Raw genomic sequence first — 72,089 nt, 5'->3', positions numbered from 1 at the left:
TTGCCAATTGTCCGGTTCTATCACGAGATGGAAGGGGAAGCCAGCAACCGACGATGACCAATTCCGAACCAGCTAAGGTGGAAGGGACTAAACCCAAGGTATCGGCTCGAGTATATTCACTGGGGCCACAACAGGTCCCCGATTCTTCTGAAGTTGTAGAAGATACGATTCCTGTATTCCACCGATTTGTGAAAGTTTTAGTAGATCCTGGTACTACTCACTCATTTGTCAACCCCAATTTCATGCGCGGAATTGATATAAAGCCTGCTAGTTTACCTTATAACCTGGAAGTTAGCACTTCTACGGGGAATCACCGTTTGATCACTAGTATGATTTATAAGGATTGTGAAATTTGGGTAGGAGAGAGAAAATTGTTAGGGGATTTGATAAGCCTGTTCATTAAGGGGTATGACGTAATTCTAGACATGGGCTGGTTAGCCCGGTATAATGCCCAACTTGATTGTAAGCGGAAAATAGTGGAGTTTCGTATTCCTGGGGAGGCGACCTTGAGGTTAGATATAAGGGGTAGGTTGGCCTCATCTGCATTGATTTCGGGTATTCGGGTTAGGAAACTACTAAGTAGAGGGGCGCAAGGATTCTTAGCTTTTCTTATCAACACCCCTTCTGACAAACTAAAGGTAGAAGATATACCAATAGTAAGTGAATATCTGAAACGTATTTCCTAATGAGTTAGTAACTCTACCCCTGGAGAGAGAGATAGAATTCAAAATTGATCTGTTACCAGGGACGTCACCTATCTCTAAAATCCCATATCGGATGGCACCTGCTGAGTTTAAGGAGTTAAAGTTGCAGTTACAAGATCTTTTGGAGCCAGGGTTTATTCGAGAGAGTGGATCTCCTTGGGGAGCCCCTGTGTTATTTGTGAAGAAAAAAAATGGGAGTTTACGAATGTGCATAGACTACCGGGGGCTGAATAATGTGACGGTTAAGAATAAGTACCCGTTGCCTCATATAGATGAGTTGTTCGACCAGTTGCAAGGAGCGGTAGTCTTTTTGAAATTAGATCTTCGACAGGAATACTATCAATTGTTGATTAGGAATGAGAACATACCAAAAACTGCTTTCAATTCTAGATACGGGCATTTTGAGTTTGCAGTCATGCCCTTTGGACTGACCGATGCCCCTGCTGCCTTCATGGATTTGATGCATAGGATTTTTAAACCCTATTTGGATCGATTTGTAGTTGTATTTATTGATAACATCCTGGTTTACTCAAAGACTCGTGAGGAACATGAACAACACCTGAAAATCGTCTTGTAAATCCTAAGAGAACATCAGTTGTACGCCAAGTTTAGTAAGTGTGAGTTTTGACTCGAGAAAATTTCTTTCTTAGGGCATGTAATTTCCCAAGAGAGCATCTCTGTTGACCCGGTGAAAGTAGAGGCCGTGACTGATTGGAAGAGGCCAAAAAATCCTACGGAGATTCGTAGTTTTCTAGAGTTGGCTGGGTACTATAGGCGTTTTATTAAGAACTTTTTCAAACTTGCCGGTCCTTTAACCGACCTGACGAAGAAAAATGGTCGTTTTATGTAAGATGCCAGGTGTGAAGCTAGTTTTCGAGAGCTGGAGAAAAGATTAACCATGGCGCCGATTCTAGCTTTGCCTAACAGAATAGATAGTTTTACTGTTTATACCGATGTCTCGCGGGAAGGTCTGGGGTGTGTGTTGATGCAAAATAAGAATGTGATATCTTTTGCCTCTAAAAAATTGAAACCTCACGAGCAGAATTACCCAACCCACGACCTGGAGTTAGCTGTAGTTGTTTTCGCTCTGAAAAAGTGGAGACACTATCTATACGGGGTAACTTTCGAGGTTTGCTCTGACCATAAGAGTCTTAGATACCTCTTCTCACAAAAGGAATTGAATATGAGACAGCGGCGATGGATGGAATTCTGGAGGACTATGACTGTACCATTAATTACCATCCGGAAAAAGCTAACATGGTGGCCGATGCCTTAAGTCGAAAGGCTCAAGTAGTGAGATTAATGATTAAGGAATGGGATCTGTTGGAATCGATTTGTGAGTGAAAACCCTGTCTTGGAAGTCATAAGGTGATTTTTGGTAATGTTAAAGTAACATCCACTCTACCGGAACGGATTAAAGAGGCCCAGAAGGAAGATTCTATGGTACGGAAGTGGGGTGAGAAAGCGAAAAAAGGAGAATTGTCAGATTTCAATCTAAGTCCCGAGAGAATTTTGAAATACCGAAACCGAGTGGTGGTGCCCAAAGATAAAATGTTAAAGAAGGAGATCTTAGGGGAAGCTCATTGGTCCAAATACACGATCCATCCGGGTAGTAGCAAGATGTATCAGGACCTAAAAGGAGCCTATTGGTGGACAACATGAAGAAGGAAATTGCTCAATACGTGCAAACGTGTCTCATCTGTCAACAAGTTAAGGCGGAACATCAAAAATCATCTGGATTGTTACAACCTCTTGAGATACCCGAATGGAAGTGGGAAAACATTACAATAGACTTCGTTTCAGGTGTGCCGCGAACACAACGAGAACATGACGCCGTTTGGGTGATCGTCGATCGGTTAACCAAATCGGCTCATTTCTTGCCGATAAACATGAAGTATTTCATGGATAAATTAACCCAAGTGTATGTGGATGAGATAGTAAGACTACACGGAGTTTCAGTGAGCATAGTCTCCGACTGAGATCCTCGTTTTGTATCTAGGTTTTTGCAGAAATTTCAAGAGACCTTGGAGACTAAACTCAACCTTAGTACCACTTATCATCCCCAAACGGATGGACAGTCGTAGCGAACAATTCAAACTCTCGAGAATATGTTAAGGACTTGTATTCTGGATTTTGAGGGTCACTGGGGTCAACACATGATCTTAGTAGAGTTTGCTTACAATAACAGTTACCATTCGTCAATTCAAATGGCACCGTACGAAGCTCTATATGGGACGAAGTGTCGATCGCCGATCTATTGGGATGAAGTCGGCGAAAGAAAGGTTCTAGATCCAACAACTATTCCATGGATGGAGGATGCATGAGAAAAAGTCAAGTTGATACGACAAAGATTCCAAACAACCCAAAGCCGACAAAAGAGCTACACGGACAATCGAAAAAAAGATTTGGAGTTCGAAGTTGGGGACCGCGTCTTTCTTAAGGTCACACCGTTACGTAGCGTTACAGCGGGTAAAGGAAGAAAACTTCAACCGAGATTCATTGGACCTTTCAAAATTCTCCAAAGAATTGGAAAAGTAGCGTATCGACTTGAACTACCCTCAAGTTTGTCCAGGATTCACTACGTCTTTCATGTCTCGATGCTTAAAAAGTATTACCGTGACCCGACCCACATTTTGCAACCAGAGGAGATTGAGATAGATGAGTCACTCACCTATGAAGAGAAACCTGTACAGTTGCTTGACCGAAAAGTTAAGGAGCTGAGAAACAAGCAAATTCCTTTGGTGAAGATTTTGTGGAAAAATCATGGGATAGAAGAGGCTACCTGGGAGGTGGAAGAAAAAATGCAAAAAAAATACCCTGAACTGTTTGTGAATTAAGGTGAGAAATTTCGAGAACGAAATTCTTCTAAGGGGGAGAGAGTGTGAGAACCCGAAATTTTCTTATTTTCTTGGCTTTGTTTTATTTATTTGCACGCCTATTCTCTATTTTCTTTATTAGGAAAATTTTCTAAATAATTTTTATGAGTAAATATAGTTTTAAAATTATTTTCTACTATAAGTTAGTTCATGAGAAATTAGGAGTGTATACGGAACGTGGGACCCGCTAGTGCATTAAGTGTGAATTATTCGGCCACTTAGGTTAAATTTTGCATAAATAGGTTAAATTACTAGGTGTTAGGAGATCATTAGAGGTTTCCTAGATGGATTAACATTGAAGAGACAAAAGGATAACTTTAAACCTAAAAGGTGACAAGTGTCACTTTCTTATTCAAGTTGGACTTTGACCATCTTACACCAACTTTACTAAATAACCAAAAATTGACCAAAAATCATCATCATGTTCATCCTCTTGGCCGAGCTTCACAAGAAGAAAAGAAAGGAAAGCCTTCAACTTGTTTCTTCATTTCTTACTTCAATCTTGTGATCTAACCGTTAAAACTTCAAATTACTCCATAAAAACCCTTGGCTAGGTAGGATTGAGGAAGGTGGTGGAGTGGTTTGGAAAGAGGGGGTGCTAAGTTGCTTCTTTTCTTGAGTTTACAAGGTGAGTTGCTAAGAAATTCTCCCTTTGTTCTTGATAATGTTAGATTAGTGGCTTTAGTGGCTAAATATGTTGATTTGTGGTAGGTTTATGGTTGAAAGTGGAGTTTTGATGAAATTTTGATTTATTAGTGATTTTTTCTATTTTTATATGATAATCATTGTTTACTTATGGATTGATGACTTGTTATAGTGTAAAATGGAGCTTGTATATGTTGGATATGATTGTTTGCAGAAAATTTCTGGTTTGTGCGGAAATTTTGGTTTAAGGTTTCATAATTGGGGCTTTTCTAAGGTTTGTTGTGGAACTTTTGATTTGCTATGATTAAAGGGTATTGTAACCCTAATAAGGTGTGTTGGATAGTGTGTGAATTGTTGTTGTACTTGTGATTGTGTTGGATGAAATAGATGGTTGTTTGTAGGGTGGAAATCCGAAATTTTAAGAGGAAATGCTGCCCAAATTTTAAGTCCATATGATTTCTTGGAATTGGGTTACTTAGAGTGCTAATGAGTGACTTTGGGGTTGTCTAAACCTTTAGCACCAAGTGTTCCTTATTTCACTTTCAAGTTCTTTTGGCTTTGCATTAGTAGTATGTGGATTAGGTTTATGACTCGTGTTCGAGTCTAATTGTGCTTTCTTGAATGTTTTAGGGCGTGCTGGTGACCCAAGGCGCTCATTGGGCAGAAATTTGTGAAATCACTTTGTTTAAATTGGTGAGTGTACTACTCACATGATTGTTACTTCATGACTTTGTTAAATTTGAAATCTATTATTGGAATGCTTGTGATTACTGAGGATATTGTTGGAAACGAGGGTGTACTTTATCACTCTCGTACTCTATGGCTTATTTGACTGTTTACTGTATCACTGGAAACTCTCTTGATTATACTTGAACTGATGTCGTTTGGACGTGCATCCAACGACTTTTACTGTTGACTCTGAGCTCAACTCCATTGGTGGTCAATTGAATCGAGCCAGCAAAGGCATGGTTGAAGAAATTGACAAGCCATGGGGACTATTTTGTGGAATCATTGGGTATGAGACTCTTGATTCCGGTATACTCGAGTATTATCATTTCTAAACTGGTTGGAGTTCGGGCCCGGTAAGGGGTATGTGAGGTGGACGGAAATTGAAGGAAAGTGGAGTCTACGGTATTGGTTACTTTTCAAGGATTGATGGAGAGTCAACGAGGTGAGATCAAGTATGGCAAGTGAGGAAAATGGCTCTTGAGAGCCGTCCGTATCCTTTTAATCTTTATTGAAATGTGGTGTTAGTTCGGCTCATTTGTTGAACGTATTTGGATTGAGTAACTTTATGCTTATGTGAACCTTGTTTACTTGCGTGATGGTACCTCATTAGGCAAAAACTCACTCCGTTGCCTTTGTTTTCCTTACAGGGAATCACTTTTTAGAACTGTGATTTTGAAGCACGAGTTGAGTTAGTTTTAATATATTCTTTTGTAAAGCTCCTCGATGGTTGGAAAAATCTTAAATGTACCTTGATCCAACATTTCCCTTTTGAGGTGTAAAGTTGCAACCATATGTATATAATGGTGTTTAAAATGTTCCTGTGTTATTTTGGTTTGGAAATGTTCTTTTATAGGGTTATATAAAGTTTATTGTACTTGTATGGGTTTCGGACAGGTTCGGATTTTGAACGACAAAAGAAAAAAAAATTGGCAGAAAATTTCTGCAGGAGAATTCGGCCGCAAATCCGGCCAGTTCTTGGCCGGATTGACAGGGGAAGTTTTGAATCCGTGAGGTTGGCCACTGCCTCCAATCCGGCCAAGAATCCAGCCAGATTCCGGCCGGATTGTGACGTGGCCGGCACTATTCATGTGCGGTTCCAATTTTTTCGTTTTCGTTTCGCGATTTTTAAATCAATTAAGCGCGCTAATATCTTTCGGAACGTTTTAGATTGTAAATAATTGTCTTAGTAGTCCTGACGAGAGATGGGCAGGCAGTCCGCTAACCCCTTTGGTACGCCTTAGGGAAAGGTGGGGCTGTCACACCCTATCTCTAAGACACCTTACAGGATGGCTCCACCTGAATTAAAGGAATTGAAGTTGCAGTTACAAGATTTATTAGAAAGAGCCTTTATTAGAGAAAGTGACTCACCATGGGGAGCTCCATTGCTCTTCGTTAAGAAGAAAGGTAGGAGTTTGAGGCTATGCATAGACTATCGAGGCTTGGATGATGCGACTATTAAGAACAAATACCCTCTGCCTCACATAGATGAACTATTTGACCAATTTCAAGGGGCAGTAGTATTTTTCAAATTAGATTTGAGGTAAGGATATTACCAATTGAGGATCCTAGAAGCTGATGTGTCTAAGACCACTTTCAATTCAAGATATGGGCACTTTGAATTTGTAGTTATGCCATTTGGGTTAACTAATGCGCCCGCAGCATTCATGGATTTGATGCATCGGATTTTTAAGTTGTATTTGGATCAATTTGTGGTGGTATTCATTGATGACATATTGGTGTACTCTAAGTCTCGAGAAAATCATGAACGGCACTTGAGAATAGTTTTGCAAACCCTGAGAGAGCACAAACTTTTTACTAGGTTCAATAAATGTGAGTTTTGGTTGGAAGAAGTGGCCTTTTTAGGTCACATAATTTCTAAGGAATGAATTACTATGGATCCAACTAAGGTAGAAGCTATTCTAAATGGAAGCGACCAGAGAACCCTACCGAAATTCGAAGTATCTTAGGGTTAGCCAGATATTACCGTCGATTTATCAAGAACTTTTCTAAGATTGCAACATCCTTAACTGAGTTGACTAAGAAGTATGGTAAATTCATTTGGAATTCTAAATGTGAGGAAGGGTTTCAAGAGTTGAAAAAGTGTTTGACTGAGACACCTGTGTTAGCATTGTCGAGCGGAGGAGATGGTTTTGTGGTTTATACAGATGTTTCAAAGGATGGTTTAGGATATGCATTGATGCAAAATGAAAAAGTGATTGCATATGCCTCTCGTAAGTTGAAATCTCATGAACAGAATTATCCGACCCATGACTTGGAATTAGCGGTAGTAGTGTTTGCCTTGAAAAAGTGGAGACATTATTTATATGGAATGACTTTCGAAGTTTTCACGGATCATAAGAGTTTTAAGTATTTGTTCTTCCAGAAAAAGTTGAATTTCAGGCAACGTAGACGGGTGAAACTTTTGCAGGATTGTTCCCTTAACTACCACCTTGAAAAAGCTAACGTAGTGGCAGATGCCCTAAGTCATAAAGTGCAAGTGGCCAGTTTAATGGTAAAAGAATGGCACATGCTAGAAGAAATTAGTGTTTGGAATCCGCGTTTTGAGCCACAGAGGGTAATCTTTGAGAATATTACTGTGAGGTCTACTTTGTTAGATCGAATAAAAAAAGTTCAAAAAGGAGACCCTGAAGTGCAAAAATAGGTTGAAAAAATTCAAAAAAGAGAAAAAGTCTGATTTCAATTTGGGAACCAATGGAGTGTTAAAATTTAGAAATCGCCTAGTGGTACCAAAAGATGCAGGTCTAAAGAAGGACATTTTGGACGAAACTCACCGTTCTAAGTATACGTGCACCCTGGAGATAATAAGATGTATCAATACTTGAAAAACCTTTATTGATGGGAGAATATGAAGAGAGAGATTGCTCAATTTGTTTGAGCTTGTCTCACTTGCCAGCAAGTTAAGACCGAGCATCAAAAACAATCTAAATTATTACAGCCGTTAGAGATACCTGAGTGGAAATGGAAAAATATCACAATGGACTTCGTATCAGGGATACCAAGGATTCAGAGAGGGCACGATGCTATTTGGGTAATAGCTGATCGATTGACCAAATCTGTTCACTTTTTGTCGATTAATATGAAGTACTTCTTGAAAAAGTTAGTTAAGTTGTACTTGGACGAGATTATAAGATTGTATAGGATACCAGTAAGTATAGTGTCAGACCGGAACCTTAGGTTTGTGTCTCGATTTTGGCAAAAGATGCAAGAGAGTTTAGGGACTAAACTGAATTTTAGTACCACTTACCACCCGCAAACCGATGGACAATCGAAAAGGATAATCCAAACCCTAAAGGAAATGTTGAGGTCGTGTATTGTGGATTTTGGAGAAAATTGGAGTCAGTACCTTACATTGGTGGAATTTGCTTATAACAATAGTATTCATTCCTTAATACAAATGGCTCCTTACGAAAATCTTTATAGTCGGAAGTGTCGATCTCCGATTCATTGGGACGAAATTGGAGAAAAGAAGATTTTGGACCCAACTACTGTACCTTAGGTTGAGGAATCTTTTGAGAAGGTGAAATTGGTACGTCAGAAGATCCGAATGCTTCAAAATCGCCAAAAGAACTATGTGGATAATCGAAAAAAGGATTTAGAGATTGAGGTTGGAGATAAAGTATTTCTTAAAATTACTCCCTTGAAAGCGAGTCTAATGACAGGAAAAGGGAAGAAGTTGCAACCGAAATTTGTGGGATCCTATAAGGTTATTCAACGCGTAGGAGGTGTAGTTTACAAGTTGGAATTGTCTTTGAGTTTGTCCAGAATTCATGTTGCCTTCCATGTCTCCATGCTTAAGAAATATCATCCCGACCCGTCCCATATGTTACGACCAGAAGAAGTAGAGATTGATGAGAATTTATCCTATGAAGAAAGGCCGATAAAGATTTTAGATCGAAAAGTGAAGGAATTAAGACGCAAGCAAATCCCTTTAGTGAAGATTTTACGGTGAAATCATGGAATGGAGGAAGCGACTTGGGAAGTAGAAGAGAAGATCCAAAAGAAATATCCAGAGTTGTTTCGAAATCAAGGTATGAATTTCGAGAACGAAATTCTTTTAAGGGAGGAAGGATTGAGGACCCGAATTTTAATTTTTCTTAATCTTAATTCATTTTACTAGCTTATTTAATTATTTATTTACCCGTTTATTTCGAATAATTTATTTCATCAATTTTAAATCCATTTACATAAAACAATGTCTCATTTATATTTTAAAACATTTCGTTAACGAATTTAATTTTTCTGCTGCTCATTTAGCGAGAAATAATGAATGCACATTTTTCGAGGCAAATTCGATCCGAGAGCACACTAATCTTGGAGAACTAAGGACGATTATTAGTAGACTAAGAAAAGTTATTTGAGAGATTAGATGTGAGTGAGTTATGTTAAACTCAATTAGGAGCACTAATTGCTCACTAATCGGTTGTTGACTTTTAGGCACTAAGAACACCTTTATGTCAATCCTTCTTGTCATTCCATCAACTCACCACCTACCACCCAAAACCCTTTCTTCTTTCTCTTGCTTTGGCAGACTCCCCTTCCCCCATTTCCCTTCAAAAATTTCAGCTCCTTGTCTTTCATTCTTGCTCCACAAAGACACTCTAAATTTGCTTCTTGTTTTGGTTCTTCATACAAGCTTGAAAGGTGACTTGAACAAGAAAGAAACTTTGGTGATTTAAGAGTTCAAACCCTAGTGTTTAGTCTTCATTTTGGCAGCAAGGTAATCATCCAAGAAACCCTCAACTTTTTCTCTCAAATCTTAGTAGTAAGTTAGTTTAGTTGTTGGGTTGTTGATGGGTTCACAAGAACCTTGACATTAGATAGTAGACTTAAGGTGATTTTGTAAGTAGAGGCCTGGAGGATTTTGTATGTTTAATTGCTTGTTTGATGCTTATTTTGAGAAGATATAGTTTAGTTCTAATTGGAAAGTTGAAAAAGAAAGCTAGAGGAGTGAGAGATGCTTGCTGGCCGAAATTTGCTGGTTGTTCCTTTCTAGTTAATTTCGAATTTTTGATGTTATTTTGGTGCAATAATGCTTGATATATGATGGTGGTTTTGTGTGTTAAATATCTTCCAAAAAATTTTCCAATTGGTTGTATTAAAGTAGGGTTAAAGTGAGGATGAATTCTGGAAATTTTCTGATCAGGAGACCCCAACCAGTGTTCACGTTTTGGGTCATAACTTTTTGTCTGGGAATTGAAATCGAGTACCGTTAGTGGCATCCGAAACTAGACTCTGAGATATTTCCGTCGGTATAAAATACACCTCCTAATTCGTTTCCTATGAGCCGTAGTGATCCGGCAAAAATGACTGAATTTCCTCACTGTTCTCATCCGTGAAACAGTCATAGCTGCAGTTTGTAACTCAATTTTACCTATCTTCCAAAATGAATTTTATGATAGTTCCTTCTAGTGAATTGTAGAATTTTGAATCTAATTTTCAATGCCACAAACCACACTAAATTTCCAGTTGTGTAGCTCTAGATATGATCAGATTTTGAAACTCTGTCAAGTATGTCAGAACTGGAAATTTCGTAAAATAGGTCCTAAAAATCAGTTTTCTTAGAACTGTTGTATCTTGGTGTAGAAAGGTCTGAATTAAATTCTATTAGTTGCATTTAAAACTAGGTTTGGAGTTTTAATTGTGGTATAAATTTCAAAGGCTGGTTCGACTTCTACGAATTTTTCTGAATTTCCAAACTTTACTGAAATTGTAAGCCTGTTTTGCTCTGTCCTGTCTAGAACAGTGACTTTGAACTAAAATTTGAATAATTTCGGATTGGATTCTGAGAAAAGTATCTTCTAGAAAGTTTTAATGCATTGAGTCTAGTTTCCAACGGTAAAAAGTTTTCAATTTTTAGACTTATAGAACTCGAGATACGATTTTTCCAAGTAGTGTCACGCTAAACTGGAAATTTTCTGATTTCAAACAAATACTCTTTTAAAGAACTTTCCACCTTCCTTTACGATTGTTGGACTGTTTTAAGTTTAATTTCAGGGTTGGATACAAGATCTCTTTGTACTTTAAACCTTCATCTCGAATCTTAGTTTCCAAGGGATTAATCCCTTTTTTTTTTATTCCTCTTGATTGCATAACTCCCTTGGTTATGACACCTTTCTTCATACTTGAATTATGGACTTCAACCTCTATTCGTATGGCCGTGATTTTCATGAGTTTGAACTCTAAAAAGGGAGCATTTTGACTAGAGTAAATCTTGGAGAAATTTCACTAGTTTTCTACTCAAAACTTGGAGCCTTTAGCTTTAACATTTGCTATGAAAATGAGCGGAGTTTTGGATGGATTTTGACTCCATTAGTTTGAAAACGTGAACGCTCTTTATATTTTAAAGTTCGGAGATGAGATTAGAAGTTTCGAGAGATGGAAACCATTTACCATTTTTCTCGATTTTCGTGCCGAAAGTGAAAGCGGTACTTTCTTTTGGAATTGAGATTTCTTTCCACAACTTGAATAAAAACGACTTTCGAGCTCTCGTTGAGCATTATTTCAACGATTTAGCGAGAAAAGTTACTTTAACTTGATTCGAACTTGTGACCATGAGAGTGGGTAGCGAGAAAATGTCTTTCTTATTAACTTTGGTCGAGCACCTAGGTAATTGTGATTGTACATGTCTCAGGTGGTCACGAAAACGCTGAAGAGCTCGTCTGACTTATCGCTTCACTCTTATTTTTCCCTTGACTTGTGGTGAGTGTCAAGTGCATGTTAAATGCTAATGTGTTTGAAATGATATGTGTACAAGTGCTATATATGATACATGAATTTGCCGAGACGAGAGTGTACTTTATCACCCTCGTCCTCTCTCTCTCCTGATTACATGATACTTGTTATATGAATATACATAACTTACACTTGTACATGAACATATTTTAAGTCGTGAGCACTGAGCGGTTAGAAGTATCATGCCCTATTTGGGTGGGAGGTACCGCTCATCCCGACTCAGTGCTATGACCGATTCAAAGTCGATTGGAGTGTTATCTCGTCGACCAAATATACTTGTGGGAACGCCCCAACCCATTGGCTAGCCTTGTAACTCGACCCGGCAAGGGCTTGGTCGAGAAGCTTGGTGAACCTTGGAAAATATTATAGTTTGATCTTTTGAAATCTCGCTTGGCATACTCGAATAGTATCGCCACTTCATACATGTTTGGTTCCAAATCCGAGTGGGTGATATGTTGGTTGGAGGTAGTAAGTGGAGTGCTACGGTCCCATTACTACATGAGTTGACGGAGAGTCAACTCCAAATGACTTGAATGGGTCGAGAAGTGGAAATAGTTCCTGAGACCTCCCGTATCCTTCCATGTGTGTTATTTCTAATTTGTGCACTTAAATGAAATGTTATGTTTTAAAGTTGTTTAAAGCATGTTATTTGATTGAATGGTGTTACTTGCTTGCTTGTCTGTTTTCTTGGCCTCACTGAGCGTTCGCTCATCCCTTTAAGTTTGTTTTCCTTAACAGGCATTGGAGGTGGATTGAAGGATCTAGACTAGCGTTTTGTTGAAAAGTAGTATATTTTGTATGAATTTAGTGACTCTTAAAGTGTAACTTTTGTTACTCTTCATTAGTGGTTTGTAATTATAATGGTTAACCTTAGAAGTTGTGACTTGTATATTCGAAGTACTTTTATTTAAGTCGTTGGATGTTTTGTGGCTCTATATTAAACTTGAATGAGTGTCTGAATCCTGACGAGAATTGGGCAGGCGTTCCGCTGATACCCTAGGGTTCGCCTTAGGGAGAGGTGGGGGCATCACATCTAATACATGGATAGAGAAAGTTGTAAAGAAGGAGCATTACTCCCGTGTGTTGTATGATCTTTAAATAAGACAATAAAGAAAGAGTACGACTTCCTTATTTTATATGATCTGTAAGTAACACAGATATATTTACACTATCTAAATGAACTATGGCACGAAGCGTACAAGAAAGTTGATTATCATTTTCAAAAATACATTCCCTAGATAAAAGATAAAAAAGGTAAATTATATATTTTAGCATTGGCCATGAGATAGATGTGAAATAAAAAGCCCTGAACGTTTCGAAAAGTTCCACGAATTTTGATTACGAGATTGCACAACGCTATTTTGATACTTTCTTGACTCAAAATAAGATTCATTGAAGCTGAATAATCAACTTCGATGCAAATGTCCTGGTAAACCTTTCATTGACAGAGTTGCAACTTAATTACCCAAATAGTAAAGCTCTAGCTTCAGCTTCCACTACTTCTAGTTTCCCTAATTCCTTATAAAACACAAAGATTACCTCTCCAAAGTAATCTCAGAGAAGGCCGCCACCTGATGAAGAATTCTTATGCACACTTGCATCAATATTTACCTTAAAATGGCCAGGAGATGGCTTATTCCAGCAAACAACATGAACACTCCTAATCGGATCAGTTTTGAACTTGAAAAAGTGAGACACATAAACCTCTATGTCGCCTTGCAATTACTTCTTGTGAAGTGGAGTGCAGCTCCCAATCTAGCTAGATGTTGATCCACAGCAAAAATCACGTTCCGAGCTTGAAAGAACCTCGAAAGCGTGCTTCGTTCTGTTCACACCAAAGAAACCTGTAGACACCAAAAATTTCATCGATTCAGTTTTACCTTTATTCATTCAATTTTGACTTCCTTTGATTCAATTTTTAGTTTTATTATTATTATTTATTCTTGTCTCATATTTATTATTTTTAATTGATTGGAGGTTGCAAATGGTAATTGATGTTCATTCTTATTTTAAATGCATTAAAATTCATCATTTTCTTTTTAAAGCAATTTTACACTAAATTTTAGGAAAATCCCGAATAAAGATCCATTTTATCTTTTTAAAATTTGATTTTTTCTTGCTAAGGCATTTTGCAAGGTAATTTTTAAAAATTAAGCATGTTAAACAAGTGTGTCAATTGCATGTTGAACAAGTGTGCAAATAAGCATTAGACAAGTGGTTGAGGAATGGTAGGACAAGTGTATAGGGGGTAGCTGTCAAGGACACTTGGGGGGTTTTTTTGGGGGGCATCGGAAAAAAAGGAAGAAAAAACCCTCGAAGAGGCTTGAAAACAGGGGGAAGAGAAAAGAGCTAAAAACAGAGGGGCCAAGCAGCGGGCAAGGGAAAAAACAGAGGCTAGACAAAACAAGGGGAAGCTGGGGGCTAAGAATCTGAGGAAAAAAGGGAAAAAAACACGGAGAAAAGGCCGAGGAGGGTGGCGGCTAAAAGGGAGAGCAAAAAGCAAAAAGGCTTGAGAGCTGAGAGGGCAGGGGCGGCGGAATTGCCGAGCAGGAGCAAAAGAACAAAAACAGAAAATTTTCGTCTGAGAGCAAAAGAAAGGAAAAGCAGAAAAAAGAGGAACCGGGCGGCGGGCTGAGCATAAATGGAAGAAACAATCAACGAAAAACAGCAAAAGGGAAAATAGGGGAGGTTTTGGCCAAAAAGAACAGAGCGACATGAAGAATAGAGGAAAAGTCCCCGGCCGCGAACGGAAGCAGAGGAAGAAAGCTTCAGCAAAAATAAAGGGCAAATTCGAAAAGCTTGTAGCTGCTGCCGTTCACTGGAATCACCATTGCTCGCCACCGCATCATCGGAATTCACCGCTGCCGCTCGTGAATCTTCACCGTGAGAAACGATGTAAGCTATTCTTTTCCTTTTACATTTCAGTTTTTTTTTTTCTTCAAGAATGGATTTCAGAAGCATGGCTGCCGTGAGTCTGTCATCATGATTTTTTCTGTTGAGGGTCAGTAATTTTTGTTCGCATATGTTTTCTGTGTGTGTTGGACTGAATTCCTTGCTTTTCTGATAATTTTGGGGCCGGTTGTAATGTAATTTAAGCAGAAATCTGTTGAGTTTTTTCATGCCCATTTGCTGTTTGCTAAAATGCCCGAATGAACCTTCTACTTGAAGATGATTTCGCTTGCTTTACGTATGAAGAAAATGGAACATTCGGATGTTGTTTTTTGCTTGTCCGAACATACTAAACAATTTTTTTTCATGAAAGAAAGCTGTGTTGATTCGTTGCAATTTTCCTGTTTTAGTCTCATATCTCTATGCTTGAATTCAAATTGATGTTATGAGAGGGAGTATTGAGAGTCTCATTGTTCGTTGAAATGGTTAGAAATTGAAACCAGATTTCTGGTTGCTGAAATGCTAATTGATATCAAGCTCGTTGGAGAAGACAATCAATTGTCTAAAATTGCATTCTCAGCCCTTCCATTTCTGCTTCCGCTGTGATATAACCCCAAAGTTGTTAGAACTTCATAATTTGCCCCCCGAAACTGTTGTAACTTCTTCAATTAGATCCCTGTTTCGTTGCATATGAACCCCTCAAGTTCTCCCCTCATTCTGATATGACCCAAAGATTAGAAAAGTTGAACTTACTTCATCCTTTTGAATTTTAATCATCATCTCATTTTTTTAATAGCCTTTTGGGCTTGATTAGTTCTTGTTTATGGGTCATAATTGTGGCTTAATAACTTTAAGTGATTTGTTCATCCTGTTGGGTTTAGTGAAATAAGTGTTGTGGATTAAGAGGTTATTTTGTTTGGGTTTTAAAAAATGGGTTGTTGACTTGTTTCCTGGGTTTTGATTTGGGCTTAGAAGATTGACATCTAACACTTTTTGATTGGGTTTTGATGGTGAGTTTATCTGTTTTAATTTGGATTTAGTTTATTATTTTTTTGGGCTTTGGTTTGGGCCAGAGGATCATGACCCATCTGTTTGGTTGGCTAATTTTGGGCCAAAATAGTTAAGCTAGCCCATCTGTTCTTGCTTGGGTTTCCGATTGGGTTTGGAAGGTCTTGGCCCACGAAATAAATACAAATGGCCCAATGGCCTGTTTTGCCAAGAAGCCTGATAACGAAATTTCATTCCAGTCCCCTGACTTTCGAGTGTTTTCACTATGGCCCCAACAACTTTCAGTTTCATTCAATTGGGTCCTTACTTTATTTGCAAATGAGTCCTTGAACTTTATTTTTCTTTAATTTTGGCCCCAAACTTTTGTCAATCTTTGCAATCAGGTCCTTTCTTCTCTTGACTTCTTAAATGTGAATTGTCGACATGATTTAATTGATTCAAATTCATGCTTATTTTTTATCCTTTGTGATTATTTGCCAAATAAATTGGTACCTTGACCTTTTTATGGTTTTGAAGCTAATATCTCATTTACTCGATTTCCATTGCAAGGGAGGTAACTTCTATATTCTTGAGTTTATTTTTCCTACGTGCTCCTACGTGTTATGTGAATATGCATGCCTATTTCGCTTTCCTTGCCTTTACTTAATTCCTTGCATTTGTTTCATTTACTTTTAGTTTTATTTAAGCATTTCATTATGGGGTATGTGTACACCTCTTGGCTTGTAATAGATAGGGCTTGGAGGAGCATTCGATGAAGACCTGTTGAAGACATGTGCCTAGCTAGCAAATGTAATAGTTAGGGCTTCAATTGCTTTATGTGTCTTGCATGCTTAGTTGCTATGTGTTAATTTGCTTTATTAGGTTCTTGCATCTAGTCGAGCATGCTAATTGTTATGTGCTATGTGTTTATGGGTGTTTGGCATGTCTAATCGCTTTCCATAGCCATGAATGAATGTGATGGATGAATGTACGTCACCACACTAGTCCAATGCTAGTTGTGGCTCATTATTTCATTAGGAATTCATAGAAAGGGCTAGTCCAACGCTAGACCCAATAGGCCATCCCCTTTTGTTAGTGCATATTTGCATGTTCACTACATGTCATGCATTTTTCTTAGTTTTATCATTGGCATGCTCCTCGAACCCCTTTTTCCCCTCATTTTTAGGTTTTGCATCTCATACTAGTTATAGGGCTCATTTGCTTGAGAGTCCCCTTTCGATAAGGGAAACGAGCGAGTGTGGCTACTCGATAGCCTTAGCACGCTAGTTTTGCCTTCTAATCAAAGGGAAGATTAAGTCACAAAGTTAGGACTCCCCGTTCCCGTCTTGATGCATTCCTATAGGATTCATGCATTCTATTCATTCACTATCACATACACTTACTTTATATTCTAACCCTTTTTCCACATTCTCACTTCACACTACTTTCACACTACTTTCTACATTCTCTCTTCACACATACACCTTATGGCATTTTTCACCTTATTATTCTTTACTTACTTTACCTTGCAAAGACATTTGCACACCTCCACTTATATCTTATTACTTTTATCATTTTTCTCACTTCACACAAACTCACACTTTCACATGGCATGCATTCCACTCATTTTACGTCATTTAGGATTACGTGTGACCTCTCCAAAGGATCATTATTGGGCTTCACAATTAATGTGATTGGCACCGCTCAACCTTTGAAGAGAAATTTCCCCCATGTCCCCCTAGGTCTAGGTTTTTGCATTCATATAGACATATCCAACACGCGATACATACCTTGGGTAGAAAAATTAGGAAAAATTGGTTTAAGTCACGCAACTAGCCTTGGCTAGGTCGAAGGGGTGCCTTGGATTTTTATCCTTGCCTTCCCCTTCGTCAAATGTGACCCCCGATCCCTCTTTTTGGTTACGTAGACCCAAAAGTTCTTTAAAAGGGTTTATTTACTTTTTTTATTCAAAAACAAAAAACCATTTTTTGGGTGACTTGGTACACCCTAACCCTATACCAAGTGGCGACTCCATTTTTGATACAAAAAACCCTTTTTGAACTTTATATGGCCAAACCGTCGCATTATCAAGTCCCATGGCCTTTTACTTTTCATTTACACACGTTCACATTCCATTACACCACTCACATCTCACACACACCACATTCATCATATCAAAAAGTGGGGCGCGACAGTTGGCGACTCCACTGGGGACTTCCTAAGTGGGTCCAAGCATTTTGACTTAACCATTTGTTTCCTTTTTCTACCCTTTCTATGCATGGCATGTGGATATTAGGATTGCATTTTTTCATTTTTAGGACCTTTTGTCTTATGTACGTAATCAAACCAATCCCTCGACTCACGAATGTATGTTTGAATGAATGTTTACTTGTTTTCTCGCGCTTGCATTGCATTTTGGGAGGTATGGGTCACCCTAGAGCCTCGCGTTGGTTCTTGACCCTTCCCCTCCAAACGAGCACTAGCATACGAGCATACGCTTTACTTCTTTTATCCCTTTTATTTTTCTTTAGTGGCTTGTCACGCCACTCCACCCTATTAGGATTAGGTGACTCACTTGGACATGTGATCACGACACGATGTGTGTGTAGCATGTTCCAATGGGTCACTCAATCTTCCGCTTAAAGCTATTGGTTGATAGCCTTTAGCTTTTGGTCGAAGATTGAGGTTTTGATAGATTCACTCAAACACGTAGCCGTGACACGATGTGTGCGTAGCGGTGTTTGGGGAATCGCTCGAGCCACCGACCAAGAATCTTGGGATTGATGACCCTTGATTTCTAAGTCTGAAGGCTCGGGGACCTGAGCTTATCGAGTCTAGATGCATTAGCAAATCCCAACCTCATGCATCCATATTAGATTTGCCTAGGGTAGAGTCGACCTTATCCTGAGCTAGGGACACTATTCACGTGGGGAGGGGTCCAACCCCTTTTTCCTTTTTATTGCTTTGTTTCTTTGATTGCTTTATCTTGTTGTTACAATGTGTTATGTGTACTATCAATTGCACTAACCATTTTTTTGTTTTCTTGGCCTGCATTCATGTGCCTTAGCAATAAGAGGCCTCTTTGGCACTCTTTTAGTGACTCACCCACTAGATAGCTCACATGTTTAAATTTCAGTCTTTGCACTTACTTTTCAGCAAATACATTTCATTTTTAGACTTTTTCCCCCCGATGCATTATTTATGTCCTTTAGGCCATATTTGTCACATATTTACATCGCTTTAATAACTGGCATCATGCATAAACCCTAGAAGGGAATGCCATTTAGGGGATCCCGTGTTAGGAATAAGCCACCTTGTGTCTCGGATACTTAATCCAAAGAGACTTGCACGTTTACATTTTGTACCATCCAAAGGGGTAGTGCACAAGGTAAGGTAGGATCCGATCATTTTCATAGAGTGATCTTTGGAATATGAGCATCTAATAATCACTTTTTGGCCATTTTATCAAAAATTGGTAAAAATCCCTTGCGCGAAGGACATTAATTTGAAGAAATTCACAAATGATTCCTCCTATTGAGACGATAAACAAATTGAGGCCAAAATTTGATTTTTAGAAGGTCATAGACTAATGCACCTTAATAATTCTGAAATAACCAATGGCCGGACATTTCAACCAATCCATTTTGCCAATTAATTCAATTTCAATTCATTTGACCAATTTACCCTTTTTAGGGTCATCTGGTCGATTTTGAATAAATCATCAATTCGTTTGACCAGTTTACCCTTTTTAGGGTTACCTGGTCGATTTTCAATAAATCGTCAATTCATTTGACCAATTTACCCTTTTTTAAGGGTCATTCGGCCGATTTTTGAATAAATCACTAATTCAATTTCATTCATTTGGCCAATTTACCCATTTTTAGGGCAACCGAGCCGATTTTGAATAAATCAAGTTTCGTTCAATCTATTTGATCAATTTACCCTTTTTAGGGTGATCTGATTAATTTGGATAAATTAAATTTCATTCAATTCATTTGACCTGTTTCCCTTTTTAGGGTAATCCGGTCGATTTTTAATAAATTGTTAATTTTATTTGACCAATTAGGATTTCAATGTCGAATTTCAAAATGGAAAACCTGGTCGATTTTGAGAAAACCATCAATTGTATCCAACTATTTGATCAGTTGGGGTTTAGACTCATGCTTCACTGAGAAAATTTGTCAACGAATTCCAAACTCTTTGATAGGAGGTTCGTCACGGTCAAACCCGTGCGTTTCGCAAATCAAAGGTGATCAATCTATTCGGACGTTGTCCTCATTTTGACAAATCTCTCATGGGCCAAATTTTTCAAAATTATTTTTCACTCGATGAGTTGATCGGATCCATCAGGTATTGTATAGTGCCTGCTCTGGAGGATTGCATTTTCATGCTAGGCCTACCCTTGGCATAAAAGGGTTCTCCCATAGGACATGCATACTGATTTTATATTCTTATTTACTAACTCAGGGTATTTTTTCTTTTGTTTTTCCCCCTCCCCTGCATTCATAAAAATGCTTCAATAAGGTGAAAATATTTTTCTATATCTGATAATAATTTGGATCTAATAAAGTGTCAAAATTGCAAGTATTGTGTGATTTTTTGGGCAGATCATACAATGGAAACATAAATGATCTATCTGGAAGCTCTACGATTTTCCAAAGGGAAATGCTGTTTATTTGATTTGTTAGTACATTTTGTTCCAAAAGAAAATGAGACAAAAGTGTATATGTTGAGCTCTTTACAAGTTTCTCTCTTCTCATTTGTATCGTAATTGAATGAGAATTTTTGTTTCAAACTTTTTCAGCAATAAAATTGTGTATATTTAGGTACATTTCATTCTTTATTCTTATTCATTGGAGATTTCATGATGAATTTTGAGAAATAAGACCAAATTGAGATTTTTTCAACCTATAGGCTGAATTTCACAAGTGTACACTCTTTAAAATCCTCATGTACACTAGGTTGGTGATCTGAGCTATACAATAAGAGTGCTCAAAAATTGAAGGAGGTCACTCAAAAGGCCCAATGAGATACCTTTTCTCCTTCACTTAACCCCAGAATAAAATCAGTCACATTGATTGATAAATTGCAAATTGGGACAATCTTTGCTTGGAAAAATCCCCATTGGTTTAATCGGATTCAATTCACATCTAAGTGAAAGCAAAAATGTGCATTATTCTTGTTTGTTTTGAAAACTTGGAATGATACTTTGAGCATTCGTTTCTCTACCTATACACATTTAATCATTTGCTTCCCCTTTTGAGTCTTTGAAAGAATGATTTCGTTTCAAACAAGTGCCTTGGCAATCACTACCCTATAGGGGGAGATTTCTACAGATTGATTTCTTTGATATGAATCAACCTCCAATGTATCCATCCTCTTACAAATTCTTGTCAAGAGCTTGAAAGATGTAAAAGATAAGAAAATAGGGGGAGATTTACTCTGTCCTGTCTAAATGTGCTCTTTCTTTTTCATAAGACTACAGAAGAATCTCATCAATTATTTACAAGATTTTTCTGTTGCCTTTTCCAAAGAAGCTCAACCATGTGCTCCTCATAATTGAAAAAGACACAGAGGATGTTAACATTTTGTTGTTTTTAGTCATTTTTCCTAAAAAAAACTTTTCAAAATGTGCTCAATATTCATTGTCGTATGCTTGCTTCTCAAGTAGGAGTTGTTCCCTACAATTGGGAATAGAAACGGTGTAAGAAGGGATGAAAGGTAAAAAAAAAAAAAAAAAAAGTAGGAGTTATTCCCGTGAACGATGTAATTAGGTGAATGAACCGTGGTCATGTTAGAAAGCAAGGTGAAACATTAGTTTCTTCAAACTTGTGATCTAAATTATAAATTGGTGACATTTAGGAAAACTACGTTACACCTTTTTTTAATTACTTTTATTTGCCAAGCCCATTCAGAAGGGATACAATTTTCATCACCCATAAGTGAATTTGAAGATGAATTACTTTAGGTACCAAATTGTCAATATTGTGATACTAAGAAATTTTATTAAGAATAATTAAATTTTTGTTGCTTAGTAGGGGGTTTTATTAAGGGTAATACTGAATGATTTTATTGGAAATGCTAAAGAAACGGCATGCTTTCGCTTATATGTTAAGACATATAATAGTTTATTTCTTTTTGTATATTTTAAAAAATTGCTTTTAATGTTTTAGCTAATAAAGAATGGTAATTATGTCGCATTTTAGGAAAAAAATTCTATTGGTTGGTCACTTCATTAATTCTCAGTCCATCTGATGCAAATGAGTCTCAAATTTTATGATTTCTCCTAGTTTTAGCTCCTTTTCCATGTACTAGTTTACAGACTCTAATTCAAATTCATTATCCTTCATCCATTCAATTTTCAATAGTTTCACACAGGACTTAAATGCATATTTCTACTAAAATTATTCACAAAATAATAAATCATCTACACATGCTTTGAAATAGTAGTCTTTTCCTTTTTATAGTAAGAAAATAAAATTCACGTAATATTTTTTAATAATAATATGTGAAACTTGTTATTATGTGCTTGGTTATGCTAGTATATTGTAAAAGGTGAATGTGAATTTTAAGTAAATCATAAACCTATATGTCAAAACTTTATTTCCTTTTTGTGATAAACAAAAGTTTGAGCGGCTTGGAATGTGTCTATTTCCTAGAGTGGTAATGGTACAAGATGGTTTGGGATTAGGAATCGCGGGTTTTGTTTTCTTTAGAAGGTGGAACTAGAATGGACCTTTATAGGGATGGCTATGGTTATTGTAAGAATCGAAGACAACCAAGTGGAAGAGATAAGCAATGTAAAGATCACAAATGTAGCAAGAAGTAAATAAAAAGGAAAGAATTGCAAACCAATTAACTACCCAACTCCTCTTGAGCTTGTAGATTAATTCAAACAAGCTTCTTCAAGTTGATGAATTACAACCACTCTTGTGTATAAAGGAAGGTTCACCTCCTCCTTGCCCCGAACTCCACTCGGTCAAATTAGGAAGTTTTACTATCCCTCAGGACAACCCTCACAGAATTACACTCATGAAGTATTCACTCACAAATGAAAAGTTTACAATGAACCTCACACCACTAAGACTACAAATCTTCTTTGGAGAGTGTTTTCTCACTAAAACTACTCTAGATCTTTTGTATCTTCAGTGTGCAAAAGTTGTTTGAAGATTCTGACCATACTCTATTTATAGGAGACCAACAAAGTGTTTCATTAATGCTTCCAACGGATAGAAAGTAGCTGAACAGTCAACTAGCCGTTGTAGTATCAGACGTCCGGTACTCCTGTTTTTTGCGTTCGACAGCAGACAGTAAGTTTGAGAAATTTTCTTCAATTCTATCGGACGTCCGATGCAAGCTCTTTGTGCGTCCGACAGCAAACAAAGAGATTTGAGAAATCATCTTGTTTCTATCGGACGTCCAGTGGAGACATTCAGCGTCCGATGGTTTCGTCGACTTTGAAGGATCCTATCGGACGTCCGATATTTGCGTCCGATCGAGGTCAGTGAGTCAGAGGAAATATCTTATTTTCTTCGGACGTCCAGTGGTGGAGTTCTTTATGCGTCCGAAGTTGCGCAATGATTGTCGGATGTCCGATCCAAGCGTCCGATAGCTTTCAGCAGCCTTTGTCACTTTCAATTGCACTTAATCTTTAAATCTGATTTGCTTCATAACTGAAAATATTTTTTGAAGTGACATTAGTATTATCCATTATTTTGTAAACATCAAAAGATAGGGATCAAGATCAACATTCTCCTCATTTTTTATGATGACAAAACAATGGATGGAAGAAGAAATAATTGAGCCATAAGCTCCCCCTTACTCAATGTATCAAAAAAGTTTTTAAGTGCCAAACTTATAATCTCAGAAAACTCCCCATTTCACATAGCATCCATTTCTCCCTCTTTTTGTCATCATAAAATGAGAGTAAAAATCAGCAATAATAATGCAGTAACAATAATAGAGAGTCCAGTATTCCAGAAAAATGATATTAGAATTTAACAATCACCAACATACCAACATTTATCAACATATCACAGAGAGTTGCTATCAAAAGAAGTATCTAACAGAGAAATAAAAGAAGTATCAAATAGAGAAATAACTATCAAAATAATTATCAAAGCGAATCATCATTAGATCAGTATCATTCATTTCTCCTTTTTGTCATTGTAAAAATTCAGTAATATCCAAAAATATCAAGAAAAACTCAGTTCAAAACATCAGAAATATCAAAAGAAAATTACAAACGAACATTATGAACAAGAATCTCATCAATCTTACCAATATCTCCTACTTGTTAGAGTTAGCATCATGTCTACCTATACACATACATTTTATGCCTCTTTTCATGTTCTTTCTCACATAACAATCACTTTTCATGTGACTTTTTTGACAACAAAAATTACACATAACCAAAGGGTTGTTTACATGAACAGGTTTAATAAATCTTACTTGTCTTCTCCTATAAATAGTAAATTCATTTGCACCAGAATTTAACTTCTTCTCATGAGTGCCAAAATGAGCTTTTGATTTATTACCTTGAAAATAATCTTGTTTTTTATGTAGGAACAATTCATTTAAATTATCCATTCTTCTTTTCAAATCACCTTGTTCCTTTTTGAACATTTCACAAAATCTTGTTTTTCTATCAAGTTCAAAGTGTAAAACAGTCTCACTTCTTTTTAAGAAATCACTTTTAGTTTTCAGTTTTTTGTTTTCTTGAAAAAGACGTGTGTTGTCCTGAAGAAGAAAGCCAATTTTATGTTTCAATTCCTTGTTTCTAGCATAAGATTCTTTCAAACTATCATGCAATTTTATAATGAAAGATTCAAGATCATCATCAGTTTCATCATCACTTTCAAATTGAGAGTTAGAAGATGTTACTTCATTATATCCAACGGTCATGAAAGCCAATTGAGCAGATTCTTCTTCCTCTTCAATTTCACCATCGGAATTGCACTCATTCTATGTGAATTGAAAATTGTTGAATCTTGGTTTTCTTTCAACTTTCCTCTTCTTCATTGGACACTCACTCATGTAGTGTCCAAGTTGGCCGCATTCATAGCATTTGTCACCTTATTTTTTGTTGGCCTCATACTTTCCTTTGTTTCTTGCATTGTTGAATTGATTAGAATCTGAATTGCTAGATCCTTCTTTTCTAAATCTCCTTTCGTTGAGGATCCTCTTGAAACTTCTTGTGATGAGAGCTAGATCACTATCATCAACTTCCGCATCTTCTCCATCCAAGGAGGCCGAATCATTTTTATCTTGAGATGCTTTTAGAGTAATGTTCCTTCTTACCTTTGCATCTTCTTTCTCTTATACCTTAGTCTTAAGTTTCAACTCATAAGAGGTCAGAGAATTAATAAGTGGTTCAATAGGCATAGTATTCAAATCTTTAGCCTCCTCAATAGCAGTCACTTTATTTTCCCAATCATTGGACAAGGCATTCAGGATTTTTTTATTTTTCTCACCTAAAGAGTATTTCTTTTCCAACACTTCTAAATCTTTAATGAGATCATTGAATCCACAATACATTTGATCAATATTTTCATGAGTTTCCATCTTAAACGATTCATATTTAGTAACTAAGATAGATTTCTTTTGCTCTCTAACATTCTTACTACCTTCATGAATTTCTTTCAATTTGTCCCAAATTTCTTTAGTTGACATGCAACCCTTGACTCTAATAGATTCATTTGAGTCTAAAGCACAATATAACACATTCATGATTTTTGCATTTAAGGTAAGATGAGCTCTATCCACAGCAGTCAGTTCACTTCTTATTTTTTGTCTAGATCTATGAGTATTTTCATCTATAAGAGAGGTATCATATGGACCTTCACTAATAATAAACCACAATTCAATATCAATTGATTACAAAAAGATAATCATTCTTTCTTTCCAACTCACATAATTTGATCCATTAAATATAGGTGGTCTAATGACAGAATGTCCTTCAAAAAATATGGCATTATTGGTTGTTATTTTTACTCCCAAGCCGATTGAGATTAATCTCTAGGAGACCAAACTCTGATACCAAACTAAGAGTACAAATCTTCTTTTAGGAGTATTCTTACACTTGAATCACTCAATATCTAATGTAGACTTAATGTGTAAAAGTTGTTTGAAGATTCTGACCATACTCTATTTATAGGAGACCAATAAAGTGTTTCATTAATGCTTTCAACGGATAGAAAGTAGTTGAACAGTCAACTAGCCGTTGTAGTATCGGACGTCCGGTACTCCTGTTTTTTGCGTCCGACAGCAAGCATTAAGTTTGAGAAATTTTCTTCAATTCTATCGGACGTCCGGTGCAAGCTCTTTGTGCGTCCGACAGTAAACAAAGAAATTTGAGAAATCATCTTGTTTCTATCGGACGTCCGGTGGAGACATATTCAGCGTCCGATAATTTCATCGACTTTGAAGGATCCTATCGGACGTCCGATACTTGCGTCCGATCGAGATCAGTGAGTCAGGGAAAATATCTTATTTCCTTCGGACGTCCGGTGGTGGAGTTCTTTATGCGTTCGAAGTTGCGCAATGATTGTCGGACGTCCGATCCAAGCGTCCGACAGCTTTCAGCAGCCTTTGTCACTTTCAATTGCACTTAATCTTTAAATCTGATTTGCTTCATAATTGAAAATATTTCTTGAAAAGACATTGATATTATCCATTATTTTGTAAACATCAAAAGATAGGGATCAAGATCAACAGTTATAGTTTTGGAACATCTGATATCGATTTAAGCTATGATTCGATTCCGATTATTTCAAGGGCTACTTGGTTAAAGGGTTTGGAAATCACAGAATAGAATAAACCCCTTATTTGTTGCTTGGGTTAAGCTTATTGGAATGCCATTTTTGGAATCATTTCTAAAAATTCATTCCTGAGCAAATTGGGAGGTTTTGGACAAAACCCTCAACTCATTCCCTCAGACAATATTTATGACGGATCTACCATCTCTTTCTCTCCATCACGCGCCGCACAAAACCAGAGTCTTCTTCTTCATCAGTTTTCCTATCTCTTCTTCTTCAATCAATTGCCGCCCATCACCTTCATCGGACATCTTCTTTCTCATTTCAAAGTCCCAAGTTCAGGTTCACAAATAGTAGCAACAGCTTTCTAAGATCTGAGAGCCTAAACGAGAAATTAGACCATGTAGTAAATGATTTGCTTGAAAAGGTTGAAGCTTCCAAGGTGGAAATTGGAGAAGATTTTGTTGATTGGGCAAAACATTCCTTAGAACCAAACAATGCCATGAGTGGTGAAGTTCTGGTGGAATTTTTTTATTGTGTTCTGGTAAATCTGAAGGATCTGCTTAAGTTTGAAGACAATTTGATTCTGTCTTTGAAGGAACAAATCTCAGCCCTTGAAGTGAATCTACGATTCTTGAGAAACTTTGTCATCTTCACGAATAGGCTATGCAGTGGGTATGAGAATATCGGACTATTTTTTACTTCTATTGAAGATGCTGCAAATAATGGTATTTTGTTCTGGTGTTGGGTGGGATGGAAGAAGTAGGGAGTCAAAAGTTGATGGTGATAGAGACAGCGACATTGTAACCCTTCATTCTAAAGCCATAAAAAGCTGTTGTTTTATTAGAGAACGAATTTATTTTTATTTTATCCGATAAATAAATTTATTTATGAAAAAATGGGTACTCTGTTCTTATAATGGAGGAAAGCCATAAAGAGCTAGTGTTTCATTGAAAAACGGGTTTATTTTTATTTTATCCTATAAATAAATTTATTTATGAAAAAATGGGTACTCTGTTTTTATAATGGAGGAAAGCCATAAAGAGCTGGTCTTTTATGGGAAAATATGATTTTTGTGAAAGTGACCGCGATTTGGTTTATGAAATTATCCCAAAAAAATTTAGAATGAATTTGTTTGTTTTGAAAGTTGTATAACGGTCGTTAAACTTCAAATATCCCTTCCTTAAACTTCAAAATCTACAAAATCTCATATTTTTGTTAAATACAAAACCTACCAGTTTTTGCAATTATCCCTTTGTTTTATAAGAATTGTTTTATCATGGGTAAATTTGGAATTTAATTGCGTTTAATTCCGAAACACTCATCAAACCAAGTATCAAAAATTGGAATGATGTTAATTCCAATGTGCGAACCAAGCTAGATATTGGAATGAAAAGTTTAATTCCAAAACCAGAGTCTATGATTCCATTTCCATTTTCGATTCCAATATGTGAAACAAGCACCCTCAGTTATGATTCCAGTTATTTTTAATTATATTTAATCACTTATGGTTACAAAATTAAATATAAAAGAATATGACAATAAATTTAGAACAAGAAGAAATAAAGAACATAAATTTAGAAAAAATAACAGCTTTATTTTATTATTATTTGACTAGAAAAAATGATACAAATTTGGTGAGAATGTACCTCATATCTATTGAACATTTTAAACAAAACAAAAGATAAATAATTTTCTTATTGGAATTGAAATGGAATAGGAAAAATGTCTCAATTTTCACATTAAATTGGTTCATGCATATATACATACATACATATAATATATACAAGCACACATACACATATTCTTTAAATAGATGATTCCGTTTCAAAACCACCAATTTCGATTCTAATTTTTCGTTTCAAAACCACCAATTTCGAGTCAAATTTTTCATAATTATGAATCATAACCTTTAGTAATAGTTCTGGTTCCTATCGTAGTTCTCCAAAATCAGTTTCCATTATGGTTTAACAACCAACAATCCAATTTCAATTTGGTTTTAGTTTAAACTTGAATCGTGGTCAAGTATACCGGTACCACAATTCGCTTATAAGATTACCTATAATATAGTTGTCAATTTGGAAGTAGGATTTAAACACACGATCTTTTTAGAGAAAATAATTTGTCTTTACCAACTGAATTAAAATGAGTTATATCCATCTAAAATGTTGGAGTACAGGCAGGTGCTATCTTGATTTTGATGTAGTTTATGATTATTCTATTTATTACATAATTTAGTGTACCATCACAAAACTTTATTTTACACGTAAGTTTTGCCGAATGCACTAATTCAATCTATAAATTTTACTTGATCTGTAAGTGTACATTAACATGTGAAAGAAGTATATCTAGGGGCGTAAATGAATCTAATTAAGTTAAACACCTTGATGTTCAGCCTTGTCTAGTTATTTTAATGAGTTTGAAATTTTGTTCAAATTTGACTTGTTTATTTGCCAAAACAAATTTGAATGCACTTTTATTCAATTTGAATATTATCGAATATAAAACATTGTTCATCCTTACCTTGATTAGTTGATAAATCAAGATCAAACGGATTCTTACTAAATCAACATCGATTTGAGTATCAAATAGTATTTGGCGTATTTTTCAGTCCTAAATATATCAACCACACACAACTGTACCAAACTCAACCGTATCTAGCCAATCCCATAGATTGTCTTATACTCAAAACAGTGCTTTTATATTCCCAATCATAAAAGTACTTTTGGATAGTACTTTTATCCCAAATAATATTTCGCTTGCATCATAAACACATTTTTCAATCCACCTTTTTATATTTCCAATCACTTTTTTATCTTACATACATCACATCATAAAAAGTGCTACAGTAATTATTCCAAATAATATTTCAAATAATACACTATCCAAACAAACCCAGTAAATACCTCACAAGTCACGTACTAATATATTCTACTTCCACTACTGCTATTGGGACGTACTGTCTATTGAGTGTCCACCAATGCCCTCCAAACATATCATGCTTCCCTTCTCTACTCGGTCAGTACACATTAATTCACGCAGCTTTTCTGCAAGAAAATATCTGCCACTGTAGCCCTCCAAATCCTACTCTAAATTCTGGCTTTCAATTCTGTCTCCCACTCTCCCTCTCTCTCTTCCCCACATTACTCAGCTTCCCTCCGTTTTCTTTCAACAAATCAAGAAAATCTCCTGCAGAAAACAGTACAAAGTAAGAAAGAACGAATCAGAGGAGTTGTTTATTCTTTCTCTTGTACTGTTTGTCTTGCATGGCATCAGACGCTAATAATGCTTCAACAACCAATGCCAATTCCTCGACTTCATCACCACATCCCACACCCACCACCACCTCGTCAGGGTGCCACAGCCACCAACATTGTCGCCACAAGGCTGCTCATTTCCACCGCCGGCGAGGAAAGAGTGCTACTGTCTCCTTGGCCGGAGTATTCCGCCGGAGAAGCCTCCTCTTGCGATGCCTACTGGTGCTGCCACTCACTCTCTACTTTTCGGGTGTGATCACATTTACAGTGGGCCCCTTGCTTGCTATTCTACGCCCGGCCCCACCACCTGGCTCGGTCTACCGCAGTCATGAGGTGTTTGAGAAGCTTTGGCCCGACATTCACTCCGATAATTCTTCTTCCATTGAGGTTTGTGTCATTATCTATCTTTTTCTCCCTCTCTCTCATTTTTTTTTTTTAAATTTTTCTAGCACGCAAGGGATGTGATTCAAGAAACGGAAATGAAAACATGGATTTGAACCCAGACCTCTAATTCTTAGATGTTTTAACGCTAATCATTATACGAAGGCCTCCTCAGCATTGAGCAGTGTCATTATGTATCTATGTATATGCTTAGCATTTGATTTGCATTTTCTGCTTTTCAGTTTTTCTTTTGTATGATTTTTAAAATTTTTAAAATAAAGATGGGCTCTATTTGGGTGGCATAACTGTTAACAATTTTGTTTCCAAAAAATTTAAAAATATGTTTTTGAATTACCTTTGTCTTCATGGTACAAATCTATCAATAATGGTGATATAGTAAATATTTGGGCAAACTGATGTGCTAGTGGCAATTGAACTTTCAAGAAAGCTCATTTTGATCACTCAATTTTTTTTTGTCTCAATTGGTCGTCCAACTGTCATAAGTGCTCATAAAATTCCATCGGTTATCTAAGCTAAATTAATTTAGGTTGAATTTTTGTTTTTCATTTAATCAAAATACCCATTTTTAGTATAGAAACGATGCATCTTGATAAGTGATGAATTTGTATATGTCACGTTGACAATGTGCCCTTAAAGTTGATGCCAATTTCAATGTACGGAATGGTAAAACATGAACAATTATGAAAATTGGATGATCAATTTGAGATGAAAGAAAATTCAAAGGCCGAGATGGGAAAATTTATCTCCCATTGATCTACATTGCCCTGAATTTTATAGAAAAAAATAATTAAAAAAAAAACTATAAATTGGTAAGTGGTTGTTTGGCCTTCTATGTTTATGAAACGGGCTCCATACAGCTAGGCACCAATAAATTTAGGCTCGTGTCTCACCATTGCCAATTTATTACATTTTAAAGCTAGACCTTTCTTTTGAGTACTAATTTACATTGTACCCTTGTACTGTTATGTAATTTCAACTTTGCACTCTTAACTTAAAGTTTGGAAACTTTGCAATTTGCGCCCTAAACTTTTGAATTAGTCTCAAACGACAACCCATCAGTTCATATTAACAAATGCAAATGGCTCATTTTTTGGGTGCCCTTTTTGTCATTTAGAAGAAATAGTGGCTTGGTGTATAGTACTTATATACTGTGATTAAAAGTGATTGAAGTTATTGCAATTTTTGGATGAACTGCCACATTTAAGTGGCAAAGTGCATGAAATAAGATTCTAATTTCTAAGTGTAATGTGATAGTAGTAGTGTAAAATTTCCAAAATATAAGTTCAAGGTGCAATGTAAGAGATTCTATATAGCAGGGGTGCAAGTGGAATTAATCTTTCTTTGTTTTTAAGCTTTCCAAATTTTGGAATGTGAGGGCTGGGAATGAAGAATTATGGGAGAGACAATTAGAATTAAATTGATTTCTGTACAGTCCCGGTTAATTTGTCAAAAAATTGAATCTCCCACCATCTGGGATACATGCATTAGGTTTTAAGTTAATTATGTAGAAAATTTATCAACATTTTGATAATACACAATTTGGTTCTTTGATAATTTCAAATTTGTCTATCTAGTCCCTTGTACTATTTGATTTGGTTCTTTAAAACTAATATTTTCAAATTTAGATCTTGATAACCCAATTCAACACTTAAAATTAATGGTTTCAGATTTTAACATATTCAGATGCGTTTCATAATAAAATATAGAACATCTAAATTAATTACTTGGCACTTAATTTTGTAGGCAAAACTTTTTCCAAAAAATAAGTAATAATCAATTCACTTATCACTTAATACAAAATATGCTCAAATGTTAAGATTTTAATACTTAATAATTCAGTTCCTTAATAGATTCAATCTTCAAATATTAGTTTTCAAATTCAATTTTATCAAACGCAACTTTAATCTATTTTAGTTCATTAAATTCTTAATTTTCTTTCAATTTACATCTGTTTTTTTTTTTTGTATTTTTGCATTCTTTTTTAACGAGAATTTGGTAAAAGTTTAAGCCTTTTTTTGTTTTTGAATTTTTTTTTCATTGAATAAAACTTGGGTAATAGCTTTAGGGACGATCCCTTCTTGGCTAACATAGCAATTAACCACCGAATCCTAATTGATGATCCCCTTAAAATGTTTGTAGTGCAAGGTCTCATTTGATTGATTGACAAATTATGATATTTACTCCAATGATGAGAAATTATAAGTTAAATATTTGTGGGTCTTTAAACTATTCTAAATAAATTGTATCTCGATTTGTTTTCCATGAGATAATTGGTTAGCTTAGTGACAATGATTTAAGGCTAACTTAAATTTGGTGCAAAAATGTTATGGATCAGAAACCAGAGAAGCCAGAGCTTTGGAGAAAACCAGAAGGAACAATTCGAATAGAGAGCTAATTAATAATGAATCAATGAAACAGTGATTGAACTGAGCTCAATTTCATTAATGAATCCGAGAAGTAAAAAATACAAGAACAGAGATAATGGATTTAGCTAAGAAGGTGTAAGAACTGAAGGAAATTTGAGAGGGAAACTCTGAGGATTTGCTCCTCAGACTGTTACAGCTAATCTGAACGGAAATGATTCAAAAACTACCTTTACAAAGCAGACAGGCCTGCTTTATATAGTTATCAGCTCCTAACAAACTTCTAACAGCACCTAATAAGGATCAATCGCGTGTTCCAATTGCGCCTGCAAGTTGCTGCAAGTTGCCGCGCTTCCTGGCTTTCTGTTAGACAGATGAAAACCCAGCAAAGGCGTGGTTTAACTTTCGCGCCTTTGCTGAAGTGAATCCTCTAAGTCACGCCTTCCGCTTCTGGATTCCACGCCTTCTTACTTCCTTCTTCCTATTACGTATCTTCCTTAGTCTAGCATTCTTCATTTCATTACAATACCTCCCCCTCATAAGACCTTTGTCCTCAAGGTCGAAATTGGGGAAACTTTTCCCTTATCTGCGCAGCATCTTCCCAAGTTGCTTCTGCAGGATCAGTTCCCCACCACTGGATGAGCCATTGAGTTACAGCTGCATTCTTCCTCTTGATCATCCTCCTGCTCAACAGAGCCTCAGGCTCTACTCTAATCTGTCCCCTTTCATCAGTGTCTGGTAGTTGCAGGATAGGTGTGGTCAGATCTCCTAGCTTCTTCTTAAGCAAAGATACATGAAACACAGGGTGGATCTTTGATGTAGTAGGTAGCCTGAGCCTGTAGGCCACTTCTCCGATCCTTTCCTCTATACAGTAGGGGCCAAAGTACTTAGCAGATAATTTGGTGTTGTTCCTGATCATCACAGATGACTGTCTGTAAGGTTGCAACCTCAAATATACCCAATCTCCAACCTGGAATTCCCTTTCACTCCTATGCTCATCAGCATATTTCTTCATTCGCTCCTGGGCAGCCTTCAGGTTGTGTTGCAATAGCTCGTCCATTTTCTTCCTTTCTCTTATGTAGTCCTCCACTGTTGCCACCTTTGTTTGTAAATATGGTCCAAGTGCTAGCTGGGGAGGCTTGGTTCCATACAAAGCCTCAAAAGGGCTCATCTGTACAGCAGAGTGGAAAGTGGTATTATACCACCATTCTGCCAAGGATAACCAGGAATTCCACTTCTTTGGTTCCAGGTGAGTCATACACCTGAGATACATTTCTAGTACTTGGTTTACCCTTTCTGTCTGGCCATCTGTTTGGGGGTGATAGGTTGTACTCAGGTTAACCCTGCTCCCAATAGTGTAAATAGCTCAGTCCAGAATTGGCTAACAAAGACCTTATCCCTATCTGAGATCATACTTTGTGGAATGCCATGTAGCTTACTGACATGATCCACGAAAATTCTAGCTATTTTTGGGGCATCAAAAGGGTGAGATAAACTCATGAAGTGAGCATACTTGGTAAACCTGTCCACAACAACTAGGATGGTGTCCTTCCCTTCTGATTTGGGAAGTCCTTCTATGAAATCCATGGTGACATGACTCCAAGAGTGCTGTGGGATTGGGAGAGGTTGGAGCAAACCTAGATAAGCCACACGTTCATCCTTACATTTCCTGCAAGTGTCACACTGTAATATAGTTGCCTTGATTTCCTTGAACATACCTGGCCAATAAAATAGCTGTTTGGCTCGCATCCAGCTGGCCTGGATGCCTGAATGTCCTCCTAACTGGGAGTTATGAAGCGCAGTAATGAGTTTCTTCCTTATTTCTCCTCCCTGTCCTACTACCACCCTTCCTTTATATCTCAGGATTCCACTCTGATAGTTGTATGCTGAATTCTGTTCTGTGGATGCTAGCATTCCCCTGATGAGATCTTGAGCCCAGCTATCACCAATGTAGCTTTCCATTACCTCTTTCATCCATTCTGGTATAACTGTTGTAGTTGCTGCACACTCAGGTCCCTCCTTTCCCCTTCTGGAGAGTGCATCAGCCACTATGTTGTCCTTCCCCTTCTTGTAGCATATCTCATAACTTAGTCCCATCAGCTTAGTCAGCCACTTCTGCTGGAGGGGGGTAGTGATCCTCTGCTCCAGTAGATATTTCAAGCTTTGGTGATCAGTGTTGATGAGGAAATGGTGCCCTTCCAAGTAGTGCCTCCACTTAGTGACTGCTGTGACTAAAGCCAGCAGTTCCTTCTCATAAATTGACATTCCCAAATTCTTCTGTCCCAGGCTTTGGCTGAGAAAGGCCAATGGCCTCTTGTTCTGCATCAGGACAGCCCCTATCCCTCCATAGCAAGCATCAGTCTCTATCACAAAGGGCTGGGTGAAGTCTGGAAGGGCGAGTACAGGGGTACTGCACATAGCTATCTTTAGCTTCTGGAAAGCATCCTCAGCTTCCTCTCCCCATTTGTAGCCATCTTTCCTGAGGAGAGTAGTTAAGGGCTTTGCAATAGCACCATACCCTTTGACAAACTTCCTGTAGTAACCAGTTAGACCAAGGAATCCCTTCAGCTGCTTGGTGTTTCCTGGTCTTGGCCACTGCATCATGCTGTCAATTTTCCTGGGATCAGCTCTTACTCCTTCTGCTGAAATGATGTGGCCTAGATACTCCACTTGCTTCTGAGCAAAAGAGCATTTACTCTCTTTTGCATAGAGTTGGTGTTGCCTCAGGATCTCCAGGACCTCAGTAACATGGTTGATATGTTCTTCTAGAGTTTGGCTGTAAATAAGTATATCATCAAAAAATACCAATACATGCCTTCTTAGTTGTTTCTGAAATACCTGGTTCATCAAGCCCTGGAAGGTTGCGGGAGCATTGGTCAAGCCAAATGGCATGACCTTAAATTCATATAGTCCTTGATGTGTCCTGAATGCTGTTTTGGGAATGTCTTCCACACGTACTCTTATTTGGAAGTATCCTGCCCTGAGGTCAATTTTGGAGTAGTACTGGGATCCATGCAGTTCATCCAGTAGCTCATCAATAAGGGGCATAGGGAACTTATTCTTGACTGTGAGGTCGTTCAGCTGTCTGTAATCTACACAGAATCTCCATGAGCCATCCTTCTTCTTGACCAGGAGTACTGGTGAAGCAAAAGGACTGCTACTCAGCTGGATGATCCCAGATTGCAGCATTTCTTGAACTAGTTTCTCAATCTCAGACTTCTGGATGTAAGGACACCTACAGGGCCTCATTTGGAATGGCTTTGCTTCTTCTTTGAGGGTGATGCAGTGATCCTGGCTCCTTTCAGGGGGTAGTCCTTGAGGTTCCTGAAATACATCCCTAAACCTCTGCAGTAACTCCTCCATTTCTGGTGGTGTTGGCTCAGAGTCTGGCTCCTTGTCTTCTACTGCACTCACTTGAGCCAGAATCCCATATGCCTGTTTCCTGGTCCACTTGTATAGTCTACTTCCCCTTATTAGCTTCAACTGTACTGCATTGCCCTCCCCCTTTAGTTCAACCTGCTGCTTTCCCTTTTTGAACCTCATACTTAGTCCTCTGAAGTCAAACTCCATTGGACTGTATCTAGCTAACCAATCAACTCCTAGTATCATATCGCACCCCCCTAGCCTTAGAGTATTGAAATGGTGCTGGAACTCATATCCCTGCATCTTCCATGTCACAGGCTTGGTGATGCTCCTAGACTGCAACCTTTCTCCACTGGCCACCTTAACTGACAGAGCCCCTCCTTTAGTTTCCAACTTCAGGATCTTAGCCATTTGTTCATCCATGAAGCAATGTGTGCTGCCACTGTCAACCAGTGCAGTAATGGTCTTCCCTTTAATCATCCCCTTTACCCTGATAGTTTTGTGCTCACTCCCTCCTGCCAATGCATGGATGGACACTTCTATATGCTCATTTTCTACTTCTCCCTCAATACAGTCACAGAATACCTCAGTCTCCCCCTTTCCCCCCCCTTCTTCCTCAGTAGTTGGTACCTCCTCTTCTTCCATAACTAACAAATTTAGATGGGGTTGTTTACAGACATGACCAAAAGTATATGGTTCAGCACATTTGAAGCAAAGTCCCTTTTCCCTCCTAAGGTTGAGCTCTGCTGGTGTGAGCCTTTTGAATTGGTTCTGAGTATTATAGTGGCTATTGGAAGTTTTGGGGATCTGTTTATCAGGTAGTTTGGGGCAGCTTGGGGTTTTGTCAGGGAATTTAGGGTGATGTGAGGCTTTAAACAGAGGTTTCTGGTAGCTGGGGTTATAGGAAGGGGCTTTGTGGATTTTCTGCAATGCTCTCAGGTTTCTCTCCTGCAGTTTGGCAGCTTCTACAGCATCTGCCAGTGTTTTAGGTTTAGCCAGTTTTACCATAGTTACTATTTCCTCTTTTAATCCACTTAGAAAACATGTTTTGTAATAGCAATCTTGCTGATGAGGGAGGGAAGGCATTACCAGGGCTTTGAGCATTTCGAATTTCTCCAAGTAGTCAGCTACTGATCCTGTCTGCATCAATTTGTTGAATTCTTCTATAGCTTCCTCAGGGGAGCCATCTCCAAACCTCTCACAAAGTGCATTGCAGAGCTCCTCCCATGGAATATCCTCCCTTCCATTGAATATACCATGAAACCAGATATCTGCCTTGTCCCTAAAATAGAGTTCTGCAACCTCAGACTTCATTTCCTCTTCCACTCCATTGATTTTGAAGTACTTATTGGCCTTCCTGATCCATTCCCTAGGATTTTCCCCAGTGAATGATGGCAGATCTACCTTAGGTAGCCTGGTGAAGGACCTGTGACCCTGTGGTTCAGATCTATCCATAGCTCCCTTCTGCTCCTCCTTCCTCCTGTTATCCTCCTTATGCACTAAGCTGGATTCTGAGCTGTTGCCTTCCACATCTTTCCCCTTGTCGTTTAACTTTGCTAACATTTGTGCCATCATGTTCATCATGCCCTCATACTTCTGGTCCAGGTTTTTGAGTGCTTTTTCAGTATTCTCCTGTCTGTGCTCCATGACCCTGACAGCTTGCTCCAGACCATCACTCCTGTTAGCAAAAGTTCTAACCACACTTCCTAGCTCAGTGATCTCCTTCCTCATTTCATCTTGGCTTTTAGTCATTTTTTTTTTTTTTTTTATATATATATATACCCAATGGCTCGTAGCTAGCTCTGATACCACTGTTATGGATCAGAAACCAGAGAAGCCAGAGCTTTGGAGAAAACCAGAAGGAACAATTCGAATAGAGAGCTAATTAATAATGAATCAATGAAACAGTGATTGAACTGAGCTCAATTTCATTAATGAATCCGAGAAGTAAAAAATACAAGAACAGAGATAATGGATTTAGCTAAGAAGGTGTAAGAACTGAAGGAAATTTGAGAGGGAAACTCTGAGGATTTGCTCCTCAGACTGTTACAGCTAATCTGAACGGAAATGATTCAAAAACTACCTTTACAAAGCAGACAGGCCTGCTTTATATAGTTATCAGCTCCTAACAAACTTCTAACAGCACCTAATAAGGATCAATCGCGTGTTCCAATTGCGCCTGCAAGTTGCTGCAAGTTGCCGCGCTTCCTGGCTTTCTGTTAGACAGATGAAAACCCAGCAAAGGCGTGGTTTAACTTTCGCGCCTTTGCTGAAGTGAATCCTCTAAGTCACGCCTTCCGCTTCTGGATTCCACGCCTTCTTACTTCCTTCTTCCTATTACGTATCTTCCTTAGTCTAGCATTCTTCATTTCATTACAAAAAATAAGTGATAGTTTTGTGAGGGTAGGTCTCATAAATATAACCCTTTATACTAAGATTGATGATATTACCGCTAATGAAATAAAATTTTCCATTCTGCATGGGATAATGAATTTTTTTATCCAATTCTACAAAAATATAACTTTGAAATAATTGACTAAATTAATGTTACATGAGACGTTTTCATGGTCATAAATTCTACGTACAAGTGCAAATGACATTTGATTTTGGGACAAGAAATAAAGTTAAGAGATGAAAGTTCTTGTGTTTATTTTGTGATTCATATGCACCGATGGATGGCAATTACTAACTTTTATTTGTCTTGTTGCCACAGTTGTCTTCTATTTGGAGATACAGAAGGAAATTGGGAGAGCAGAAATCCTGTCCAAATGGAACTGCTCGCCAAGGAACTGGTATTGATTTTGTCAAGTTACTTGGTATTTTTAATGCAGTGGTAGAACCCATAATAATGGCCATGCATAAAAGTCGTGGAAACTGAAACCTACTTAACAAAGAAAATGATAGAGAAGGGGAAAAAAAAAATGTTCTGCAAATAATTGCATAAACAGCTGTAGATGAATTAAAGAGTTAACTTTTGATTTCAGAATCTCCAACACTTGACCGGTATTTGATTATTGAGGCTAATGGTGGTCTTAATCAGCAGCGATCATCGGTAAGTGTACTCTGTTCAAGGATAAGATAAAGTTGGAGGAAAACTAGTGTTGCTTTCACTGCAGTTAGGTCTTCAATTTGTTCATAAATAAAGAAGAAATGGTTGAAACTCATCTCACAATCAGTGCTTGCTGTGGAAAAGCTTTAAATTGTCCCCTACAAAGATTTTAGCTAAAGACTATTCGAAACCATCCTGTATGGTGTGTTAAAACCTAGGGAATAACCAGGAATTCACTATGTTATTGTTCTTGCCCCATCAAAAAAATTTTCATGTGTATCCATTGCCCTCATTGCGTCTACAATTGCATGGCTTTTCAATTAACAAATACTCTATGAGATTAAGGTTAAGAGTAGGATAAGGAATGTGGGATTTGTAAATAGTTAATGATGAAAAAATAATATTGACAATAAATATGGTAAGTCTTCTGAAAAATTTTGTAAGTGTTGGTAAAAATGCATATACAATGCAAGTGTTACTTGTACATATGATACATTGAAACGTACTCACATTTCCCTTCTTGGATCTAAAGAGACCGAATATACGCAATATTTTGGGATGAAAGGTATAAAATGTGTCACACAACTATTCCAATTCATACGGGTCCCAAACCTGGTTGGCAGAGTGGCAAATACAGTGTGCTTCTTTTACCTACTGAAGAGATAGGTTTAGAGTTCTTAAAAGATAAAACACTAGATGGTTTACTGTTCCTACATATCATCTTTACGTTGAAATTATTATTCTTATGCCTCTTACAATTTTGTCGTACCATCTCTTTTAATGTTTTATTTTCAGAAACTAAACAAGTTAATCAAAATATGTTGACCAAAAATGGGATAGCGTTGTATTGCTCTGTATTTAATATTCGACCAAACCCCCCCCCCCCCCGGCGGGGCGGGGCCAAATTAAAATTCTAGTTCCATCTCTGCTTTTGGATGAATTAAAATCAAAACAGAAGTATTCTTATGTGCAATAGAGCTCCAATCATTCTGCTGAAGAACACAGCAAAGGTACCGTGTTTGACTGCCACTTGGAGAAAGAAAATTAATATGGATGATAGATGAATTTCCATTTCAACAAAACACGGCAAAGGTTTGCTTGCTGTAGGACACGAGAGAGAGAGAGCAAGATAGAAGAATTTCCATTCCGACAAAACACATTCAGCTCATAGATGCATGGAGTGACTTGTTCCTGTGTTAGACTGGACATACCAGTTTTTTAGACAGTAAAAAAATGACTTGTACCTGGTAGCCAATTTTTGAAAAAAAGTGGTTGTTTATCTAAGTGTTACTCACTGTATCAATTATCTGCTCAGCCAATGATATATACTATGTGTCCAGTTGCTAAGTACTGTATATAGATGGTATTTGTTTCTGTTAGGTTGTAGTATTGATCATAGGATAAACAACTTGCAACTAATTTGAAGGTCTAATCTTTTAAGTTTTATATGTGGATCAAGGTTTCCCCCTCCTTATTTTGAAGAACCTTTAATGCAAATCTGAATGGCCATGCTCTTCTATCCTAACTAGCGAAGAAAGCCATAGGCAGCAAATAAGAACTGCAAGTAAATACGCTTAGCATCATGGTAACCTGAGCTTCTGAAATATAGCTAGACATAATCACAGACCAATTAATGCAAGAACTATAAATAAGGGAGCAGGCTGATGACAATTCATCTTTTACAGCTTTAGGTTATTATGATGTAATTCAGATTTTGGATGCTTATCAGTGGTATTATCAACTTTTGGAACCAGTACATGAGTTTGATGCTGGACACCTATTTAAGGAAATTCAGATACATATATTTGATCTATTTACCTGATGAAGTGGTAGAATGATGATTGAGCTGTAGGCATTATAGTGATTCAGAGAATTGAGAGACATATTTGCAGATTATACTTAGCATTAATTGATACCACATTGTTCTCATATCAAAACTGCAGGAGTTACACAATGACACACAACCAATGACATTCTATCATGTTTATGTTAAAGTATGTGGACCTTTGCCTCTGTCTTTCTGTCCTTTGCTCTTTCTGATTAGTTCAACTGATTGGCATATGTGGTGTAATAAGGCATTTTTTGGTCATTTTGCTAAAACAAATAGAGTGGACTATATATGTTAAAACAATAAGTCACAAGTGGAAGTTCTAATCATGTAAAATTTTACTGAGATATATATAGCCCATAAATAAGTAAGATGTTATTAGACCTATGCTCTAAGTTTTCTATCAGAATGCATAAAACTGGGCTTCAGCTTTTAACTTCTAGAAGGAAATTTTCCTTCTTGCTAATTTGTTCATGGAAAGAAGAGAGACTATAAAAAAGTCTATAAGTATTGGCATGTATAGTGTGCTAACAACAATTGAGTTTAGATAGAAGATTACTTGGAAAATTTTTTTAAAGTAACACTTTACCACTTTTTGTGATTTGATGTATGTGAGATGAAATGGCGGTTGGGAGGATTACAAGGTGATTCATGATGTAATAAAAAATTTTGTTTTTTGCAAATAATGTCCCATCCAAACAAAGCTTTTTTGGTTGTAAGTTCTCTTGATGATGCAATGTTTTACACTGAACTTGTAACCTTTTGTCTTAGTTGTTAATGTACTGTTTTTGCATAAAAGCTTACGTAATCTATAAGCAAAATTTAGTCTTGGTTCAAACTTTCCTGCCAGTTTGCAATTCATTTGTGTAATTTAAATTATCTAACCTTAAAAGAACCTCCTTGTAAACATTAGTTAAGTTTAATGGACTCTAGATAATAGATTTGTATTCTCCTAGAAAAGGCCTGTTCCTGACTTAGTTCTGGTCCTTTTCATTTGTTTATTTTCCTCCTTGTGATAAGGCCATTGCCAAGAGGATCCTTTAAATCTGCTTTAATTGATTACTTTTTCCAATAACTTTTGACCTGTGAGTACATATCTTGACAAGATGAAACAATATGAGGAGTTTTTGGATTTTTGATTTCACATTCTGGGCTTGAAAGGCTACTAGCTCAAATGGATAAGACTTTAACCAAAAGTTCCTCCAAATGACCCTTGGGTTCTGGAAATTTGTTGTTGTTTTATTGTAAATTCAGATATAGAGCCAAAATCTTTTGTAAACTATAATGCATTTGCAATTTCAGTTTCATGGGACAAATCGAGTTTTATGCACATTGCCATCCTTGTTAAAAACTTATGATTAAATTATTCATTTTACTAGATATTAGTTGAGTGAAGCTATAGGTTACAGTAATAGCTAAACCTGCAGATATGCAGTGCAGTGGCCTTGGCTGGGCTTTTGGGAGCAACTCTAGTTATTCCACGCCTCGAATTTCATAGTGTTTGGCAAGATTCAAGGTAACTCAATTATGCTTTAGTAGAATATTATTTCTTGTTGTGAATTTGGATTAAAACTAAATCAACAACGCAATTGTGTTTTTATTTGATTTTCACTTCGTGAAGGTTCCACTTAGTGACAAACATCATATATACTGTCTTACCCAGTAACGTAAAAAGATGTACAAAAAAATCTATTTTTTTGGCTGGATGGAGAAAGAAGTCTAATGTATTCGCTTTGCACCTCATTTTCTCTTCAACTTCTCTTCTGTCTCTGAATGCTTCCTTTGTTGCTGAAAACAAAATAGATTCCTTTCCCACTAATGGTTTCTTTTTGGAATGTGCAGTGAATTTGCAGATATTTATGATGAAGAACATTTCATATTTACCCTGAAAGATTTTGTAACAGTAGTCCGGGAGCTACCTGAAGAAATAATGAAAACATATGATTTTAACATCAGCAGTATACCAAATATTCGTGTCCAAGCTTGGGCTCCTGCCAGTTACTACTTAGGAGAAGTTTACCCAGTCTTGCTCAACCAGAGGTTCATTCTGATCATGACTTTATAGTCCAGTACTTTTATAGTAGAGTATCACAACAATTTTCTTGAGAAATCTCGAAAGCCTTGCTTTCTCTGACACATTGCTTTCAGTTTCTCCCTTGTACTCCCAATATCAGGCTGAAATGTAAATTAACCTGTATAATGAATATAATGCAGGAAAGTATGTTTAAATTTTTCTATTAACTGCATGAGATGTTCAAACTGCTAAGTTTATTTAACAAACTCCTAACTGATGCTCTCGATTGTGGCTTCATGTGCTCTAAGTAAAAATATTCACATGTTGTCTTTCCCATCAATCACTATGATCTGTTTGCTCTAGCAAAGAATGGCATGATCTATGGAAAATCTCTAGCTTCTGCTGAACCAGAATCATTAGGTCAATGCCCTCAAAGGCCAAAGCACATTCCTGCTTGTCTGTCAAGAGTTATTGTTTAGTTTGTTGGAGAAGTCCTGTTTCGATACTTAGTATAAATTGTTTCCAATGAAAATAATTCTAATTTTGTGTCTTACAGATGCTTCCCATTGAGCAGCTTTGCCAGGATAAATTTGCCCATGAATGTTGCTACTAAGGATTCTATGGAGCACCTAGAATTCTGAATCTTGTTCTTTGTCAAACATCAATTCTCATGATCTACTTCTTCTAATCAGTATGTTATACAAACAAATAAATTAGACCTACAAAATGTTATATTGTTTTTTCTGTTTTGCCTTGTCCAATGCTATCAGTGTTTTGTAGGGATGTTGCGTGTCAAAGTGATGTGGTGTTAGTTTCTTGCATAGGGATTTGTGCTGTATGGTTGTACATGATGTTGTTGCATGTTTTTTCTTGAAGATGAGATTTGGAGTGTTCCTCACCAAAAAAAAAAAAAAATTCCTCTATGATTGGGTTATCATTTTAATATGATTACCTTTTCCTGTCCTGAAAAATCGTTTTGGCATGTCATACAATACAGGTTTGAACTTGAGGGAACTGGAAAAGCACAAGAAACTGTTTAACTAATGTACTTGGTTAAACTTCAAACTACCCTTGCCCCCCCCAGGGCCCCAGAATAAAAGGATTGCTGATATTGCATCTCTTTAACACAGGGTTGTCCGCATATCTCCATTTGCAAACAGGCTGTCAATGAATGTTCCACCTCATATTCAGTTTTTAAGATGTTTGACCAATTATAAAGCTCTCAGATTCTCTTCTGCCATATTGAATCTTGCACAAAAATTAGTCAATAGAGTGACAGAGAAAAGCTCTTCCTATGGTGGGAAGTATGTTTCAATTCATCTCCGCTTTGAGGAGGTATACCTGCCTGCTTCTAAATTAGAATCCTGTTTTCTGCATTGTAATGCTTTTATGAGCTAATATTCAGGTGTTCCATTTCAATTTAGTTGACTCAATTTCTTGATAATCTAAGTTATCTATCTTTGAATTACAGGACATGGTGGCCTTCTCTTGTTGTTTATATGATGGTGGAAAGTCTGAAAAATTTGATATGGATGCAATACGAGAGAAGGGGTGGGGTAAGAAATTCAAGAGCAGCGATCATGTGATTTCACCTGGTCTTAATCGCATGAATGGAAGGTGTCCTATGACTCCTTTGGAGGTTAGTTCGTAAATTATAAAATCAATGTGTATATTGTGTACAGGAAAATTTGAGCTAAGCAAAGATGGTAAATATTGGCCAAACAAATATGTCTAAAAGCCCTGGAGTTAACCTTGTTGATATAACCTCCTCTCTTGGTATCCTTGGGCTAAAATAACATAATTTATTCATTGCCTTTTCTTTTTTATTGACAATGGAACTGTTGGTACTGATGTGAAAACTAAATTCAATTCTACCATTGAGGGTCTAGAAGATTGCCCAGTTGCATGCTTCCACTAATTGCATGTTCATGTGATATCAGAGTATAGAAAGCATTGCTCTCATGCATGACTCGTGCATTGGGCTGAATAAGGCTCCAAACTGAAGAAATTCTTTAATTAAATATTTCATGTGCATTCCTTGAGGCATTTGCTTAATCCACAAACATGTCTACGTTCTGAACCAAATGCTGTTTCTATGTGTTTCTCCTTTTCAGATTGTTCAGATGTTTCTGTGGATTTGTATGTTTGCAGTAACAAATGTTGTGTTAAATATGACGCAAGTAAATGTGAACGGAAGCTATCATATTTATACATTTTCAGTAACAAATGTGCTAAATATCATGTCAGTCTATGTGAATGGATTTTCATGTCACTTTAACAGTCAGAAACTGGTGCAGTGTCTTGGGCAATTGATAAAATATATATATATGTATGTATGTATGTATGTATGTATTATATGTTCTGAGGCAGGTGAATGAAATGGCAGCTTTGTGAAGTTGTTCTGATCTATACATACTGGTAATACAAGATACTGATTTCTATATTCTTCTGAAAACTGGAATGGAAAAAGAATAAGAAAGTGACACCTTTCCAGGCCCTTGTATCATTATCATTTTTATCATCTCCAATATCACCATTACCATCATGATATTGACATTTAGTCATGTATTCTCCATCAGTGGATGCTATGACTTGTGCTTATCTCGTGGATATATTCATTTTTCAATGCAATAATGTAAACTAGAATCAGAACAATTTCTAATTGATGGTGCATATTCATCTTTGATTTTTCTTGCAACTACGATTCGTTGATGTTTTATAGTATAATTGCATGAAATTCTCAACTGTGGCATGTAAATTACTCAATCCTTCTATTCATTTCTTTTCTTTGTCAGGATAGGTTGGGATGATGCTTAGAGGTATGGGATTTGCCAATGACACGCCTATTTATTTGGCTTCAGGAAAAATTTACCAGGCGGATAGAAATTTAATGCCTCTTCGCAAGATGTTCCCCCTATTACAGACGAAGAACTTGCTTGCAACAGAAGACGAGCTTGCTGAGTTTCAGGTAGAGATATAATGCACCTACTGAGTTTACATTTCCATTATGAAGTATTTGGTATACCAATTTGTGATATTAGCTCTTTCGGATGATTTATAATTCATTGTGAACTCTGCAGAAAGGATGGTAGTCAGTTTCTGCATAATAACCAATTTCTGTATGAGAACTATTTTCTGTGCAAGGGTGTAGTAACCCTGAAACTTACTAAAATATGAAGATTTAAAATGAACTTGTCTAAAGAGCATCAGTATTCTGAGCGAGGCAACAAAATGGTAGTCTTTGCTCTTTCATGAGATGGTAGCCACTTCAATGGCCTACCTATTCAACTGGTATTTGTTTAGATATGCCCTTATTTTGTATCTTCTTTACTATGCTTTGAAAATATCAGATTCCATTAGGTTACTAAATTCTCCGACGGAAACTGGTACATTAAATTTTGAGCTCTTAAAACTTCCATAAGTGCACTTAATTGCACTGGTAGTCAGTTTCATTGCTGAAAGATCTCGTCCATCCAGCAAATTAGAAGCCAATTTGGCATTTTAGTGTTCTTATAGATTTTGCAATCATTCTTTTCATTTCTTAATGATGTACCTTGGATCTTGTTCTTCTAGACAATGGCCTAAAAGAAATATTTTTATTTGTTTCTGCTGCCTGAAGAAAAGCACCTGAGTAGACTTAAGTTAATCAGTGTTTCAGTTTTCCAAAGTAATGTGGGCTGATATTATTACTAATCTAACTGCTCAAGCAGATTTATGTATTGGTCAGAGCATAGTATGTTAAAAGAAAAACCAACAAAACTGTCTGCCCTAGCTTCTTGATTATTTGTTAATCAAAGGACTAGGATACATGAAATTTGATTGACTCTTTTACCCTTCATATCCCATCCAAGGGATACTCTTCAAGGTTAGCTGCATTGGACTATGCTGTATGCTTGTTTAGTGAGGTATTTGTCAGCACTCAAGGTGGAAACTTCCCGCATTTTCTGATGGGTCATAGGAGGTTCCTCTATAATGGCCATGCTAAGACCATCAAACCCAATAAGCCCAAGCTTGCGCTTTTACTGCACAACACAAGCATAAGGTGATATCTGTTCTCCCATTCTGTTATGTTTACTTCTCCATTCTCTGTGTGTTTTACCATTTTTCTGTTAACTATCTACTTTTGTTTACAGTTTCTAAAAAGTTTCACTCTTTGCCTGTTTGAAAACTTTATGACTTTTTATTTGAACGTTGAGGACATGATGCACTATTGATACATGTAGACCAGAAGTTGATTTAGTATATTTCCTTGGATCTTACTGAAAATGGATCACTTAGAACTAAAGGGAGAGAACAGGTTGCTAGTTCTGTCTTTTACAAGTCTACACAGTATGTTTATATTCAGTTAGAGCAATACCTGTCAGGTAACTTTAAAGGGAATCAAATCTATAAAGTTCTTGAGTTGCTGTTGTATTTTAGTAGAACTTTTAGTTGAATTTGGGAGTTAAGCTACAGATTCTGCTAACGTATAAAATGCTTCAGGTGCAACTCTTTTTTTCCTTTAATCTTTTTTTGGGTTGAATACAAGGCTTTATTAGAAAACTGAAAACTAGCTTAATTTTCTTGAAATATACTTTTTTTCAGAGGTACTCGCTCCCAAATGATGCTAAGATTCTTGAATTGATGTGAGTGAATGTCCCTCACACATATACTCAGCAGAAATGCTTTCTGGATGCTGGGCAATTCTGGGGCATCCTACTGTGCTATTCCCTATTAAAAGCATTTTTTAAAATTCAGAATCATTCCAATCGCGAACTCCAAATCGTTTTGACCTTATTTACTGCCGATAGCAGAAATCACTGCAATCTAGGTGTCAGGATTCAACTCAACCAATCAGCATCTACATTTTAGATTAATCAGCAAGTGTTGTGTAATTACTGGACTGATCATCCAACAACAACACCAAACATTACTGAACCCCAAAGTCAAAATGTGGTTTGACATATTATTCACTCCCTAAAAGAACTGTATCTTTAGGTGATCTGGTGAAGTTTGTTTTGTTGGACAAGTTGTAGAATTCAATTTTTTAACATTATCAGTTCAGGTTTTTGATCCATATAGCAGCATCCATACGCAGAAAGAACCATGATTTCATAATTAAAAAAATAAATAAATTCTCTTCCAAATGTTCTGATTTAGACAATGCCATTGATCCTAGTGTGTACTTTATGATGTTAATGATAATGGAGGTGGTTGTTGACTCCTTAGTACGTATTGAGGAAAGCAAAGAGGTTGCTGCATGTAAGTGCAATCATGTGCTGGAAGAACTTTCAATATGGTGGGGGAGCAGTTTGGCTCTGAAGCCTTTATTTTTGCTTGCTTTTGTTTCATGCTGAGTCAATAATTATATCCTAGAAAACAGCTGCTAAAAGGGACATTAGTGTGCTCGTTCAGACCATCATCAGTTAGACATAATAGCCTCGTCAATTGAGGAACTATAAGAAAGTCATGCAGGAAAAGCAAAATGTAGCAAAGAAGTGGTTTTTCATTTTAATCCCTTTATTTTTTCAGATAGATATGGAAGCAAATATATTCATTTGCTGTCCTTGCATGTTAAGTTTTGATTAAGAAGCTTGTGGTGACACCATGAGGTTGGTGCTGCAAAAAATTCCTTGGTTATAGGAGACAAATCTGGCTGTATATATTGATTTAAATGTAACTTGGAGTACAAGGGCTTACTCTGGAATAGTCATCTTCCAAATCAGAGACTATGATATTATTAGCACATAAAGAGACTTCATAATACTTAACATGCATTACATATGTATCAAGAAAAATCTGATCCTAATCAGCAGCACCATCAGAACTTGGATGGCTGCCAATATGCGTCTAATTAAAAAAAATCCCACCAGAAGAAGTGAGAAAGATGGAGAAAGACAGAGATAAGGCAAAAATCAGATGGGGATTGAGCATGTCAGGGACATGAATGAGAACTGTAAAACTAACGCGTATAATTTCAAGAAATAGACTTAGACTCCAAATATGGAAAGCCAAAGAGAAGACCTAGCAGATGATGAGTTCGGATTTCGGACATTGTCAATCAGTTGAAAAAAATTGCAGAACCCTCATCAGAGGGAATTAGTAGATTTAGGGATGTGAGCGTCTGGGTGTTCAGGCAATTCTACTTCTTTCTGGACATGAGATTTCATTGTGAAATGAACGCCTGAAGAAAATGTCATAACTACATTCTAGGACACTCAGGTGACAGACTTATTCTCTTGGATTTTTTGAATCTAACGGGACGAGAAGAATGCAGCATCTCTCTTACATCCAAATTATGGAGGGATGTTAATATTTCTATCAGTATTTTGGTTAGATATAGAAATATAATACACATACTATACTTCAACTTAATATGACTATGATTAGTTAGTTGGACCAAAAAAGATTTGTGTGTCATACATTTCAACAATTTCTTTAAACTACTTACAGATGGGATGCTTTTAAGAATGAGATGCAATCAATGCTTGCTGAAATTGATAAAAAAGGTACCGCTGTGCCCATTGTCAAAAAATCCAGGAGAAAGGCTTCCATCTACTCAAACCCTTTGCCAGAATGCAGGTGTCTATTGGAATCGAAGAACATATCCAGTGCATTTATGCTGAAGGCTGCTGAATGATGTGAAATTGTACACTTATAAAGCACTTTTGCAGAGTGGCTTCTCGCATGCAGCAGACAAAGATTATCTGCTTTTACCAATGAACAAAGAAAACTTTGCGGGCATTGACTATAAAGGTTGCTCATGTGTACTAAATCCCTTGAATGCGAGCTTAGGGCTGGATAAACTCCCTATGGTGATCAATTGATTTTTCTTTTTGCAAGGAAAGGTAGTGTAGATGTTTGAGCAAATTGTTTGTGTTGGGGAAGAAAATTTTTGTATTTTCTGGCAACTTCTGAGTAGAGGATGTTGCAAGGATTTTGTTATCAGGTGATTATAAGGGTATGCTGCAGAGCTGATTTTGGCCAATTGAGTGTTCTATGACAATGTTACACTTCGAGAGACATTATTGTTATGTTCAAAAGCAACTGTCATGTTACGTATTGAAATGTACTTTCTTCATGCATCTATTGAATAATTAACATTCTGACTTTTTTATTAGTTGATGCTTTTGTAAACGAAGCACTTTCATTTTAGCAAAAAGAAAAGTTTGTTAATTTCAATAATACCCAATGGACTCTTCAGGCTCACCATAACTAACAACGTTACTAGAAATTCCCTCCCCCAGCTGCTGGACAAAGAATTTTACATCTTCTCTCCTTTATTACTCATTTCATTTTTCTTATGGATGCATTCTTCATTCTTGCTCCATTTGTTCACAATATAATTTGAAGCCACAAATTACTGAATTTTAAATCTAAATATGAATTAACTTGTTCAAAATCTATGCTCAAATGGTTTGAACAAGATTTACATTTTTTTGGTTAAAATATGTTTTAAAAAAATCACTTATGGTTTGACGTATGTATACTTTAGCTCTCTGTGGTTTAAAATCCTAACAAATTTACCCTTATGGTTGTAACCAAAGTGAAATTGTTAGATTTAATTCCTACACTTGAATAGTCAAAATTTCAAATAAAATTATTATGAAATTATAAAATCACCCTTCAATCTAAGGTTAAAATAATTTTAAAATTAAAATTTTAAGGTAAAATTAAAATTAAAAAAAAATTTGCCTGGTCTTTAGTGCTACCTATTAGACTCCATGATTTAAAAGTTTTATTTGCTTTGTCTCATGAAAGGGCAAGAACAAATCATGAAGTCAAATATAAGCTTTTTTTTGGGTAAAAAACAGAAAAATCCCATGTGGTAAATCTAATATATAGAAAGTCTCCCGTAGTTTCAAAACGTACAACACAAAACCTCATATTTTGAACTAAATTATAAAGGTGACGGAATCCGTTAAAATTAAAGGGGACAGACGAATGACAAAAATGCCTTGATATAACTAAGCAAAAAGGAGCTCAACAAAATCATTTGTTTCATTCTTTAGAGAGAAAGAATTGGGGGTTAAGGGTAGATCAGGTATATTTATTAAAAATTAGATATAAAAAAAAATTTGTTTTTAGGTTCCAATAAGTCATTTCCATTAATTTTAACAGATTTCGTCACTTTTACAATTTGGTTCAAAGTATGAGATGCCGTTTTGTACGTTTTGAAACTACGGGAGATTTTTCTGTATATTAGATTTACTACAAGGGACTTTTTTTGTTTTTGAACTTTTTTTTACTAGGGTGGTAGCAATCCAACATATAATATTGAAACCAAAGCAATATTAGCTTGTTTCTAGAATTTTATTTTTATCCCAAATTTGCTCTCGAATTTTGTTTAGAACATCATGTTGACCTTAAATTGAAGGATAATTTTTGTAATTTATAGTTATTTTATTTGAAAAGTTTGACTATTCAAGTTTGAGCGTTAAATGTAACGAAAAATTTAACGGTTTCAATTTGATTATAATCACAAGAGATTAAATTGTAAGTTTCTAAATCACAGGGAGGTAAATTGTACGTATTCCAAATCCTAGGATTTTTCTTTTTGGTACTTTACCCTTTTTTTAAGAGAAATCGAACAAAGTGAATTGATGAATTGAATAACGAACTATTGCATACCAACTCATAATTACGCTAGCAACAGATGTTGCACTTTAACAGTTGCATTGAATCCTATCAAAAACCTCTCTATCATTACACACGAAGTCGATAAATAGACTTTGTAGGTATTATCATCAATATTTATGGATCAAATGCACTTTTCTAATTCAGAAATAGCTATCATCTATCACCATCAATCACTCCTAACTTTTTCAGCAGTTTGTCGGATGATGTTATATTTCCCATCGAAAGCCATGCATTAAATTAAAAATTGGCACTCAAACTAAACATTTGCCTCTCCTCCCCCTCATTTTTGGCCTATTCAATTGACACAGTGAAAGTATTCTGGCACAAGTCATCGGGTAAGGTGCAAGAAGAAGAGTTGTATTCACAATTGTTTCTTAACAATTGTTAATAAGTTGCAATTCATTGTTAATGACTATTACAATCTCATAATAAAAATATAAATATTATGTATGGAGTTCATATGAATGATGTATTGCGAAATTGTACGAATAATTAATAATGAATTAAAATTTATTCAAATGTTGAACCGTTCTTGCTCCTTTTCCAACCCATTACAAAGCAGGTGACCATTTGCCCATGCGTATGGATTGTGACTGCTTAAACTATAGAATTATCCTAAAAGATCCTACAAAAGAAACCAACAAAAAAGGTTACATGTGCGAGGACAAACTACTCGATTTCAACTATTGTTTTCAAAAGGCAACCAGGGATGAATGGAGCACCTCAGGTAGTGACTAGTGAGGCTGTATTTGAAGACTTAGAATATATAAAACGATGGATCAATCAAGTATGTTATGTTATCTCTCAAGCATTACCTGATTGAGTCAATTTTTATATCTCCAAACTATTTATTGCTTGAAAATATGTCACTTGAACCAGTCCAAGGGGCAAATTCAACCTCAAATCTCTTAAGTAAAAATTGGTTGTTTCAATTTTAACCATGAATGTCTTGTTCAATATATCTAAAGGAACTTCCAGAGACTATTTTTAAGCCAAGAGATCATATAGGCATTAGGGAATTAGACCCGTTGTAAAAGGTTTTAGATTGATTCAATGTTACACAGATATTACGAGCTAGGATACATAATGCATTTTCCATTGGAAGGGTGAGACAATTAAGGGATATTGACCTTCAGTAGAAAAGTAACATTATCCCCATAGTGCAATAATTAAAAGGGCTATTTCCACTTTGGACCCCTTAAATTGTGCAGAGTGTTACTTTAGACTCAATTAAGGGTAATTGTCACTTCTCCCCTCTTCAATCTTAATTTGTCCCATTACATTTAAGTAAAAGGAAAAATTAAAAAAAAAAAAAATGGGACTCAATTAACATAAGTAGGTATTAGGGACAAATGAAGCACGAAAGAGTAACTCAAATGATGAATTTGAATTCTGATAAAAGAAGCAAAAATGGAGAAAAATATGAGAATTGGTTTTCTTTTTATATGATGCCTTTGAATTTCTTATTGTTCTTTATATTGTAATTTATAAATAAAACAAGTAAATATATAGTTAAGAATGTATATTAAGAATTTTCAGTGGAAATAAATGAAAGAAAGTTGGAGTCCTTTAAATCTGATCGACTTGTTTAACTCAATGTCTAGAGAGCAAAAAATGATGAAACTTCAAAAAGGAAAAGATAAAACAACAATAAATGCTCATTTTCATTCTTAAAAACCTTTTATATCTTTATTTGTTTACTTGTCCTTTTGCTCTTTTTTAGTTATTGAATTCTAAAGTTTGGTTGTTTTTGCACTTAATTTGTCATCAACGTGATTGAATTAGCTCACCAATTAATATTACAAGTACAAAAGCTCAAAGCATAGTTTCTTAGGAAGCATTTGATAAAATTGAAATCTGAAAACTGAAATCTGAAGTCTGAATTACTAAGTTATTCAATTGTTAAGTACTAAGTTTGACACATTTAAATGTATACGACATTAAATAATAAGTGAATAGTTACCACTTATTTTTAGGAGTAAGTTTTGTGTAAGAAATTCAGCACCACTTAATTAATTCAAATGTTTTATATTTTTTTTTATCGAACATGTTTGAATATGTTAAAATCTGAACTCATTAAATTTAAATATTGAATTGAATTATCAAACATAACCTTACTCTTTGAATTTGATAGGGTGAATTGTGATTATACAAAACCTTAGGGAGCAAAGTGAAATTCATGACCAACTTAAATTGGTGATGGAATACCATTTTAAAACAAGTCAATGGTTAGATGGTAAATAATATAAATACGGTCTACAAACTCACTTATAGATTATGGTCTACAAGTAAGCGCATAAGCTTGGTCAGGTGTTTCCAAATATTTTTTCTTGTTAGATAGACTAAATAAGTGCAATTGAAAGTTTGGGAACAAAATGATACTAAGCAAATTGAAAAGTGACTACTTTTGACATTAATTAGACTGAAGACATACAGTAAACGTTGGATGGTACATGCAAATTTTCTAATGAGAAGCTTTTTCTGGTCAAGAACTAAGTAAAGCAACAAACACCACTTTGCGCTCTCAAACTTGTATTACTTTTTCACTTTGCACTTTAAATTTTGTTTTGAATATTTTGTACCATAAACTCTCAATTTTAGACACTTTGGACACCATACTTTCAAGTTTGTTCCTTTTAAATCTAATTAATGACAACTTTAACAAAATTAATGGTACATAGGACCCAACAAATCAATGACAATGTACTGAAAGTGATCAAAAGTGCCAAGATATCGTAATAAAAATAAAATAATATATTATCATTAATTTATACCATCTTTTATCTTGTTAATTTTGTTAAAAATATTAATGATTATGACTATATAAATTAATGACAATGTATAAAAAGTGGCCAAAAAAAAGTTAAGGGATCATAGTTAGAATAAACGGGTATATTGTCATTAATTTTTACTATCCTTTATTTCATTAATTTTGCAAATATAATTATTGATTAGATTTAAATGGGACAGACTTGAGAGTAAAGGGTGTCAAGTGTCCAAAAAAGTTAGAGTGTAAAGTATTTAAATTAAAGTTTACAGTGCAAAGTAAGAAAGTAGTATAAGTTTAGGGGTGCAAAATGGAGTTAGTCCAATTGAAGCAGGTAGAATACTACTATTTTTTTGTACAAGAAGTTAATTTATTTATTTAGGTATTAAAAATAAACGTCCAGGCCAGTACTACTACTATGTGAAAGTTTTTATCTGAAGCTATTGACTTCGGACGATTAAAAACCCGACTCTGTCTCTACGTACTAAAATATCCACTTCCCCGTATTCACTGCTACCTTAAAACTCAAAGACGAAGTTCTTCAAGAAGTATGGAATGCAGAAGGTTCAGGATCACACTTATTTCTGCCAATGATCTCCCCGTTGTTCAGGATTCTGGAAAGACAAGAGTGTATGCCAAAGTTTCACTAGATGGCAAGCGCAAAACGGAGAAGCGAACACCGGCGGACAAGGAAGGTCAGATAAACCCAAGGTGGAACTTCACACTTTGGTATAAAGTGGCTGAGGCACTGATCCAACAGGAAGATGTAAACATTGCAATAAAGTTGTATGCTGAAAACAACTTGAGGGACAAATATGTAGGAGAGCTCAATCTTCCTTTGAAGAATCTTTTTGACAATGGACTTACTGCTGAAAAGGTCAGTTATGCTCTAGAACATAAAAGTAGTGATGCTTCCTTTTCAAAGGGAACACTGCAAATGTCATATAGTTTTGGGGAAAAGATCATAGTGAAAAATCTAGCAGGATGGAAAAAAGCAGCGGATTATGGGGCTACCATACTACTTAAAGGAACATGTCTTCTTGTATTTGGATTCGTTGTTGAGGAGGAGGATGATGTTGGGGATCATGATGTACTTGTTAAACTATGATCACATTTCAATCGACTGTAGATGAAGCATATGGAGTTAAACTACTGGAGCCGGCGGTCAGGAGAGAGTTCTTAGAGTTTGTCAGAAAAATTAAGTGCTGTTATTGTCATTTAATACTTTAGAGTCTGTGTTTTGTAATAAGCATAGCTTTTTGTAAGGAAAATGGTTGATTGGCCAATGCTACACCTTTTCAATTAGTATGGCTGTTAGGCAGTCATTTCCAAATTGCTGACACGGGAGTTGTAACAGAAATGGTATCGGTTAGTGTATAAAGAAAATTCTTCTCTCTCTCTGATCTTTCTCCTTTGAACTCTATCTCTCTCATTCTTTCTGCTTATTTTGCCTTAACTTTTCAATTCTTCTGACATTCTTGATTCAACTTACTAACTCATAGCTGAGGTCCTGACAGTTGGTATCAGAGCAATCGATGCTTGATTGGTTGGCACTGAATTCATGGCTAAAAAAACTAGATACAAGGCTTTGGAGGAGCAGATTAAAAGGCAAGAAGCTTGTTTGCAAGTAGGCTTGGATTTTCCAGATTAATTTTCAATAGGCTCTGCAGTAGAATTTCCATGAAGAGATGGAGGCCAACAGTAGAAGACTAGAAACTTTGATTGATTAGAAGCTTGGCACCTTTAATGCCTTCATGAAGATGATGATGAGGAAGAAGGGCGTCCACGAAAATGAAACTAGAAATTCTGAACCAATTCTTCCAACACCTCCAGCTCACCAGAGATTGATTCCAGATAATGACCAGAGTATGAAGACTCAGAATAAGAAAGGTAAGGCCAATATTCCAAATCCACCCAAAATGGAATTGCCTATGTGATTGAAATGTTCTTGGAATGGTGAGGAAAGCTAAGAAAGTCACTTGGAACTTGGTGCATGCAATTCAACATCAAGTTAGAGCATATAAAGCAGTCGAAGGGTTTGATCAAAGCAACACAAAACTTCTGAATCTCCTTCAGGTGGCTGATGATCCGTGATTGAGTAGCCTATGTGATCCGTGAGCTTCATACATAAGTTCGGGTGTGCAGGAATAATTATTCTTACTTAGTTTTTGCTTCATGTGACTAGCTCATGTTGAGCAAATAGAGTCCGTGTGGTGTAGTTAGTACTTAGCCGTTTTCATTAGAGTATTAGGAGTTAAATGTCACAAAATCCTAGTGTAAGTAGGATTTATAGAGTCGGCCAACTTGCATGAAACAAACAGCCACTTAGTGTTTTCCAAGTCACGTTCGGTTTTGGGTTCTTGTACGCCTATAAAAAGGCCATTTTGTCATGCATTAATAACAAGAAGTAAAATTTTGGTTTTTTGCAAGTTTTCTTGAATATCTTAGACTTGTTCTTAGGTATTCAAATCTGATTTATTAATCTAGAAACACATTAGATTGTGGCGTCTTTTATCTATACCAAAGATTTTTAATCATGTGATTAACGGGTTGAGGTCTTTCGCTTCCAAATTCGATACCAATTTTTAGATCCTTGGACTTGTCTTTTATGGGTTTCGTCACAAGGTTGGCTATTTTCATATCAAATGGAAAGCAAAAAATTTGTTTCAAGGGTTAAACTTGAAAAACCCATTTGTCTTGGTCACAATTTGGGGGGTTATTGAGTGAGAGGTTTGGGTTAATTGGAAGCCGTGATGTAGTGGAGGAATTCAATAAATTGCAATCGAAGGGAACTGTTGAGGAATACCAAGAAAAATTTGAAGAATTAAAGACCAAAATGCTAATCAAGAATTCCCAGTTAAATGAATCATATTTTATATCCAACTTTATCAGTGGGTTGAAGGAGCAGGTAAAACCTATGGTTAAGATGTCCAAGCCTGATACCTTATCCAAGGTATTCGAAATAGCTAAATTACAGGAGCATTAATTGGAATTGCAACATCAACAATCCAAGAATTCAGGGAAATCAATGTTAGAGCCCAAGTTTGGCTTATACAAACATGGTGCATGTCATCCAAATGGCTCTGGTTCATACAAGATCCCAGCAGTAGCTCCAAACCTCCAAAAGAGAAAAAAGGAAATGCTTATCAGGATGCCAAAAAAATTTCAGCAGAGGAGGTCCAATACAAGCATAACCATGGCCAGTGTTTCAAACATGGGGAGAAATTTGGTGCAGGGCACCAATACAAGTTGGGGCATCTAAATTTTTTGTTATGTTATAAAGAGGATGATGGAGAATTTATGGATGCTATAGGAGACCAGGATGAGCACATGGATAGAACGTGAGATCTAGCAAAAGTATCTTTAAATGCTATGTCAGGCGCTATGAAGAGAAAATCCACAGTATTACTTGGTGATACGGACGGGTTTCTAGTGAAAATTCTGGTAGATATAGGAAGTACAGATAGTTTTATCCATTATGGGTTGGTCAAATTTTTAGAACTGCGCTTCCAAATGGTCTCCCTACTGTCACAAGTGGAGCAATCTATCCAAGAGTGTCTTGGTTGATCCAGGACTATAAATTTCATTTTGATTTAAGGATCATGGAGCTTAGAGCTGGGATGTAATCTTGGGAGTGGATTGGATGTGTCATTTAGTCCCATTACATTTGATTTTCAGGAATTGAGTATTGCTCTCAATTGTAAAGGGTCACGATGCACTTGCAAGGATTCATCAACCACCTAGTCATGGAGTTGGTTAGAGGCATGACCTCAGAACTTCTGTACAATAGAAAACTAGATGCTGTGATATAGAACGGTTGAATACAATTAATGACAAGGCTCAAGAGACTCTTGAAGAGATCAAGGCTAAGTTGTAGAGATTTCCAGAGGTGTTTGCCACACCTCAAGATTTATCACTAGAAGGAGAACTAGACCATCAGATTACCCTCAAAGCCAATGCTGAACCCTTCAAACTCAAGCCCTACAGGTATCCCCACTCTGACAACAATGAAATTGAGAAGCAAGTAGCTAATACTTAGGACATGTCATCTCTGAATCTTAAACGAGCATGGAAGCCTCTAAGATTGATTGCATTGTGTCATGGCCAATCTCAAAGTCTATGAAAAAACTGAGTTTCTTGGGGTTGTCTAGTTAATATCACAAATTTGTAAAAAACTATGGGATAATATCAAATCCTTGACCCAATTACTCAAGCAAGATGGTTTTCTATGAGGCAGTAATGCTCAGGCAACATTTGAGATGCCAAAATGGAAATGACTACAGATGCCCAACTTTGTACTTCCTTTATGATTGAAACTGATGCATGTGGTATAGGGATTGGGGCAGTTTTGATGCAAGAAGGGCACCCATAGCCTACCTCAGCAAAGCTCTTTCACCACAAAATCTGGGGCTATCAGTTTATGAAAAAGAATTGCTAGCCCTGGTATATGCTGTAGCTAAATGGAAGCATTATCTAATTGGCCACCATTTCATCATAAGGATTGATCATCAGGCCCTCAAGTATCTAATTGGCCACCATTTCATCATAAGGATTGACCTACCTCTTGCAACACAAGTGGCCGACAAAGCTATTAGGATTGGATTATGAAATCCAGTACAATAAGGCTTGTAACAGTGGAGTAGCAGATGCCTTATCTAGGAGAGGAGAATGGAGGAGTGACAAAAATAATGATCTCTCAAGGAAGGATGTGTAGTATAACTACGGCACAACCAGTCTTGGATGAATGAATTGCTGGATAGTTAAGATGGGGATAGGGTAGCACAGGAAATTATTTCCCATTCGTTACTAGATCTCAGCTCTAATCGAGACTATTGCCTGGAAAATGGTATACTCATGTACAAAGATAAGCTGTATGTGGGGTCTGCTAATGAAATCAGGCTTAAGTTGATTAGGGCACTTCACTCCTCTGTAGTGGGAGGACATTCAGGACAGAGGAGCTACCTACAAAAAGTCAAATCATTGCTCTATTGGCCTCAAATGAAACAGACTGTATTGCAGTTGGTTAGATCATGCGACTTGAGTCAAAGGAACAAAAGTGAGAATGTATCCTATCCTGGACTTCTGCAACCCATTCCTATCCCATCTTAGGCATGGTCTCAGATAACAATGGACTTCATAGAGCAATTACCTATATCCAGAGGCTATGGCGCGCACTATCCTGGTCATTGTGGATCGTTTGATAAAATTTGATCACTTCATACCTCTCATGCATCCTTTTTCAGCCAAGCAGGTGGCTATAGACCTGTAGTGTTCATTGATAATATTTATAAACTCAATGGTCTTCTAGAAACACTTATTTCAGATAGAGATAAGTTGTTTGCTAGTATTCAAAATAGTGGGAACTGAACTTCACTACACATCCTCCTATCATCCACAATCATATGCACAAAGTGAGAGAGTCAATCAATGTTTGTAGAACTACCTCAGGTGTATGTGTTGTGAACATCCCCAACATTGGAGTAGCTGGATTTCTCTTGCAGAGTTTTGGTGTAACTCTAACTTCCATACTAGCTTAAAGTTGACTCCATTTGAGGAGCTATATGGATATAAACCCAGGCATTCCCCTCTAGGACCTTTCCATGATACTGCAATTCTAGCTGTAGCTTCTATGGTACAGAATAGACTTCAGGTGCTATCTTCCATCAAAGAAAACATAGCTAAAGTCCAAAAAAGAATGAAACATTACATAAATTGACACAAGATTGAGAGAGATTTCCAGATGGGCGATTGGGTTTTCCTCAAACTACAAACATACAAGCAGTAGACCGTAGCAGTTAGGAGGAATTTGAAACTGTCTTCAAAGTATTTTGGCAAATCTTGGAAAGGACTGATCAAGTGGCTTATAAACTCAAATTGCCTCCAGGAGCCGTAGTTCACCGTATATTTCATGCTTCCCTATTAAAAAGAAAGATAGGGGTTACTGACAAGGTGGATGCCAAATTGCCTGAATGGGATGCTGTGGATTTGTCTTCTTGAACCAGAAATAATATTGCAAAGGAGAGTCATTCTGTAAAATTCTCAACCTATCATACAATATCTGATTAAGTGGAATCCCTTAGGAGAAGATGAGTCATCTTGGGAAGATAAAAGCTTCATCAACAACTAGTGTCCTGCATTTCGAGCTTGAGGACAATCTCTGTCTAAAGGGGGAGGGATACACATATTTCACAATTGAATTAAAAAAGACCAAAGTTAGGGATTTATTAATAGGTAATGTTGCACTAATGCCCAAAAAATCCCTAGGTAATGTTTTTTTGATTGGTTTTTTATTTTTTTGAATTCCTAATCTTTCATAATTGACTCAGAAGAGAATGTACACAATAGAAGGGACTACTCCCATGCAAATACAAGAAGTAAGAAAGAGCCTATAATCTGTACTATAAATTTATGGAGTGTCATTTATGAAACAAAAGAATATCAAGTTTAGCACATAGTTGTAAGTTTTCCTGCTTCCTGTCCACCTTCTTCCATCCTCAATGGTCCCCTAATCCAGCCTCAATGAAGTATATATATACCCTTGAGAGATCTACGTTGAAATCAAAATTGCAAACAGAAGTATGTAGTGAAAAAGGTCAATGGCAGTTCCAACCAGTTTACGACTAATTCACCCTTAGAACCGGTTGGACCAAGGGATTGGAGCATTTTTGCGCCTTCTCGTGCTTTTTCAACTTGCTTCTCGCTCGCAACCTTGTCCAATACCTCTCCCAACTTGATGTCATTTTCAAATGTGTAAAAACCTACAATAAATAATGAAAACAATACCAAATTCATTAATAGATTGACCATTCTTCTTAAACCATACTTAACTAGAAAACTTAGTAAAAACCCTAACAAATCTGATGCAAACACACAAAAGACATGGGGGAAGGTTTGGATTGGATGGTAAGGTGGGAGAAATTGTAAGTAAAAGATTATAAATTTAACACCTCCTACTTATTAAAGAAAAAAGACACTAAAAATAAATTAAAATACACACCCAAATATATGAAAATATGGCACTTTTCAACACGAGTAAGATGGATCATATGCTTTCTTTTGACCAATATCTAGGGCACTTGGAAACGATAACAAAAACATTGACGTTTCTTGGTTTAAAAAAAAAAATTTTTTGGGGAAAAAATCATTTCAAAATAATGTATCAGCCTCTCCATATTAAAACCATCAAATTTGGCCCGTAAAAAATGTTAGCGAACCACAGAATTGCATTCATAAAATAAATATTAAAGAAACATTTCAGTCACATTATCGAGCCCCAAGATTCATTGAAAGTATTTTAGCAGCTGAATTACACTGAAAATAAGAAGGGTTTCCAAGAAATTAACATAGCTCAAGGGACAAAGTTATAAATTTCTAACTTTAAGGTCAATGAGCTTGACCACATGTGTCACACGCAATTGGGCAACGCGCAGCAGTCTTGTCATGCTGCTTTAGTGTAGAGACACTAAAGCGAATTAGGGACGCTGAGGCCTCTCCTTTCTTTTTTGTGAGGGGCCGTTTAGAGACTCGGTCTGTCTGATGACCGTGAATTAACTTTAAAAAAAAAAAAAAAAAATACTCAAATATACACTTCGTTATGTGTCAAAGAAAATACAAGCAGTGGCCTTATGTTACAAGTTGGATCTTGTGATTGTATTTTTCTGATACTAAAGAATATGTTACTTCTTGTGTCTTATAAATATTTTCACGTTGTTTATGTATTGTCACTTATTTTTAGTAAAATGTTGAGTTCTTGATAATTTAATACGTTACGTGTTCAATTCTACACCTGAATCCTTGACAAAGATGCTTCTAAAGCATAGTAAAATTGATTCAGTAATATAGATAAGTCTTGCAAGCTTGCTAACGAATTGGGTTTGAAGAGTTGATTTAATCAAATGTTGGTAATCCCAAGCCAAAAACAGTCCTAGAATTTTACAAAATGTTGCTCTTTACTTAGATAATGTTATGATCCAGTGCCAAGTAACTTTTTGAGTTGATTATTTGTTGGTTAATTTACGAGGATACATGTTAAATATAACATCTCTTCGTCCTTGCTCTTGCACTTGTGCGCTTTGTATCCCAAAATTGTTCTATTACCTCTTGTAGCTAGACTGGTTCCATTTTTTAATCATTGAGAAAAGAGAACTTAAAGTATTTGGTCAGTGGGAACTAATGTAGACAAGTTTGTGTTCTTAAATAGTAGTATAAAAAATACCAAACCTATCATGATTCTTTGTTTTGGTGTATGTCTATCATCATTATATTCAGAGATACTCGGAGCAGGTTTCTTATATTCACTGGAATCTGGATACTTTTCACGGTTGACCAAACTTGGATGTCTTTTCTGCGAGGTAGACATGCACATGAAATGCACGGAGTAACAAAACCTTAATTTGAATGCCAATTAAAACATTAATTCTAATCTCTGTGGGGACTAAGATTCTAAACTTTCAACCTCCCACCAAACGGTTCAATAATTGTATTCTAAACTTTTTTTTCTCCCTCCCATCCTTCTTACTCTTTCCACCCCCTAACTGTATAGCACAGCATTCGAATCCTAAATATGATAGTGGAAAAGACTCTACATAGGATTTGAATGCTAAATATGATAATGGAAGTGACTCTAAAAACCATCCTTTAATCACTGAACCAATCTTAGTGATTAACTTTCAACCTCCTACCAAACGGTTCAAAAATTTTTACTTTTCTATCCTGAAATGTTTGTTGTGTCTGGAGACTCATACTTATTATCAATAATGCAAGTATTTCAAATGATATGGGTTTAAGTTGCAGTTATACCCTGCTCGAATGTCAATGTATTCACCAGTGTTTCAATGATAAAAAGTCCACAAAACGTGATAAAATATGTGGGATCCAAAAGACTGAAATGTCTCAAAACTTTTTATGAGGAAAGTGTCATGCATGATTGTTGTTTACGTATCATGTGGGCGTCACGGACTATCAACTGCAATGTTTGTATTTGATAAGTGCATATTTGAGCCCACTAAAACATTAAAAAAAAAAAAGGTAAGTGTATGGAATGAAAATGTATCAATTGGTTGGACGTGTGTACTACATGGTCTCGCTTAAGTTGCCTTTGGGTCGATTTGCTGATGCCTGCTGCGTGTCTGATATTATTTGTGTGTGTGTGTGTTTCATTCCATTTCGAAAAAAAAAAGTATGGAATGAAAATGTGTGAAAATTTTCATTGTCAATTTCTGTAGGTGACAAAGATTTTGAGACAGATCAAACATGAAAACGTGGCACTTTGAATGTGGAATTCTCAATGAGATAGAGGATAGAGGGAGTAACATCTACTGAATTTTCATAATTGACTTAGTCAATGTTTACTGTTGATTAGTTAAGAGATTCCACAAAATAATTAAGTGGCCATATCACGAAACCTGCGTCAACCACAGTCAAATAGAAAGTAACAAAACAAATAGTATACTGGTCAATACGTAAAGGACTAATTGCACTTTGCAATTCCAAATTCATGCACCATTATCGTTTCTTGCACCTAAACTTTAATTTCAAACACTTTGCATTTTAATGTTTCAAATTTGTCCTACTTAAACTCAATTACTGGCAATGTTAGCAAAGCTAACGGAATAGGGGACTATACATAAAACGTGCTTTTTGCATGATTGATAGGAACTGTGAGATGATGGTAAATATACTACTCCATCTGTCTCAAATTTAGAAACGTTTCTTGGGACTGCAACTTTTAAAGTATAGTAAATTATTATTGCCAACCAATACTTTACTTCCAAATTTAACCCGCTAGAAGCACATTAGTCAACTGAAGTTTGTGTTTTTCAAAGAGTCATAATTCTATGGGTTCCACTCAATTAAATGCATCTCTTCGTACGTTAAAGACACGCACCAATATTAGCCTTATAAAGTGGGAGTTGTTTTGCACACTCTTTCAGCTTCTGGGAATAAATAGTGGGTCCTACTAAATTTCTTGAGACTTTTTTACATATGCTCTATGAGGGTAAGAATGGAACCGTGGAAGGGAAAAATTTTAGCAAGACTCTAATTTTATGACAATAAAAAAGGTGAAAAATGACATTAACAATGAGTTGGAGGAGTACTACCTATTACAATGGTTAAGATATATGTTGTGCATATGGTGCTCTATTCAGTTAGTTTTTATTAAATCCTATTGTTGATTAGGCTTATGTAGGAAAAACTTGAGAGGTTAGTGTGTAAAATATTAAAAATAAAATTTTAGGATGTAAAGTAAAAAAGGATTACAAATTTGAGGGTACAAAGCGAAATTAGTCCATATGTGAGTAATTTTATAGAAAGAGAGCTTATGACGAAACTGCCTCAAAATTTCTTATCTCATAGCCAAGTCATGCCATGCTTATAAATCAATCATTATTTGCGGTGGTTAGAATATACTTCATAACTTAGAATATTCTTCTTCTTTCTTCTGCCTGCTGTTATTCCAATTTCTGCGAATTAACTCCAAAAGATGGACTGCAGAAAATTTGAGATAACCCTTTTGTCAGCAAATGACTTAGAAGATGTTCGAAAATTTTTCAAGATGAAAGTTTACTTGAGGGTTTCAATAGGGAGCAGCAGCGAAGAAGCAGAGAGGAGAACTCCAGCAGACAAGCATGGTGAGGTCAACCCTGCATGGAATTTCACTTTGAAGTACACAATAAATGAGTCCATGGTACAACATTTCAACACTATGCTCGTCATTAAACTGTACTGTAAACGTAAACTAGGGGATAGGTACATAGGAGAAGTTCATACATCCATGAAAGATTTGTTTGATTATGCATATCCTCTTGGGGGCAGTGCTGTTGTGAGTTATCCTGTGCAAAAGGGTTCTGTGAATTCACAAGGAGTTTTGAGGTTTTCTTATAGATTTGGGGAAAAAGTTTTCATAGACAAGCCCCTAATAGCTGAAAGTCTTGCTGATTGGAGTTCATGTAAACAATAAATGTGCCAAAAGAGGAAGGAGTGGAGTTTTGTTTGCGGTAAAACTGTACACACTCCTTGGCCTAATGGCTAAATTTAAAGGTTCCAAAAATTAGAGGTTCTAAATTCTAATCATCCTACCCCTTCTCACTTCTTAAATTCTACCCCTCTCCTATTGAAATAAATTTTAAAAAAAATGTACACACTTCTTTTGTATCAAAATTAAGAATCTATTGTAAATTTTGTCGCTTGGCTATGTAGTTAGTCCAGCTTGATCTATCATCTATCTTTATGTGGATGGTAGAATAGAACTACATTAGCTATCATGTCTTTCCCCCTTTTCCATCCGGTTGTGTACTGTAATTTAAGAACAACCATTACTGTCCAAGACAAGCTAATATTCGGTTTCATTAAGTTTTCGAATTTTATATTATCTTTTTTTTGTATTATCGTTGTTAATAGTGTAATGAGTGTTGGAGATCGGGCTCGCAAAATCACAGCAGGTACAACTCTAGGAGTAATGTTTAACACTTAACAAGAAAACTTGACTGAGAACAAGATTAAGTGAATTAAAGAATATATTCAGTGGGCAAGACCAGATTAGTGACCCTATCTTTATTCCAAGTTTGTAGTGAATTATATTGATGGAAATGTTTACATTGACCAAACTGATATTTGTCCCTAGCTACAAAATATGATTAATACAGTTTTCATGACATTCTTTTGACTTTTTCTTGTATTCATGCAATATGATATAATGCCCCTAATCTTCGTTTTAATAACAACTTCACAAAAAGAAATGGTGGTAAATTTAATGAACAATAGGTTTTTTTTTGTTGTCTAATTCACATAATACAAAACTTAAAAAAGTTCTGTTAACATTTCCAATTTCAAATATAGAGGAGTGAAAGTTCCCAACAATCATAAGTTGATTGTATCCTTCTATGAACTTTATGAGCTTTATAATAACTAAAAGTTGAGATCCTAGAATTTAGAAGTTCTAGATTCAAATTCCCCTTCTTTCTCTTCACTTATTCAATTCCACCCCTTCCTTGTCAAAAAAAAAAAATAAAAAGTAAAAAAAAAACTATTTTAACTTATTTCTTTTATTTTACTATAATAACTATTAAAAACTAGACTAATTCTATAAACATATCTACAATTAAATAATTTGGGCTGGCTCGATCAGCCCAAGGCTATGTGAACTCTATATAGGATGGGCTTCAACTAAAAATGTGGTATTTTGTTTGAAGTTGAGATTGAGATTAGAAAAGTCCAGCTCATTAAGCCCAATTGACTGCCCTATTTTTATGTAGGGAAAATGACATGTTTCATCCCTTACATTTCACAAAAATATTCTTTTCGTCCCTCACTTTTAAAACGAAGCAATTTGGTCCCTGACATTTAAAAATTAAACATATTACATCCCTGAATCTAATTATCAATCTAAATCAAACCATCCAATAACCCAGTGATAAATTTCGGAGATAGAATTGATAGATCATTCCGTCAACTCCATCATATTCACATGACATTTATTGAACCAAAAAAAATAAAAAGTATAAGATCATAAAAGGTCATTCTTTGTCTTGAAATAATAGAGTTTTTTTTTTTGGTAAATCTTTTCATGTACCGTTAGTATATACGCTTGCGAGTCTAGATGTATATCACAAATACAAAATGTGGCGTTTAAATTTAAATTGAAATGGTGTGGCAGGTACATAAACCCATTAGTATATACAATGACATTGTAAGAAAGATTAATTCTTCTTTTAGATGTTATAATTTTTTATTTTTGGGTTCATTAAACTTCACTTGAATATCAAGTTGAGTTAGTCAAGTGATCTACAAATTATACCCCCCAAAATTTGTAATTAAGTTGATAGATGGTTTGATTCAGATTGATAATTGGGTTCAAGAATGTAATAGGTTTAATTTTAAATGTCAGGGACCAAATTGCTTCGTTTTAAAAGTGAGGGACGAAAAGAATATTTTTGTGAAATGTAAGGGATGAAACCGGTCATTTTCCCTTTTATGTAAGTTGTGAAGTTCTTTAAATTTGGAAAAAAAATATAGGAGCCACCGAAGCATGAGTGGTGAGATTTTAACTTACGTTCTAAATTTTAACCTAATTACCTCATTTATTACAAGTATACAGGTTGTGACTTGTAGTATCAGGGAGTTAGGATCCATTCCACAAGCTAATCACATCCAACTACTAAGGCTTCTAATTCAATCTGGTATTTAAACTAATCAAGAATTTTAATTAAGTAAAAACCACAATGCCAAAGCAATGCAAAGAAAATTAACAACTTGAAGAAATTCACTAAACACAAATATTTTAGGGTATAGAATCCACTAAATATACCTAACCATAGATGAATTAGCCAATTATCACTAATGCATTTTTCTTGCTATGGATGCATTTCACTCAAACCATCAGAACTTACTCTCGCCAATGAACGAATCTAGTCAACACTACAATTTTCCTACCTTCATGGTGAAATCATAAGTGAAAACTTAATCTAGATTTAGAAATATCAAGATCCACCTAAGTGTACTATTACTTTTGTGTGCTGACAGGTGTCGAGCCTATGCAATAATAATTATCTACTCAAGAAAAATACAGATTTTGTATATAGCGGTGAGTAGGGTCGAATCCACAGGGATTGGGGATAATTTGTTTCCTCCAGAGTCCGAAGTATGGGGGATTTTTGGAGAATATAAAATAATTAATTAACTAACTAATGAAACTACTGATGGAATTAAACAAGAATCAATCAATAGCCAATACAGTTCTAGCCAAAGGTGCAACTTTTCAGACATGGTCCATTCAACTGATCATCGATGCAAAGATAATTCAATTACTCATTACTAGATTGGTTATAGCCATCAACAAACTCTGATAACCAACTTTTCCTTACTTTATCGATAGTCAAGGTACGACCGTTGACTATTTCTCTAACCAAGAAACAACCCGAGGTACGACCGTAGGATTTAATTCCTCGATTGCATTAATAATTAGAAAAGCCCAACCCTAACCAACAAACACGCTACGAGGGTTTGTTTAAATTAGATCATACGTTTCCTTAACATGAAACCAATCACGCTAGTCGTCACTGGTATTAATCAATTGAACAATTACGGATTCAATCAATTAATATGACAGTAGATTATTAGGTTAATTCAAATATCGGGCCCTTGATATTCAAATAACAAAACAATCATAAGCAATTAAACCAGAAAACGTACGAATACCAATGAATAAAAGAAATAAGTAAAATAATTCGATCTCACAGATATTTGGAACCGCGTCTTCAAATTAACCCTTGACTAGAAAAAGGAGTTATTTCATCTTCATGGAGGAAATTCCATGCAAAATTGCAGAAGTCATTCTCTCCGTTGGGGTTCGTGCCGAAGCAAAAAGTAAAAGAAAAGCACTCGCCGAATCGTACAGAGTCTAAAAAGCAAGAGAAAAGTCTTCAATCTCTAACAGAGAGGAAAAAGAAAACGAAAAGCTAATCTAATTCTTTTCATCCGTGAATCTGGCTTTCTTTTGCCTTTTATAGCCACCGCAGTAGAATTCCACAAAGAGTCTGAAGCAAAGCTTTTCCTTTTTGGGATTTTAATCCCACGCATCCGGTGCACGTGGACCTGATTCCTTAATTAGTTCTCCTGCTGTTACCAAGCCTGCGGGTCCGGCTTTTGGGGAGGCCTCTACAATTTCTGGCGTGGGCATGTCCTGAAATAAAGGGTCTTCTAGAAATTTACCTCAAAAAATTACTTTTAACACCAACCACCTACAATTTACACAAATATGAAATATAAGCAAATTCCCAATTCTTAGCACCATTAGTAGCCAAAATTAGGATGTAATAATAGTGCAAAATATGCTAAATAACTGCTCTATCAAATCCCCCCACACCTATACAATGTTTGCCCTCAAGCATTTCAGAGCTCAGAAGCACAATCAAGATAGCAACGGTTTCACAGTCATCTATACTAGCACAAACATCCCGCATTCCTGACAATATTGTCAAAATTAGAACACACCGGACAGGTGGTAATTCAAAGAAAATGTATGAATACTAGAAACGCTCAAATCAACATCACGGAATAACATTACCATAAGTTTGCACATTTATCACATCTCTACCACTCAAAAGTGAATTGGATACATAAATCAAAGGGACTTTGTTAGGGTTGAAATAGGGTTTAGGTAAAAGACGGGATAGGAAGGCATAGATAGGTGTAGTGCGTCAAGAGAATGTCTTGTATCCACCACATAACCACAATGCTTCACCGGAGGAATTCCACAAACAAGACAGTTTCACCTGTTGTACACACTGTGCAAGTGCAGCAAATTTTTTTTTTTTTTTTTAACAGGCAGCTTGCAAGGCGTGGGCACGCCTTGTAGGCTGGAGTCTTCTGGTCACGAGCCCCTCTCTCTTTTTTTCTTTTTTTTTTCTTTCTTTTTTTTTTCCTTCATTTTTTTTTGGAGGAAAACGTCTTGCAAGGCGTGGGCACGCCCTGCAAAACAGAGTCTTCTGATCAGCAGCTTATTGTCAATTTCTCCCCTTTTTGTTCCAGATACACAAAGATAGCATCATACAGATTCTACTCTAACAACACTTGTGACCCCAGATTTATTTGCCTTGTATAAGTAATGAATTTCAGACATCTCTTTATGACATAAGGTTGAACAAGAAAATCTAAAAAAAGGTCATGGGTTATCAAATATGGCTAACAACCAAAAGCGAAGGATAAAAGCTCAAATTGGTTCACTATTGGAAGACAAGATGAATGCATGATTTTTAGAAAGTTAAAGGAGGTTAAATCCTAAATGCCCTTATCATTTCAAATGCATCCAATTCAACAAAATGTGGTCTCGACATGTACAAAATAGCAAGTTCTAGAATGCCGATACCATGCATGATACCCACTCAATGAAACAAAAATAGAGCAAATAAGAATAATGTGCTCATATAAGGCTCAAAAGTTCCCAAAAGTTTCAAGAATGGGTCACGTCCAGCATATTCAACATTCAACACTATTGTCAAGGAGAAACAAAATGCATAGCTAGCATATATAACCACATACCCGTGCACCTTGATTGTGCAATCTATTATAGCAACATGCTCTAGCAGTTAACAAATGTAGGACTAGAGAAGTCAACTAACTACACTTTTTTTCTTTTCTTTTTTCTTTCTTTTTTTTCATTCTCCTCCTCTTTTTTTTGTGTTTCTCTTTTTTTTTTTTAAAAGCAAAGCAAAAGGAGATAATAATGGAAGCCATCCCCCACACCTAATACCTACATTGCCCTCAATGTAGAAAAGATGAATGAAGTATAAGGAGAAAAGGAGAGAAACTTTCCTGACCACTGAGAGGGTGCAGCGAGACACTAAGGTCGAGGAGGGTGAGGTGGCTGGAATCCAATGTGAGCAAAGAAAACTGTCTGATGAGAGAGAGAGTTTCTAGCGGCGGTGGACAAGGGGGAATCCTGGGACTAAGACAAAACAAAGAAGATTGAAAAGTAAAAGCTGAGACAATGGAAATTGACAAGACCATACAAGACAAGAAAAGAGAAAAGTAGAAAGTGGGATTAGAGAGGGTCCTGGTCAATCTTTGACTTTCGTTGGCTCAAAGGCTGGAAGGCGTGGGCACGCCTTGGAAGCTATAGTCTTCTGATCGTCAATTCCAAAGCTTCATTCCTTAGGCATGACCAACTAGAGTGGGCATGTCTAACTGTCAGCTTCCTGCCACAAAATAATAACCCACTAAATGACACTAACACTTAACAAAAATTTCAAAAATATAAGGAAACTAAAACAAAGGCCTTGGGTTGCCTCCCAAGTAGCGCATTTCTTTAATGTCTTTGGCTAGATATCACCATGTTTATTCATGGAGGATAAAATCGTATAGCTCGTTTCGATGCTTCATCTTCTATATAATCCTGATAGCCCTTGTAAATAGAGTAATTCTTGAGCACACGAACTACGGTCCTCCATGGACTAGTAGATGTCGCCAAACAAACAAGTAATGACCTTAAATCTTCACTCACTCCCCCATCACGAGCATTTACTGGTTCGAGATATTTTGCCATCGCAACTCTTAACTTATTCCTGTCATGAAACTCAAAATCGTCTGGTATGATAAAATCAATCTCACCAACAGGAATTAAAGAATTATAGTTAGGAAATATTGATTAAGGGATGGAGAAGATGTCACCGCATTTAGAGATTGTTCACTGGATTCATCCACTTGAACAATTTGATATTGGGGTTCCTTTTCTTGTACTTCAATTCCCTTTTCAACTGCATCTTTAGATTCTTCTTCATGAGACTCTTGTAGTTCCATGTCGTTTGTCAAGATAATTACATCCTCATCTTCTTCATGGTCGATAATAGTCGCTGAGGGCAATTCTTCACTCATTCGAGAAGTCAATTGCGTTATCCTAGATGTCAATTGATCCATTTGATCTGCCAGGTTACGCATGCTCACTTGTGTCTCCTGATGAAAATTCATTGTCACCTGTTGTAGTAGATGTGTCTCCTGCTGAAGTTGATGTGTCTCCTGTTGAAGTAGATATGTGTTACTAGCTAGTGATTCAACTATTTCTTCAAGAGACATACCTGACATGGGTGACGGTTCTTGAGACTCTAGCTGTTGAAAATCTATTGGCCTTTGTTCAAAATTAAAATTGGAATCATCCCACCATCCTTGATCATACCCGTTTGAATAAGGGTCATACCACGTTTGATATTGAGGCGAAAAATTTCCAATAGTATCTAATGGAGCACTTAGACCATCTTGCAATGCAGGGCACATGTCGGCTGAATGATCTGAGATAAAATAACTTTCACAATTTGCAACAACCCACTGATCATTAGAAAAAGCATGAGTCTTATAACCCCTTCAAGAAATAAAATTTAGTCTATCACCAAAATACGGAATGTTAGCAGCCATAAACTATATATAAAAAAATTAAGAGAAAAATAAAGAAAATGAAAAGAAAAAATAAAGAACTCAAAAAGAAACAAATTAATCAGGCACCAGTCCCCGGCAACAGCGCCAAAAATTGACAGGTGCCGAGCCTGTACAATAATAATTACCTACTCAAGAAAAATACAAATTTTGTATATAGCGGTG

At 36.2% G+C, this 72,089-nt stretch overlaps 2 protein-coding genes across 2 annotated transcripts; both read left to right on the top strand.

Moving 5' to 3' along the window:
- The first annotated feature begins 29,400 nt into the window (after positions 1-29,400).
- Positions 29,401-49,680, top strand: LOC113749795 (O-fucosyltransferase 10-like). The gene is made up of 10 exons (XM_027293647.1): positions 29,401-29,984; positions 38,439-38,517; positions 38,710-38,777; positions 42,030-42,118; positions 42,445-42,642; positions 43,747-43,951; positions 44,088-44,255; positions 45,417-45,584; positions 46,468-46,658; positions 49,049-49,680. The coding sequence occupies exons 1-10, from the start codon at positions 29,607-29,609 to the stop codon at positions 49,233-49,235; spliced, it is 1,731 nt and encodes a 576-aa protein (XP_027149448.1). The 5' UTR covers positions 29,401-29,606; the 3' UTR covers positions 49,236-49,680.
- Positions 49,681-64,485: 14,805 nt separating this feature from the next.
- On the top strand, positions 64,486-71,539 carry LOC113750614 (protein SRC2-like). The gene is made up of 2 exons (XM_027294572.1): positions 64,486-64,951; positions 71,427-71,539. Exons 1-2 carry the CDS (start codon positions 64,486-64,488, stop codon positions 71,537-71,539), a joined length of 579 nt encoding a protein of 192 aa, XP_027150373.1.
- The last annotated feature ends 550 nt before the right edge of the window (positions 71,540-72,089 follow it).

Source organism: Coffea eugenioides, chromosome 10 (genome assembly GCF_003713205.1).
Source record: "Coffea eugenioides isolate CCC68of chromosome 10, Ceug_1.0, whole genome shotgun sequence".
Classification (NCBI taxonomy): domain Eukaryota; kingdom Viridiplantae; phylum Streptophyta; class Magnoliopsida; order Gentianales; family Rubiaceae; genus Coffea; species Coffea eugenioides.
This window is presented reverse-complemented; position numbering and strand designations above follow the sequence as displayed.

Excerpts from the sequence above, each read along its gene's own strand:
- LOC113749795 (XM_027293647.1), top strand. The coding sequence starts at position 29,607 with ATGGCATCAGACGCTAATAATGCTTCAACAACCAATGCCAATTCCTCG. Across the intron at positions 38,518-38,709 it reads AACTGCTCGCCAAGGAACTG|AATCTCCAACACTTGACCGG; the intron begins GTATTGATTTTG and ends TTTTGATTTCAG. Across the intron at positions 42,643-43,746 it reads CCAGTCTTGCTCAACCAGAG|GGTTGTCCGCATATCTCCAT; the intron begins GTTCATTCTGAT and ends TCTTTAACACAG.
- LOC113750614 (XM_027294572.1), top strand. The coding sequence starts at position 64,486 with ATGGACTGCAGAAAATTTGAGATAACCCTTTTGTCAGCAAATGACTTA. Across the intron at positions 64,952-71,426 it reads TCTTGCTGATTGGAGTTCAT|GTTACGCATGCTCACTTGTG; the intron begins GTAAACAATAAA and ends TTGATCTGCCAG.